Source organism: Microcaecilia unicolor, chromosome 5 (genome assembly GCF_901765095.1).
Source record: "Microcaecilia unicolor chromosome 5, aMicUni1.1, whole genome shotgun sequence".
In the NCBI taxonomy this organism is placed as follows: Eukaryota; Metazoa; Chordata; class Amphibia; order Gymnophiona; family Siphonopidae; genus Microcaecilia; species Microcaecilia unicolor.
In genome coordinates, this window is record NC_044035.1 from 58625767 (window position 1) to 58686714 (window position 60948).

Sequence of the window (60948 nt, forward strand, 5' to 3'; positions counted from 1 at the left end):
CCCCAAAGAATCCACTAGACCACCAGGGTGGCGGCTTCGGGTATGGGTCAAGACCCTGTGGCTCGGGGGAGCTAGGAGGAGAGGCAAACAGGGACCAGGAGCGAGCCCTACCTGATTTTAACAACCGGCTTGCAACCAGTTCTAGCACACCACTGCATCTAACTCTGTACTCTGGGGCTCCAAACCTATTGTGACTTTCTATATCTCATATGCTTACGCCTTTGGTGGGTCAGGATTGTACACCAATTTGATTACTCATTGAAGAATTAAGTGTTTTAAAAGCTTGGACTTTTATTTTTTTGTCCGATTACCTTGGAACGCTTTTCTTCCACCCCTTTTTTTGTTTTCCCTTAACTTACTATGGAAGTTTTATATCCCCCTTTTGTTTGTAGGGTTTTTTTTTTTTTTTTGTTACATTTGTACCCCGCGCTTTCCCACTCATGGCAGGCTCAATGCGGCTTACATGGGGCAATGGAGAGTTAAGTGACTTGCCCAGAGTCACAAGGAGCTGCCTGTGCCGGGAATCGAACTCAGTTCCCCAGGACCAAACTCCACCACCCTAACCACTAGGCCACTCCTCCACTCTTGGAGAACATAAGAATAGCCAAACTGGGTCAGACCAATGGTCTATCTAATCCTGTACTCTCTGGCTCCAAACCTAAACAAACTGTTCTGTAGCTCCACAAATCTTCTGTTTCTGAGGGTTCAGCAGCAACTGCCTGCAAAGATTATTCTGAAGCAGTGTCCTTTAGGAGTAAGTCTGAGCCATTGTTCTATGCCCGTCTTGACACTGGCTCCAGGATAAGTTGGATTGTAAATCTGTAATTTTATAAAATACTCTTGTGCTATTAAATATTTTATTACTAAAAATTTGGGGGTGACTACTCTTGTGTTCTATTGCAAGAAGGTAATGGTAATCTGAAAACTCATTACTCATATTTAAATCAGCAATGACCTCTACTCACTGTACATTCAGACTTCGAGTAGAACAGCCCTTTCTATTGTAAATATACTATTGAAAAAAAATATTCTAGTTAATTTTAAGAAGATGAGCTTTTAGTATCCCCTCCTCTCTCCTTTTTCCACAATCTTAGTTATGAGTACTAATTGCAAGCTGCTGGGAAAAGAATCCATTGGCTTATTAGAGGGTGTAAGTCAAATATACGGTTCTTATCTCCCTTCTGTATGGACAGCTAATCTAGCAGAAAACACTCCCCCCACCCCTTGGAAAAATGCTTTAGGAAGAATAGCCTTCATGTAGCTGAGCTCTACAGTCACAATTTTCAAAAGGCATTTCTACATGTAAATGGGATTCACCTATTAAACTGCCTCCTCTTTCCCTAAAAACATCTGATGTTTAAAAAAAAAAAAAAAGGGCCAATGAGTCTGACCTACGCAGAAATTCCATTTTAAAATCCCTGTAAGTACGTTACCCTCCACACTTTACACCTGTAATCTATCCAGGGGCCTCAGAGTGGTTTGTGGCTACTGGCTTTTTAAAGGGAAGCTCAATATTGAAATGTCAGTCTTACGTTCTACATCAGTGGTTTTCAACCCAGTGCTCAGACACCCCCTTTGCCCAGCTGGGCTTTTAGGATATCCATCATGAGTATGCATGAGATATCTTAGCATGCAAATATCTCTTATGCATAGTCATTGTGGGTATCCTAAAAACCCAGCTGTCCAAGTGGTCGCTGATGACTGGGTTGAAAACAACTGTTCTCCACTGAGCAAGGTAATAAAGGTACTCCAGCAGGTGCTTTCTGAAACGCCTTGGTTTTTAAGGGAAGCCTGTAGGTACAAAAAGAACCCCCTTCCCCGCCGCCTCTCTATTACCCTCCCCATACGAAAGAAATTGCCAACTGGATTTTGCTATAACGAGGCTCTGTTGCTCCTAATTATTAACTATTTGCATAGCACATAAATAAGTTCATTTGTATTGGAGTTTACAATCTAGTCAAGATACTGAATAAGACACAAAAGATGTTGACTGAAAAATTGGTTCTTCAAACAGAGACCACTTAATCTAATTTGTTATTAACTGTAAGTAAATTAAAAAGAAAAGTACACATTGCATCACCAGTTGACATTTTACCTAATTTATTTACATATATTAATGACTTTACCATTTCTAGGGACAGTATTATAAAAGAAAAAAAAATATATGAACTTGCTGGCCAAATATGCCATTTAGTGAATTTTTAGTCTTGTAGAAAATGCAGTTTTCGGTGATCTCACACACTGGCTTTGGAGGAAACATCAGAAGCACTACCTACACTGGAGTTGGAGGAAACACTGGATGCTGTTACTAAATCTGCATTGCATTTGGAGGAAACATCGGATGCTGTTATTGAACATACAGGAGTAATGTAGTTGTCATAATTTGGAATCCAAACTGCCGAGTTTTGAAGTGGTTTAAACCACTGAGCCTTCTCCAGGTGATTCTTTGGGTATCTCCTATAAACAGCAGGCTCTTTATGTTGCTGATTCTGATAGATATAGGATGTTTGATAATTAGTAAAACCATCCAAACTGCTTGTTGCATCTGGGGGTTTCTCATGACACCAAAGATTGAAGTTGAGAGAATTTAGTTGACTCTTCTCTCTGTCAGGCTTCTTGCGTCCCAAGCCCTAGAAGAAATAAGAAGAAAAGATAATTTTATACTTATATACGATGTCTGGAAAAAATAGGACCCCTTACATAGTTTCAAAACACTTTGCAATTGTTGAAATATTTAGTATTGAAAATACATTAAACTCCCTTAGCAAATGTTTTGCGCTGTATGCCTTATTTTGCTGCAAAAATTTAATTGCCAAATTTAGCTTCACTAAATTCCTTTTTGCTAAAAAAGATCTTAATGATCACTTCCTGAATAATATTTATTTATTTATTGCATTTGTATCCCACATTTTCCCACCTATTTGCAGGCTCAATGTGGCTTACAGAGTCTTGTTATGGTTTTGTCATTCTAGGATATTAGATAAGATTAGTGATGTAACAATATTAAGTAGGGAAAGGAGAAAAGGTTTAGGTGGGTAGATAGAGAAGTTAGAGAATATTAGACTGTCGTAGCTGGGCGAGTTGGCAAGTTGATTTAGTGAGGTTATGAGTTTTCTTTGTATGCCTTGTTGAAGAGATGTGTCTTCAGAGATTTTCGAAAGTTGGTTATTTCTTCGATGGTTTTCAAGGTAGTAGGTAATTCATTCCACAACTGCGTGCTCATGTAAGAGAAGGTAGTTGCATGCATCCGCTTGTATTTTAGTCCTTTGCAGCTGGGGAAGTGTAGATTCAGAAATTTGCGCGATGATCTTTTGGCATTTCTGGGCGGTAAGTCCACAAGATTTAGCATATCATATCATTTTCAAAATGGGGATCATCCAGTTAAAGCATCTTGCAGTAACACTTGTCAATAATAGCAGTAATAGTACATTTGTTTTGGGGTTATTTGGAAAAATGTTGGGGGGATCCTGTTTTTTCTGGACACTGAAGATTATATTTCAAAGTGATACATATGCTTCAGTGTCTCTCCAGAGAAAAGGCAGTGTGAAGAAAATGTGATCCTCAGATTTCCTTTATTTGTATTTATTCACTGCCTTTTTGAAAAAAAAATCACTAAAGGTAGTGTACAGCAAGACTGCCCTGGCCAGAAGCAGTACATAATTAAAGCAGTTTAAAAAATTGTGTTTTGAAATAGCATACTATGTATTATTATTTCCATTGTCAACACAACACACTTTAATTATCTTAATGGACAGCACAGGCAGTAGGCAGAGGTGGAATATGCAGACAGATAAGATAGTTGACTATACATAGAAAACTGGGTTCCATAATGTAGATGTTCAGCAGTGTGGTGGCCATTGTTTAAGGGATGCTAATTACCTGATGATCTCAAAATAAAAATGATGATTTCAGGCTACATTTTTGTTGTCATTCACCACTACCTAAGGGTGTGTAACAAGTTTTTCTCAGCGAAGGCCCAGAAGACCGGAAAATCTCTAAGCAAACAAAAACTTTCTAGAACGCACCAGCACGCGGCAAAACGAACTGCATATGCGTGAATGGCTTCCTGCCCACGGAGCGAACATGCCCTCCGTTCTTTTTCATCCACGTCTGGAGTGACACTGTATTCCGCTGTGTTCATTTTTGGCCCAGAAGACTTCTTCTAGTGTTACCGCTTCCCTTTTTCTTTTTCTTCATTTTTGTGTTTTCACAGAATTAAAAAAAAAATTAATTGTCCCTTTATTTCTTTAGTTTCGCCTGTGGTGGGGTCCCCATCTTCGGTGCTGCTTGCGGCATCGGCGTCAACTGCCACCCGAGTCGACTCTCCTTTGATGTTGATGAAGGAAGCTTTGCCGCAGTTCAGGCAGGGGTCAACTTCTAGACATCCCCCTCAAGGTCGTCGTTCCTCAACGTCGAGACAGGCTCGGGTTCGGGCTGCTCTTAGAGAGCTTTTGTCCGATACCAATGATGAGCGCTCATGGGAGGAAGAGGAAGATCCCAGATACTTTTCTGAAGAAGAGTCATATGGGATCCCCTCTGATCCTACTCCACCAATTGAAAGAAGGATGTCTCCGCCTGAGAGTCTTTCTTTTTCCTCCTCTGTTCGGGAAATGTCTAAGGATATCCCCTTCCCTATGGAGGTTGTAGATGAGCCCAGGGCCGAGATGCTCGAGGTCTTGGATTATCCTTCACCTTCAGAGGTTGCAACGGCTCCCTTGGCATAACACACTCAGGGAAGTTCTTATGCGAAACTGTTCGTTCCCTCTCTCTAATCCGGTGGTCCCCAGAAAAGCTGAGTCCCAGTACAGAGTCCATGGAGAGCCGGTAATGGTGAAGTCTCAACTACCTCACGATTCCATGGTGGTGGATTCTGCTCTCAGAAGAGCCAAGAGTACTAGGGACTATGCCTTGGCGCCCCCAGGCAGAGAGTCTAGGACCTTGGATTCTTTTGGGAGAAAGACGTATCAGGCCGCTATGCTCACAGCCAAGATTCAAACATACCAGCTCTACACGAGCATCCACTTGCGGAACTCGGTGAGGCAACTGTCCAGTTTGGTCGAAGTACTTCCTCCGGAGCTCGCCGAACCTTTTCACCAGGTGGTCAAGCAGCAGAAGGTGTGTCGAAAATTCTTGGCCAGGGGTACTTACGACACTTTTGATGTGGCATCCCGAGTAGCTGCTCAAGGTATAGTGATGCACAGACTCTCATGGCTGCGCATCTCTGACCTGGATCATAAGACCCAGCAGCGAATGGCGGATGTTCCTCGCTGGGGGGATAACCTTTTTGGCGAAAAAGTAGAGGATATGGTCGATCAGATCAAGATGCACTATGATGCTATGGATTCTCTCTCCCACCGGCCGTCTTCTGCTACCACCTCCTCATCTAGGAGGTTTTTTGGAGGGAAGAGGAGTGCTCCCTATTTCTATAATAGGCGTAGGTACACTCCTGCTTCTCGACAGCCTGTCCAGGCTCAGTCCCAGCGTGCTCATTTCCGTCAACGGCATGCGCCTAAGGCCCCTGTGGTTCCCCAGCAAAAGCAAGGGATGGGCTTTTGACTGGCTCCCGTGCAGCATAGCCTCAGAAACAGTGTCCGTGTCGGATGGCTTGCCGGTCAGAGGGAGGTTATTTTTTCACCAAAGGTGGCCTCTCATAACCTCCAACTGGTGGGTTCTTCAAATAGTCCGGTTAGGATACACCCTCAATCTGATATCCAAATCTCCAAATTGCCCACCGGGAGCTCATTCTTATAGCTCCCAGCACAGGCAGATACTTGCAGAGGAACTCTCTGCCCTTCTAAAGACCAATGCGGTCGAACCTGTTCCACCAGGGGAAGAAGGGCTGGGATTCTATTCCAAGTACTTCCTTATGCAAAAGAAAACAGGGGGGATGCGTCCCATCCTAGACCTAAGGGCCCTGAACAAATTCATAGTCCGAGAAAAGTTCAGGATGGTTTCCCTTGGCACCCTTCTTCCCATGATTCAGGAAAATGATTGGCTATGCTCTCTGGACTTAAAGGATGCCTATACCCACATCTCGATACTCCCAGCTCACAGGAAGTATCTTCGATTTTGGTTGGGAACTTGGCACTTTCAGTACTGTGTACTGCCCTTTGGTCTCGCGTCTGCGCCCAGGGTTTTCACAAAGTGCCTGGCAGTTGTCGCAGCGTCACTACGCAGACTGGGAGTGCTTATGTTCCCTTATCTCGATGATTGGCTGGTGAAGAGCACCCCGGAGGCAGGCGCTCTACAGTCCATGCGGATGACTATTCGGGTGCTAGAACTTCTGGGCTTCGTGATCAATTATCCCAAGTCCCATCTTGTCCCGATTCAAAAATTGGAGTTCATTGGAGCTCTGTTGGACACATGGACGTCTCGAGCTTATCTTCCCCAGGCAAGGGCAGACAATCTCCTGGCCCTAGTGTCCATGGCTCGAGTGTCTCAACAGATCACAGCTTGGTAGATGTTGAGGCTCTTAGGACACATGGCTTTCACTGTTCATGTAACTCCCATGGCACGCCTGCATATGAGATCAGCTCAATGGACTCTAGCTTCCCAGTGGTGCCCAGCCACAGGGGATCTAGAGGATGTGATCTATCTCTCCACAAACCTTTCCAGTTCCATTCAGTGGTGGACCATTCGCTCCAATTTGACCTTGGGATGTCCATTCCAAATTCCTCAGCCACAAAAAGTGCTGACGACGGATGCATCCCTCCTGGGGTGGGGAGCTCATGTAGATGGACTTCACACTCAAGGAGCTTGGTCCTTTCAGGAAAAGGGTCTTCAGATCAACCTCCTGGAATTACGAGAGATCTGGAACGCTCTAAAGGCTTTCAGAGACCGGCTGTCCAACCACATCATTTTGATTCAGACAGACAATCAGGTTGCTATGTATTACACCAACAAGCAGGGGGGCACCGGATCTTGCCCTCTGTGTCAGGAAGTCGTTCGGATGTAGCTTTGGGCATGCAGTTATGTTTCTCCAAGTCACGTACCTGGCAGGCGTAAACAACAGTCTGGCCAACAGGTTGAGCAGGGTCATGCAACTTCACAAGTGGTCGCTCAACATGGGCGTTGTCCACAAGATCTTCCGAGCGTGGGGCACCCCCTTGGTGGATCTTTTTGCCACTCAAATCAATCACAAAGTCCTTCAATTCTGTTCCAGACTTCAGGCCCATGACAGACTAGCGTCAGATGCTTTTCTCCTGCATTGGGGGACAGGCCTTCTGTATGCGTATCCTCCCATAACTCTAGTAGGGAAGACTGCTGAAACTCAAGCAAGACCGTGAAACAATGATTCAGGTTGCTCCCTTCTGGCTTCATCAGATCTGGTTTCCTCTTCTTCTGGAGTTGTCCTCCGAAGAACCCTGGAGATTGGAATGTTTTCCGACCCTCATCACCCAGAACGAGGGGTCGCTTCTACATCCCAACCTCTAGTCTCTGGCTCTCATGGCATGGATGTTGAGAGCTTAGAAGTTTACTCCTTGGGTCTTTCAGAGGGTGTCTTCCGAGTCTTGCTTGCTTCCAGAAAATATTCCACGAAAAGGTGTTATTCTTTCAAATGGAGGAGGTTTGCCATCTGGTGTGACAGCAAGGTCCTAGATCCTTTTTCTTTTCCTACATGGACCCTGCTTGAATACCTTCTATACTTGTCAGAGTCTGGTCTCAAGACCAACTCCATAAGAGTTCACCTTAGTGCAATTAGTGGTTATCATCAACGTGTAGAGGGTAAGCCTATATCTGGACAGCCTTTAGTTGTTCGCTTAATGAGAGGTTTGATTTTGTCAAAGCCCCTGTCAAACCTCCACCAGTGTCATGGGATTTCAACGTCGTTCTCACCCAGCTGATGAAACCTCCTTTTGAGCCACTGAATTCCTGCCATCTGAAGTACTTGACCTGGAAGGTCATTTTCATGGTGGCTGTTACTTCAGCTCGTAGAGTCAGTGAGCTCCAAGCCCTGGTAGTGCATGCACCTTATATCAAGTTTCATCATAACTTACCCTAAGTTCTTGCCGAAGGTGATGTCGGAGTTCCATCTGAACCAGTCAATTGTCTTGCCAACATTTTTTCCTCGTCCTCATACCCGCCCTGGTGAAGGCAAGTTGCACACCTTGGACTGTAAGAGAGCATTGGCCTTTTATGTGGAGCGGACAAAGCCCTATAGACAGTCCGCCCAATTGTTTGTTTCTTTCGATCCCAACAGGAGGGGAGTCACCATCGGAAAACGCACAATCTCCAATTGGCTAGCAGATTGCATTTCCTTCACTTATGCCCAAGCTGGGTTGACTCTAGAGGGCCATGTCCCAGCTCACAATTTCAGAGCCATGGCTGCGTCAGTGGCTCACTTAAAGTCAGCCTCCATTGAAGAGATTTGCAAGGCTGCAACGTGGTCATCCGTCCACACATTCACATCTCACTACTGCCTTCAGCAGGAAACCCGACGCGACAGTCAGTTTGGGCAGTCGGTGCTGCAGAATCTGTTCGGGGTTTAGAATCCAACTCCACCCTCCTAGGCCCATTTTTGTTCTGTTCCAGGCTGCACTTTCACTTAGTTGTGTTTCTTTTCAGGTCAATCTATGTTATGTCCGCGCCGTTGCGAGGCCCAATTGACCAATGTTCATTGTTTTGAGTGAGCTTGGGTGCTGGGGATACCCCAATCATGAGAACAAGCAGCCTGCTTGTCCTTGGAAAAAGTGAAGATGCATACCTGTAGCAGGTATTCTCCGAGGACAGCAGGCTGATTGTTCTCACAAACCCACCCTCCTCCCCTTTGGAGTTGTTCTAGTTCTCTGTTTTGCTTTTTATTAAACTGAGGGGGAAGCCGTTCGCGCATGCGCGGTTCACTCTGCCCGCACGCCAGTGCGTTCTAGAAAGTTTTTGTTTGCTTCGAGATTTGCCGGTCTCCTGGGCCATCACGGACAATGACCCAATCGTGAGAACAATCAGCCTGCTGTCCTTGGAGAATACCTGCTACAGGTATGTATCTTCACTTTATCTAGTAACCTGAGCAAAGGACAAGTACAAAACAATCACTAGTATGCTGAAGATCTTATTTTTAGGGGGAATTAGTACCAGATAAGCACTTTGGGAGTGATACTCCCAGTATGTTTTTTTCTAGCAAAAAAGGTGCCGGTACTCAAATGCCAGGCCACCCTTCAGGGGTGGGGTGATCACTGAGGGACCCCACCCCACCCCACAATAACCAGGCCTCCTGCAACCAGTCACAGAATCTATGACGAGGCAGAATTCGTGTGTAGAGCCTGAGCTCTTTCATTATAATTTGGGGATATGTTCAAACAAATCCGCAGTCAAGCGGAGAACTCGAACACCCCATGGGAGAACACAGGTATAAAAGAAAGTGGGATGTTTGACCATGGAGTCTACAAAACACATATACGTATACAAATAAACATTGAATAACATGTTTTTGATTATTGTAATATCTTATTAGTTTTTATCTTGTAATAGTTTTCATTACTTATTGCTTTTTAGCATTTTAGTATTTGAGTTTTTGATTATATAAGGTTTGATTTTTATTCAATGTTTATTTGTATATATGTGTTTTGTAGACTCCTGATGCAGGCCTAACGGCTGAAACACAACGGTTGTGTCGAGTCTTTTTTCATCAATAAACAAGTATTTTTAAGATACATCTCTCCAGGTCTTGTATTGCCATGGTCAAACATCCCACTTTCTTCTATAATTATAATTTGGGGACCGTGGGTCAATTTTAGCAGACAATGGAAAAGGTGCCGGTACTCAGTACCCCCAAGTACACCCTCAAAAAAGCCCTGGATACTCCTGTGTAGAACTTAGACATATTTCCAGCAAAAATCAGCATCATGAGTAGATCAAAATGTGCTATTGACAAGTGTACAATCAAGAAGTGGGTAAAGAAAGCAGTTTAATGATTTCCTCACTACTAATATAACTGCAATACTGACACCAGCATGTAGAAGATTATTGCCAAGGAGCACCCCCAAGGGAGGGAAGGCCCGCTACAGAGATTGTGGGATTGCCTACCTGTGAGGCATTCTTCACGGACAACAGGGGAACACAGTCACACAACTGGATGACATAAACCTTGGTAGTTCCCTCACCAGATTGGTGCTCTTCCAGAGCTTAGGAAATTGATAGAAAAACCCTAGGCATTCAGGGGGATCCCCATATTAAGCCCCCTTTTTTTTATCTCCCATAGAATTCCAATAATATAACAGTGATAAAAATTGAGATCAGGACATAGATAGCTGTTCACCATTTATCAAATATAACTGTTTTTACAGGGCTTTGGCAAAGAGTTCTCTCTCTCTCTCTTCTCCCAGACTGAAACTGAAGCAACAGTCATCATCTGCTGGGTAATTTCAAACTCCAAGCCAATGCGAGCTCAGAACCGTCAAATTTCAAATACAAACTGTTTACATCACTACAGTCACTTTTTATTATTTGTGTGCCAACTAAAAGAAAGAGAAGTGGGACCATCGCAGCCTCTCTAGGAAGAGACTCATAGTTCAGGACCTTGAACATCTTAGCCCTGAGCTTGTCCTCCACTTCCAAAGAAATTGGAACAGCATTTGCCATTGCCTAATAAAAGGAAGGAAAGGCTTTCAGGTGGAGACTTTCTCCTTTCCTGTGGATGGGGAGGGATCAGACAGGATACCATAAGACTTCTCTGAGAAATACTTTGGATCCTCCTCCGACTCCCATGAGCACTCCTCGAGACAGCGTGTGACGTCACGAGCACTATGTTTGGCCGCCATGTTTAGTCACTGGCTGCTTTTCATGTAACCGTCGGCATACTGAACGGGCTGTAAGTAAGAATTTAATATATCTAAGAGAACTATGTTGAGAGTACAGAAGTTTGAGCACCTTTTTCTGCTTGTTATTCAGTAATATTGAAGACCGGAGAGCTGATCCACTGAAGACTGTTGGTCCTGAGGCAGCTAATGTGAAACGGGACCTGTTGACCACAGTCTGATCACGGTCTGGGCTGAAATAGGCTGTTCATCTGCCTAAGTTAAGTAAAAAAAAATGTTTTGGACTACATGGCAGCGTGATGCAATTAGAAATTGAAAAAATTAAAAAATAAGGAGGTTTTTAACTGCCGATGATGATGAAGCCCTAGCCCTCACCTTGTGATTACAGTGAGGTGCTTCTAGAGGCGTTTTCCTCCAGATAAGATATATTCATGCTTACATTTTTGAGACTGTGTGTCTATATTTATATTTATGGTTATAGTAGGAAACCAGTTCCCTAATTATATTTATAGTTCACTCCTCATCATTGTCAGCCAGGAACTCCTCATGGGAGGACTGACACTGAGCCCTGACTTGACGAAGAGGAATCATGTCCTCGAACGAGGTTTTGCTCCAGCCTCGACTCCAGCGAAGCTTCCTCTACTGACATCGAGAGGGTGCCAACATGGGTGACTGTCAACATCGAGACCACAAGCAGCACCAGTGTTGAAGGCCCCACCTCAGGCTGATAGCCATGCGGGACAGCAGCAAGAGGCATGGCAGGCACAAAAATCCCAGATGCTGATGCACTCTGTTGTATAAACCGTGCCAAAAGCTCAGAAAGCAAGGCCTGGAGGCGCTCATTAAGGACCGACATCAGGAAAAGCGGGAGCGTCGGGGTAGAAACAGGCTGCTGAACTTATGGGGTCAAAGCGGGTGTCTGGTCCTGGCTGCCTGGAGACCCACGCATCGGCACCTCCTGTATAGAGGAGGAACAGTCCTCCCAGCGCCAATGCTTCTCAGGTGCCAGGAAATCCCTTGGTATCCCGGAGCTCCCGGCACTATGCATCATGGGCGATCGATGCTGATGCTTCTTCAGATGCTTGGCATCGATGCTCCTTGGTGCCGAGGATGACATTGAGTCCTCACATCGCTTCGGGATTGGGTCCAATGCCAATTGGTCCCGGGACGTCTGTATGGGGGCCGTGGCCGGTGCCAAGGCAGGAGGAGACCCACTTGATGCACAATCATTTCCAGCATCTAAGGGTCTCGCAGTCATATGGCCCAACATGCCCATACCGACATCGAGGTTTCACATCTGGCTCCAAAACAATTCTCTCTTTGAGCTTCTCTGGCTGTGTTCTTTTCTTCATACGAAGACACAGAAGATTGTTATAGAAGGGGTATGCCTGCAAAAACTGGAGACACCAAGAATGGATGTCTTTGCCAGAGATGGCCCTATTGCAACCAGGTACAGCCATTAAAGCCATTGGGAACCTTCGATGACATGGAAGAAAAAACAGTTGTGGTTTATTTATTTTTATTTTATTTGTTACATTTGTACCCCACATTTCCCCATCTTGTTGTAGGTTCAATGTGGCTTACATAGTGCTGAAGAGCAGTTGCAGACTCCGGTGTATACAAATACAAGGTGAAGTTGTGATAGGGTAAGGTTCATGTGGTAGGACCACATAGCGGAATCATTTGACGGGAGAGTTTGGTGATGGCCATTACGAATTTTAGCGTTGTTGTGTCGCAGAGATCAGGCATTTAAGTTGGATCTGTAGGGTATGCCTTCAGGTGGGTCTTGAGTGTCTTTCTGAAGTGTAGATGGTCGTATAAGCCACATTGAGCTTGCAAATAGGTGGGAAAATGTGGGATACAAATGCAATAAATAAATAAATAAAGTATATGATTTTCAAGTCTTTTGGTAGTGCATTCCATAGTTGTGTGCTGATGTAGGAAAAACTGGATGCGTAAGTTGATTTGTATTTGAGTCCTTTGCAGCTTGGGTATTGTAGATTTAGGTACATTCGTGTTGATACGGATGAGTTTCTGGCTGGTAGGTCGATTAAGTCTGTCATGTAATCCGGTGCTTCACCTGTGAACCATAGTACAGATTTTGAAGGCAATGCGTTCTTTGATTGGCAGACAGTGTAGTTTTTCGCGAAGGGGTTTTGTGCTTTCAAATCATGTTTTTCCAAAGATGAGTCTTGCAGCCGTGTTTTGTGCGGTCTGAAGTTTCTTTAGGATTTGTTCTTTGCATCCTGTGTAGATTCCATTGCAGTAGTCAGCATGGCTCAGTACCATCGATTGTTTCAGGTTGTGGAATGTTTCCCTCAGGAAGTATTGTTTCACATGTTTGAGTTTCCACATTGAGTAGAACATTTTCTTCAAAAGACTTGATGGTGCCAAAAAAAGTGGCAAAGCAACAGAGAAAAATGAAGGGAAGAACCCAACTGAAGCTCAGGCCTAAATGCAGCCTACTGAATAAGTAAAATAAAGGAAATTTTTTAAAAAGGGGAAAATAAACTAAAAATATAAGGAATAACACCCAGATCAAGGTACAAAATAAAATAAACTAAAAAAGGGAACTGGGAAGGCACAAAAAGAAGGTCTTGTAGAAAATCGAACTAGCAGCTGTGAGCAGAGATTAGAAAAACATATCCAGTCCTCATCATGGAAAAAAAAAACAGAACTAGTGGTCCTATGCTCTCCTGACAGGCAGGGAGGCACTCGCTCATGTTTGGTGGACCACGACTTGTGCTCCTAGGAGCTCTGTAAAAGCTTATCACAAGCTCCGGACCGGGCAACGCGTTACCCACATGTGAGAATCATAGGCCTGCTTGTCCTCAGAGAACAACAGTTAGCATATTTGGATTTTAAAAAAGCTTGGACATGTACTTGGAGGAAAAGTCCATAATCTGCTACTAACATAAATAGTGGCTTTCTTCAGGTCTCTCTGGGATTGGTAGCATGGAATCTTGCTAGTCTTTGGAATTCTACCAGGTACTCGTGGCTTCAATTGGACACTGTCAGAAACTAGCTGGACCACTGGTCTGAGGCAGTATGGCTATTTTTATGTTCTCAAATTTAAATCGCAGTTCAAAGCTTTCTACTTCTCAGCTGTGTTCCAGAATACACTACATGACTAATTATTCTTCTCAACTTTCTGCCTTCACACTGCTGTGTAGGCATGCAATTTAACAGTGAATAAAAATTGTTACACCTTCTTCCCACCCTATCTTTTCTTAATAATACTCAGTGCTTTTTTTGTGCGGGTATGGTGTACCAGCACCTTTTTTTACCTCTCGAGCAGTGGCTTACTAAAAATCTGTGAATCGGCAGTGCAGCACCTCGCATCTGCAAAACAAGCAGATCACCTCAGGCCTTCCCTCACTGTGTCCCGCCCTCCTCTGATGTAACTTCCTATTTCCATGAGGGCGGAACACAGTGAGGGAAGGCCCAAGGTGATCTGCTTGTTTTGCAGACGTGAGGCACTGTGCTGACGATTCAGAGATTTAAAAAATGCAGGGGACCGGGTGGCAGAGAGAAGGGAGCTGTCCAGTGAGCTAAGGGTAAGCAGGTGGGGACTGGGTCGGGGGGCTGGCAGGCAGCGGGAGAAGAAGGAGGATGGGTGGGAGGGAGGGAGAATCGCTGGACATGGATAGCAGGGTAGTAGGGGGGAGGAGAATCGCTGGACGTGGATGAGAGGGGAGGGCAGGGGAGAGAGGAGAATTGCTGAATATGGATGAGAGGGTAGGACAGGGGGCAGAGGAGAATCGCTGGACATGGAGGGGAGGACATGGAAGAGAAAATTGCTGGACAAGGAAAGGGCAGGGGAGAGAGGAGAAATGCTGGAAATGGATGTTAGTGAGGCGAGAGGAGAATTGCTGGACATGGATGGATAGAGGGAAGGGCAGGGGAGAAAGGAGAAATGCTGGACATTGTTTTTAAATTCCCTCTATTCCGGGAAGAGTTGCCCCTCTTCCATGGTGGACAACTGTCCGGATGGACGAGGGCAGTTCTCCAGAAGGCTTAAAATATATTCCTCTAACATGACCTCATCTATCTGACTCCTGATATCCATGAATATCAGAAAGTGAGAATAAGTCCTATCCATGCCCCGCTAATGTTTAAGAGATTTGAACATTCTGCTAAACAGTTTTTAAGAAGGAGAAAAGACAGGTAGTAAAGATATATATTTTTATTGATTCTTACCAATGCAGTACAAGGCAATCAGGCACATCAATCTGATTTCAGAGATCAGACGGACAGCATCTCGGGAGGAATCTGAAAGATCTCCAAACTCCACCCAAATTTACCCTTCCTTATATACAATTTCAAGTACATTGAAAACTAATGCATTTTCATTAATTCTAATGGCAAAGTTGTTTGACCGCAAACTCCGGTACCGCCCCTATTTCAACAGAAAATTTCCCCACTCCTGCACCTGTTTTTAGATAAACACTTTTTTTTCTAACTGAGATGAGGAAATTCCACTCTATAACTGATCCTTTAGAGTTTCCATTTTGTTTTCTGATTCTCCATCTTGTTTTCACATTTCTTGCCCTTTCTTTTCCAATTCAGGCCATTCAGGTCTCAGTTTAGGCTTAAAACTAGGCCATACTTTTCCAGCAAGCTCCTAGTTATGTCAACCATCAGATTTCTGACTTGGCCTGTGTCTCTAGTAGCCTGAGCTCTATGGCTCAATCCTCCACCATTCCAGTGGGGGTCTCTGGCTGTATTATATCTTATCAACATGAATGTTGGGGAGGAGTGAGGAGAAATGCTGGACATGGATGGAAGGGAGGAAAGAGAAAACAAGATGCAGATGGACGGAGATGAGGGAAATGGAAGAGAGGAGAAAAACTGCATATGGATGGAAAAAATAGGCAAAAGCTGGAACCATGTTATACCTCCTCCAGTCAATTCTATGGAGGACCTAGCTTTTACTTATGGATGTAGTGCAAGAAATGAAGAAGAAAGGAGGAAAGTAAAGAAATACATGGAAAGGAAGACCTGGAAACGGAGTTAAGAGAACAGATAGAGAGCAGCAGAATCAGAGACTGGGGCCAACTTGATAAGAAAAACAAAGTCACCAGACAACAAAGGTAGAAAAAAATCATTTTATTTTCATTTTAGTGTTTGGAATATGTCTAATTTGAGAATTTACATCTGCTGTCTTATTTTGCACTGGGTATACTGGAGCTGTAACAGCTTACAGAAATTATTTATAATGAAAAAAAAAATCACATTTTTTTTCTCCTATACTGGTATAAAATTTCAATGATGCCTATTTCTATGTGCCATGGCTGGTATAAGGGGTATGGCTAATATGGGTGTGGTTACCATAGGGGCAGAGCCATAGATGGTGACCCCACCCCCACCCACACTGAGTACCGGTACGTTTTTTCCTACAAAAAAAGCAGTGATAATACTGTAACCTTTCCTACTTCTTTTTCCCCTCTTGTGTATGTATAATGGGGTAACCCATATGGTTTTATCATTTGTAATGTGATGTCTTATTTATGTACTCTTTAAATACCCTCCTTCCCATTTCTTTTCATCAATCTTGAAACAAAGGCAAAAGAAGAAAATGTTTCCCACAAAGTAGTCATTATAAAGAAACAGTCAGACAATCAAATAAAATAGGGAGCCAAAGAAGCCTGGTTCCAAATAGGATCTACATAGGTAGCAAAAGAAGGGTCAAAAACCTTTGGGTGAAACGGAAGCCTTTATTGTTAATGTCTAACAAATAAAAGTTCTTGGTTGTATGACCAACAAATGATATCCAAAGACTTGACATTGGTCTAGTAGCGCTATAGAAATGATAAGTAGTAGTAGTACTAGTTGTGTTTCAGTAGAATGCCTGCATCAGGAGTCAGAACATCTAAAAATCTATCACAGACATGCGAACACAAACATTTACATACAAAATCAAAATCTATACAACCTGAATGAAAGAATAATGTAAAAAACACAAACACATATATATATATAGTTGCACATAACATTTTCCTGAGAACAGAGAGAACCACCAAGTATGACATCGCCCTATCATCCGGATGTATTTCTCCTGGTTGTCCACAGAGAAAATAGGAAGGGAGAAACGGTGATAAATAATTATTGAAGGAAAACACATGTCATAATCACAGCAGTGCTTTATGTCTGCACCTTATCTTCTCCTTTCAAAGGTTAATACTAGCAGTTCAGATGGCAAAGTACTTCTGTCCTCTATGCTGTGCTAAAGTTTGGTCGGTTTATGCAGTTCTGAGTTAGTCTGCCTAAGCATCATCACATAAGCAGACCTGCCAAAGCAGAAGACTCCCGCTTTTGCGAGTCAACTCCCGCCAGAGTGCTGGGATCTCCCGCTGAACAGCTCCATTTCTCACAGCAGCAGGAAATGATGTTTTACAAGATGTCTCCTGTTGTCGCTGGAAAGGGAGGCTGTGCCAGGGCAGAACTGTGGGCTGTTCTGGGTGGAGCTGTGGGTGGTTCAGGGCGGAGCCATGGACAGGTTGGGTGGAGCTAGGGGTGGGCTGGGCGGAGCTATCGGCAGTTGGGGCAGAGGTATGGGCGGGCCCTAAATCTCCTGCTCGGGAGGCTGACCCCCTTGGCAGCTCTCCATAAGTAGAGGTGCGGATGGTATGTTGACTCAGTAGGAGTGCTGTCCAATGTCAGGAAGACAAAGGTTTTGATTTCCAGGTTAGGTCTGCTCCTCATGCTGCTTAGGACAGGATATGCTACAGTGGAGTGTTTATAGCACTTGTAGTGAGGGAGTCTAGCGCAGTCACTCTTCCATTCCAAAGACAGGGCTATGTCCTGGGAGCAATACCACATCTAGTCATAGGTCATCAAGGCCTGTGTTTGTGCCAGATTACATTCCACCCTTCTAAGCATGCTGCACTGTGCTGCTTCTGCTGCAGCCACACAGTACATGGCAGCATATTAGTTCTGTTCCTGGGCACCACATAGCTCTCAGTGTGATGCCAATGTGAGATTTTGGAAATGTACTCATCTGTCTCCATAAGCGGTTAGTAGCTCCACTGTTTGGGGATGCTAATGTAAGTGGGGCCAGGGCAGGGGCAGGGCCTGAGTCCATAATTGTCTGACAATGTTTTTTTTTATTTGTACCCCGCGCTTTCCCACTCACGGCAGGCTCAATGCGGCATGTTATAAATGTTTCAATTTTAGAAAGAAAGGTCAGCAAAATAGTTGCAGGTAATATATATTTAATATCTAAATGTAATATGTGGGTCCTTTGTGACTCTGGGCAAGTCACTTAACCCTCCATTGCCCCAGGTACAAATAAGTACCTAAGCTGCATTGAGCCTGCCATGAGTGGGAAAGCGCGGGGTACAAATAAAAAAAAAATAGTGCAAGATATATGTATGTATAGGTTTCTTTGGCAATTGAATTAAAGCAGATTGAAAAAAGTGTTCATAGACGATGCCTATGCTGTAAAGAAATCTGCAGTCATTCTCTCTCATCTGCCCTCAGCCCACCTGCCCCTCTCTTTCTCTCTCTCCCCTCCCACTTGCCCATGTACTTCAAATTTCTGATTATTTGACTCATACAGGAGAGAGACAGAACCCAGGGGCAGGATGAAAGAAGTGGCAGTTTGTATAGGGTTACCATATTTGTGGAGACAAAAAAGAGGACACATAAAAAAAAGGCTGCTCCGCCCCCTGCCGTGCCTTCCACCCCCAGCTCCAGCCCTAGCCCTGCTACACAGTCACCTTGACCTCCCCCCCCCCCCCCACAAGAAAGCCAGATTCTATAAGCAGTGAAAATACTGGTAAAAGTAACAGAAATGCATTTTCTTCCTTAAGCTGCTAAATACAAATTTAGAAAAGATGTACATTTCCAAAAAAGTAAACATCCATGAGCAGCATGTCCCCCTTTCCTTTCCCTCCCATCTATGAGCAGTATATCCCCCTCTCCTGTCCATCCCCTTCTATCCATGTGGTGTATTTCCCCCTTTTCCCTCCCCCCCCCCCCCGCACCATGTACGTCCCTCTCACCAGTCTTTCTTCCCGCCCTTCCTCCGTGCACACACACCACCCTTTTTTTACAGCTCCCTCCATCTATCTTTTTACAGTCCCCTCCCTCCCTCCACATGCTATTCACCTTTTTTTTACAGCTCCCTCCCTCTTTCCATACTCCATCCACCTTTTTTACACCTCCCTCCCTCCACATGGCTCCAGTTCATCCATTCATCCATGATCCACATCCCCTCCCCTACCGCCCTGAGTCAGGGTGCCCTTCCTGTACCTTAACTTGCCCTGGCTGGTGGTCTAGTGGTGGCCTCTTCGGGGCAGGAAAAAACCCCACTCTTTGCTGCCTGCTGCTGCCGAGACTTCATGCAGTGGCCTTGCAAGACTTCCTGCTGCCACCAGGAACACCCTCCAAAACTCTAACTCCTCCTTCATTTCCATTCCCCTCCACTGATTTCCCCAAATCTCTGGAAGGTTCTGGTGCCAGAAGGTCTGAGCTTCCAAGCAGGTGCAGGAAGCAAATGTTCGCCAAAGGGGCAACCTAGGAGTTCAGGGTTGCTTGAAAAAAACAAAACTGGAAACAAAATGCTGCCTGCTCTCATTGGCTGGACACCCAAAGCAGAAAAAGGCTGCATAAGAATAGGCACACCGACACACACACAAAAAAACAACAAATGTGGAACAGCAGGGATAAATTTACATAGCTACTCTGTTGAATTTCAGCCAGTGTTACACATCAATACAAACAGGGTGGAGTTCAATATTAATATATTAATTGGAAGTATGTAACCAGGGATAAGGGATGTTTTGCCCTAGGCAGAAATAGATTTGGAAGGTTCAGGGTGGCAAATAAAATTGTGTTGATAGATAACACTGACAGGCAAGTTGATGTGAAGTTATTGGCAGGACTGGCCCTGCCACTAGGTGGAACAGGCATCCATCTAGGGTGGCACAATCCTGGGGGTGGTGCTCCCATGGCAGAACAGCAGCATGGGATTTCTGAACATATGTATTGTTGAGGCTACTGCATCCTGTCCCACCCATTCCAAAACAGGAAGCCCAGGGGGCAGGACTTGCTACTCCTACTGTACTTTGCTACCCTAGCTGAGATAATATTTAAGCAGTTTTCTAATTTCATATGCAACATTTTTTTAAATTAATCCCCATACTTTCTAACTCATGTTACTCTGTCTTATACTTTCCATCTTTAGTTACACCCTATGCTGTCTATTGAAATGTTTTATTGCATATTTTGTTGACATAATTTAGCATACAATGCCATACCTTGTATTATTATTTGAATATTTTTAAGTACGTAAGTATTGCTTTACTGGGACAGACTGAAGGTCCATCAAGCCCAGCATCCTATTTCCAAACAGTGGCCAATCCAGGTCACAAGTACCTGGCAAGATCCCCAAAAAGTACAATACATACTACTGTAATAGTCTGTTGCCTATGTTCAACTTATTCTTGCTACACACCGCCTTGAAAGAATGTCTTCAGAAAGGTGGTAAATAAATCCTAATAAATAAATGCATGTGCTCAAAGGTTGTGTGCCATGCTGGCTTAGTGTGGCCTGGTTGGAGGCAGCATCACCAAAGCATGAACAGGGAAGGGATGTAGTAGGCCTGGCAAGAAGGGAAAGCTGGTCATGGGAGGGGGTAAGGAAGGGAAAATGCTGGATATGAAATGGGAGTAGGGCCTTGAGCCACCTTGGTGAGGGGGGATGGTAGGGAGCAGGGCACAGGGCTAAGTTTCGTGCAGGCCAGGGCATTAGAAAGTGTTATGACTAGTATTTGACAAAGTACTTCATGAAAGACTCCAGAGGAAATTGGATAGGAGGTAATGTCCTATTGTGGATTAAAAACTGGTTAAAAGATAGAAAACAGAGAGTAGGGTTAAATGGTCAGTTTCTCAATGGAGGATAGATAGTGGGGTTCCCCAGGGGTATGTCTTGGGGCTGGTGCTTTTTAACATATTTATAAATGATCTAGAGATGGGAGTAACTAGTGAGGTAATTAAATTTGCTGACAACAAAAAGTTATTCAAAGTTGTTAAACCGCAAGAAGATTGTGAAAAATTACAAGAGGACCTTACAAGACTGGGAGACTGGGTATCCAAATGGCAATGACGTTTAATATGAGCAAATGTAAGGTGATGCATGTGGGAAAGAGGAACCCAAACTATAGCTATATAATGCAATGTTCCGCATTAGGAGTCACCGACCAGGAAAGAGATCTAGGTGTCATCGTTGATGATACTTTGAAACCCTCTGCTCAGTGTGCGGTGGCGGCGGCTAAGAAAGCAAATAGAATGTTAGGTATTATTAGGAAAGGAATGGAATACAGAAATGAGGATGTTATAATGCCTTTGTATCGCTCCATTGTGTGACTGCACCTCGAATACTGTGTGCAATTATGATCACTGCATCTCAAAAAAATATAGTGGAATTAGAAAAGGTGCAGAGAAGGGTGACAAAAATGATAAAAGGGGATGGGCCAACTTCCCTATGAGGAAAGGTTAAAGTGGCTAGGGCTCTTCAGCTTGGAGAAAAGATGGCTGAGGGGAGATATGATAGAGGTCTATAAAATAATGTGTTAGATGGAACGGGTAGATGTAAATCACTTGTTTACTCTTTCCAAAAATACTAGGGGGCACGCAATAAAGCTACAAAGTAGTACATTTAAAACAAATTGGAGAAAATATTTCTTCACTCAACCTGTAATTAAACTTTGGAATTCGTTGCCAGAGAATGTGGTAAAAGCAGTTAGCTTAGCAGAGTTTAAAAAAGGTTTGGCTAACTTCCTAAAAGAAAAGTCCATAAGCCATTATTAACATGGACTTGGGGAAAATCCACTGCTTATTTCTAGGATAAGCAGCATAAAATGTATTGTACTGTTTTGGGATCATGCCAGGTACTTGTAACCTGGATTGGCCACTGTTGCAAACAGGATGCTGGGCTTGATGGACCTTCAGTCTGTTCCAGTATGGCAACGCTTATGTTCTTATATACTTCCTGCACACCTGAATATTTTTAGGTCCATCCTATGTAATGTTTTGAATGCCCTGCATACCTCACAGATAGATCCTTTATAACAGTTGCTGTTTGACAAAACCTACATTTATGGAGATATTCTTCTTTTACAGCCCAGAAACAGAAGGAATGAATTAACCCTTTGAAGGCTAGCTAAATGCTAAAAATGGCCATTTTCTACACACAATCTATTATCTCAGCACGGTTTCCTTCAGTTTTCAGCTCAGTAAGGGCCCTGTTTACTAAGCAGCATTATAGGCGCGTTAACATTTTAAACGCGCGTTAACCATGTATGTGCCAACAATATCCCTATAGGCGCCTACGTGGTTAGCGCACACACTAAGTGTAGGCACGCTAAAAACACTAATGCACCTTAGTAAACAGGGCCATAAGTACCTGGTTTAAATGTTAAGCTCCAATGCCATTACTGTCTAGGACTTAGTTCAAAACAATGGAATTCTGGAGACTTACAGTATCAAAGTATTCTCCTGACTTATGAAGAGCATGTCTGTTGTCGTGACGGGAAAATGGAAATTCCATGTTTAATACTTTCTGAGAAACACAAGAAAAAAAAACATAGCAGATTGTTATAGTCCAGTTTCTCTTCAGGCACAGTCCTTTTATTTTAATTCAAAATTTGTATAGTTTCTTGCATTATACACAACATGTTTACTATAAATACATCAACTCAGTTGCTTATTACCAGATTAAGGGGCCCTTTTACAAAGCGGCGGTAGGGCTACTGTGAAGGTAGCATGCGAGAATCAGAACTGCCATCAGCCTGTGCCGTTTCCTGCATTAGAAAATCATTTTTATTTCTAGCACGGGGACGGGGAGTACAGGTGTTCCTGGCGGTAAGGGCTCAGGTGGTAATGGCTGCGCACTGATTTGGAAATTAGCGTGTGGCCATTAATAGCAGAAATTAACATTTGGCTATTTTAGAGTAGTGCTTAAAAGTGGCTGGAGCACAAGGGAGACCTACACGCTAAAACTACCGCTGGCTACTTTTTAGCATGGCTTAGTAAAAGGACCCTTAAGAAAATAAAAATTGTTAAACTGGATCAGCCAAACGTCTATCAAGCCCAGTAAACATTTACCAACAGTAGTCTACCTTGTAAATAGCTGTTGATGGACGTTTCCTCCAGGAGCTTATCCAAACCCCTTTTTTCTAGTACCAAACGTTTTTGAAACCTAACTACAGTAACTGCTTTTTCAACATTAACCAGCAATGAATTCCAGAACTTAAATGTGCATTGTGGGAAAAATGCTTTCTCCAATTTGTTTTAAATAGTAACTACAACAGCATGTCCTCTAATCTTTGTATATTCTTAAAGAATAAAAAATACATTTTAATTTACCAGTTCCACTCCACTCAATTTATAGACCCCTGCCATATAGTCATCTCTTCTCCAAGCCAAAGAACCCTAAACTCTCTAGCTTTTCCTCTTAGTGGATCATATGTGATTCTCATACTGTATTTTCCAAGTGCAATATTCAAGAGCTAGTTAAACCAGTCCAACATTCATAGAGGAGACTCAGTTTCCAACTATTTAATATAGATTAGTAAAGACAAGTAACTGGAGGCTGAAACCAGAGCTCTGCCCAGGCAGAATGAGTCTGGCTGAATTAAACCACCACTATGTTGAACCACTGTAAAGGTGATGGATTTGCGGGGGTGTTAAGGGGAAGAGAGGCAGTTTGTGTGATCTTGGTTGCCATGCTAGGAGTCAAGGTGGAGATTTTCTTCCCAGAGGAAAAGACGCAGAGCACTGCCCAAAAAGGCTAGGCTTTCTGGACTTGAACAATTGTACCTGACTGAGGTATGAGTAAGGCATGTCTTAAGGAGACTGGAGCAAAGGGGTCACATTCAACATTTACAGGACCAAAGCAGGAATCATCTCAGTACAATACATACTGAAGGTAAATATGCACACATAGCTATGGAGACAGCGCAAGTCATACCATCCCCTTTGTTTGTTCTCTAACACTGTTTGCTTTTTGGTCTCCCCTGCACACTGAGCAAAGAAGTTCTACACATTTTTCATTATGATTCCTAGATTCCTGTCCTAAGCAGTGACTAATATAGAGCCAAAGGAATAGCTACCACTGAGCAAGGCCAGCGAAGAGTCTAGGCCACCTAATCGTAGGGGCCACCTTCCTCCCTCTTCTCTCCATCCCCACTGTATGGCATCTCTCCATTTCCCTTCCTCTACCCCAGCTCTGGTGTCCGGTACGTCATCTACCTGAGCCAATACGTCAAGCTCCATCTCTGGCCAGCTGAAATTGGGTGGCGGAGCAGGTGGGGGGAAGAGGGGTTGGTGGTTGGGAGGCTAGGATAGGGGAGGGCAGACTTATACGGTCTGTACCAAAGCCGATGATGGGCGGCGGGACTGGTGGTTGGGAGGCGGGAAATACTGCTGGGCAGACTTATACAGTCTGTGCCCTGAAAAGGACAGGTACAAATTCAAGGTAAGGTATACACATATGAGTTTGTCTTGGGCAGACTGGATGGACCATGCAGGTCTTTTTCTGCCATCATCTACTATGTTACTATGCTAAATCTAGGGTAAAAGCTCACCTTTTTGATGCGGCCTTTAACTCCTAACTCTTACTCACTTGTTCAGTACCTATGTTTTATCATTCCCACCTTAGTAATTCCCTTATCTCTTATTTGTCCTGTTGGTCTGTCCTAATTAGATAGTAAGCTCTGTCGAGCAGGGACTGTCTCTTTATGTCCAATGTACAGCACTGCATACGTCTAGTAGCATTATAGAAATGATAAGTTGTAGTAGTAGTAGTAGTAGTAGTGGATTGTAGTAATAAGCGAGGGTAAGTCTGAATCTACCACAGGTGTGGTAGGTAGACGTGGTAAGTGTAATGGTACACTCTCTGGAAATGACTTACACCATGCCTAAACAGCTATCTAAGTTCACCCTCTGCATATATTCTGATAGATTATAAAAACGGAACCATAACAAACGCAAATTTTATTTATAACAGCATAACAATAACAAGGAACTATTTACAAGAGTAATGTACAAACAAATTAATAAAGACAGAAACAAACAGTAACATTGAGAAAGTCACAGAACAAAAGCAAAGTATTGAGGCAGCGGGCAAAGAAAGTGTTAACTCTGAAAAATGATATTAAAAGCTTGAAGTTAGAATTCTAACTTTTTACTTTGCAACTAAAGTGAAGGTATGCCAGATGTTTCATATTATCTCAATGTCTGGCTTGGCTGAGCCAAAGGTTAGAAAGGTCAGAGACAGGAATTTCTTTCACCCTGGTGAATGATGAAAGCTGGCTCAACATCTGTACATTATTAGGCATACTGAATAGTTTTGTAAGCAGGCAGTTTGTTTAGGATTAAATAGAACAATGCTTAGAAGGAAATAGTTAGATTCTAAATAATCCTAGATATAAATAGATTAGTATTTACAAGTTTTTGATATTTAGAATATGTCTTATAAGAAATACTGATTCTGTGTAGTTAAATGTAGAATACCTTTTTAAATCTAATGTTACTCTCTGCTGTATTTTCTAAGCAAGGACTGCAGTTGAGGAGATCAACATGTGGTTTGACTTAGCCATAGTTCTGGCTGGTTCAATGTATAAGCTGATAGGTGAAAAAGGTCAGAACTAGTCAGCTCTCTTCTCCTTGATTAATTATAGCTAAGTGTAGGACTGGCCTCCTGGAAGTAATAACCTGATATGTATGCTATTAAGTAAGATTGACTTTTGACCTCTTTAATGAATGCCAGAGTTTAGTTAGCAGTTAGTACTAGGAATATGAGAAATCAATCATAATAACATGTAAGAGACTGGAGACCAAATGTCTGGCTTAAGGGGCCCCAGGTCAGAGGTCAGTTTAGGATGTCTGGAACCTATGTAACTGATATTTCAAAAGTAATGATTGGTTGAGGCAAGGTAGCCAATCAATTTCTTAACCAATTGGGAGTAAAGGGGGCTAGGCTAGGAGGAGGGCTTAGGACCCTATTTAAGTAGGAGCAGAAGCAGTTTACGTCAGAAGGAGCTCAGAAGAAAGAGAAGGACAGAAGGAACAGACAGAAGAAGGAGAAGACAGCATAAGAAGAGAGCTGAGACAAAGACACAGAGAGCTGAGACAGAGGAGAAGAGAGCTAGAACTGATGTCTTGCTTTGTTTGCTGGCAAATAAAGAAGATTTTTCTCTCATACTGGTGTGTGCTGTCTGACTCCTGAAGCATCACAAATTCATGCATCCATTCCTGCAACAATTCTTGGTGGCAGCGGTGGGATGAATCCTGCATTAATCCCAGCACCCAACTGACTGGAGAACATTCGCCGGGTATGTATTCTGTATTTTGTATTGTAATTCTAGCTAGAAAATTGTAAATCAGCCCCTCAAACAAATTGAGGAAGGAGAGCCTGATCAACTCTCAGCGAAGGCCCTAGTACCTTCTAATCTAGAGGAGATTAGAAGCGAAAACGCTTGAGCTTATCTGTATCTGAGAAATCTGAAATTGTTGGGTGGGATTTTCTGTACTGAATGAATGTGTGATGCCTGAATGTTAATGAGTGCGGACTTCTTATAGCTGCATTTCCAATTAACGCGAGTTCAATTGGTCAGCAACGGAAGGAAGCGATTGTTGTCTGTCTACCTAGTGTCTCGAGAGTGCAGACCCCTTACTGCATTCTCAAAAAAATTCCCCCCCTCTTTGTGTGTTGTAACTGTAAGCATTATGGGTGGGACATCATCTAGACAAATTGCTACCCCCCTAGATTGTATGCTTAAAAACTTTAAAAAAGGCTTTTTAATTAATGACTATGGACAGACTTTAAGCTCAAGTACTTTAAGAACCTTGTGTGAAGTTGAGTGGCCATCTATGGGAGTGGGGTGGCCCCCTAGTGGCAGCTTAGATATTGAAGTAATCCGGAAGGTCTACAGCATAGTTGTAGGAGAACCAGAATATTCTGAACAACTCCCTTATATAGATTCCTGGGACAGCCTTGTGACTGACCCTCCCTCCTGGTTGAAAACTTATATGGGATCCCCAGTAAAATTCATGTTAGGCCGTGTTCAAAGAAAGATTAGAAAATCTAAACTAGAAGAGGGAAAGAGCCCTAGGAAGCTTACCACCCAATCGGTGGCTTCCGCCCCTACCCTGTCTGAGAAACCCATACTCTCTGATGACCCCTCAGATCTTGAGCCACCACCTTATGGCCCATTGTTGGGGTTCCGTGCCACCCCCAGAGATCCACGCCGCCCAGCCCAAGCCTCTCCAGCACAGGCTTCTCCGGATAGTTCTTCCCCTCCTGTGCAAAACCTGCCACACCCTAGGTTGGACTTTTCACCCGGCCTCTACCCTTCTGTGCCACATCCTCTCCTGTTAACCTCTGAAGACCCGCTTTGGGTTCCACTCCCTGACTCCTCAACTCCCGACAGCCCAGCCTCTCCTTCTAATACCCCTACCCACTCATCAGGGGCCCGGCATCCCTTTCAATGGACTGACTCACCTGTGACCACCTCTCAGTCTATGAGTACCCCTCCCCATCCCTCAGGGGTTCAACATACCTCCACTGAATGGGTTAGACCCACTGCAATCATCTTTGAGCATGATAGGAGGGTAGCTCCTAGCTCTACCTCAGGTTCCATTCCCACCTCCTCGAGAGTTCTGCCCCTCCGCCAGGTAACTACCACTCGACCGGATCCTAATAATCAGGGTCAGGTTATACAGGCACAGGCCTATCAGTATGTACCCTTCACAACCACCGATCTCCTGAATTGGAAGACGCATTACCCCTCTTATACTGAAAAGCCTCAGGCAGTGGTGGACCTAGTGGCTAGCATTATGGCCACCCATAACCCAACCTGGACTGATTGTCAACAACTTCTCCTGACCCTCTTCACAACTGAGGAGAGGCGGAAGATTTTGCAAAATGCTGAGGCCATCACGCGAGAGCGTGTCCCCGGGGGGACACAAGACCCAGAGGGATGGGTTAGAGCTCGGTTTCCTCGCGCAGCTCCAGATTGGGATCCAAATGATGGGCAGCACTATGAACTGTTGTCTGGCTATTGCCGGGACTTGCTGGAAGGTATGAGGAAAGGCATAAAGAGGCCCATTAATCTGGCAAAGGTCTCTGAAATTCTCCAAGGGGCAACTGAATCCCCTGGGGCCTTTTTAGAGCGACTAATTGAAGCCTACAGAACATACACCCCATTTGACCCTGAAGCCCAAGAAAATCAGAGAATGGTGAATAGTGCATTGGTGGCCCAGAGTATGCCAGATATCCGGAAGAAGTTGCAGCGTCAGGAGGGATTCGCAGGGATGAATACCACCCAGCTAATTGAGATCGCAACCAAGGTTTTCATTAATAGAGATCAGGAGGTGCGCCGAGAGGCTGACCGGAAGATGCAGAAGAAGGCCGACCTTTTAGCGGCAGCCATTACTAATTCCACCCTTAACCGAGGTCGACCTCTAGCTAATGGGAAGCCAAAGTGGGACCCCGGACCACCAGTCAGGCCCCGAGATTCCTTCAATCAATCCCGGCCAAGGGGGGAGAATCCCAGACCAAGATTGGAGAGGGACCAGTGTGCCTATTGTAAGGAAAGAGGGCACTGGAAAGATGAATGCCCCCAGAGGCGCCAGGGACTGAGAAGGGGACCAGGAGATCGAGGAAGCCGAGGCCGAGTTCGAGAGGGAAGATATGAGCCTCCTGAATCTGACATCATCGGGATAGCCGAGATGGCAGAATGGGACGAATAGGACAGACCGGGTTCCTACAAACTGGGCTCCCAGGAACCTATGGTCAAGCTAACTATAGGGAGCCGCTCAATTCCATTTATGATTGATACAGGAGCTGAACATTCTGTTGTGACGGAGCGATTAGCGCCTGTGTCTGGAAAAACTGTCCGAGTGGTGGGAGCCACGGGGGTGCAGAACCGGAGGCCTTTCCTGACAACCCGTAGATGCCAATTAGGCTCACACATAGTCACTCATGAATTCCTGTATATGCCAGACTGTCCAATCCCTTTGTTAGGTCGAGACCTGCTGTCCAAGCTTAGGGCCCAAATTTCCTTTGACTCTGATGGCCAGACTTCAGTCTCCTTTCGGCCCCCGACATCCAGCCCTAAGGGTATATTGAGTTTCTGCTGCCCTCTTGAAGAAGAATGGCGGCTGCATCAGTCACATAGCCAAGTTGACCTACCCCTGGCAGATAGCTTTCAGGTCAGAGGGGTATGGGCAGAAGATAATCCCCCAGGGTTGGCCCGAAATATTCCTCCTGTACATGTAGATTTACTTCCAAGTGCCCGGCCAATCCATCTTCGTCAATACCCAATTCCCAGAAAGGCTCTGGAAGGGATTCAAGCACATTTGAATCGTCTGTTATCCCATGGAATTATTCGTCCTTGCCAGTCTCCATGGAATACGCCACTATTGCCAGTTCAGAAGCCAGGGACTGAGGACTACCGGCCAGTCCAAGACTTACGAGTGGTTAACAAATCCACTATTTCATTACACCCTGTAGTGCCTAATCCATATGTCCTGTTAGGATTGATACCTTCTGGAGCTACCCATTTCACAACACTAGACCTAAAAGATGCCTTCTTTTGTATTCGGGTGGCCCCCGCCAGTCAATTGCTTTTTGCCTTTCAATGGGAAAACCCAGTAACAGGAAGGAAGCTTCAGTATACATGGACCCGCCTGCCACAGGGGTTCAAGAATTCCCCCACCATTTTTGGGACAGCCCTAGGGCAAGACCTTAAGGCTTTTAAATCTGAGCCTTCCAGGCGAGTTTTACTCCAGTATGTAGATGACCTCCTGATTGCAGCAGTGACCCAGGAAGAGTGTTTTGAGGCTACTAGAGAATTGCTGGAGCTACTCTTGGATGCAGGCTATAAGGTCTCACGCTCAAAGGCCCAACTCTGTCAGTCAGAAGTGAAGTATCTGGGCTTTTGCATTTCCCAGGGAAGTCGGAGACTGGATGCTAGTAGGAAGCAAGCGGTAGCTGCAATTCCCCAACCCAAGTCCAGAAGAGAAGTTAGGGAATTCTTGGGAGCAGCCGGATTCTGCAGAATTTGGATTCCAAATTTTGCATTGATGGCGAAACCCCTTTACCAAGCCACAAAGGGGGGTGAAAAGGAACCATTTGAATGGGGACCTACTGCTCAACAATCCTTCATTGCCATAAAGAAAGCCCTACTCCAAGCCCCTGCGTTAGGCCTTCCTGATGTGGAGAAACCTTTCTCATTGTATGTCCACGAGCGACAGGGGGTTGCTCTGGGTGTGCTGACCCAGATGATGGGATCCTGGCAGAGGCCTGTTGCATACCTGTCTAAACAGCTGGATGGAGTGGCTAAAGGATGGCCAGCCTGCATGAGGGCCATTGCAGCAACAGCCTTACTGTTCCAGGAAGCTGATAAGTTGACCTTGGGGCAAGAACTGGTTGTTAAAGTCCCCCATGCAGTTCTCACCCTCATGGAGTATAAGGGCAACCACTGGTTTACAAATAACCGCATGGTTAAGTACCAAGCCAGCTTGTGTGAGAATCCACGGATACACCTGGAAACAGTGGCTACATTCAATCCTGCTACTCTTTTGCCAGCATCTGAGGGACCACCAGATCATGACTGTATCCAAACTATGGATGAAGTGTACTCCAGTCGACCAGATCTTAAAGATGTGCCGTGGAGGGACCCAGATGTAATTTATTTCACAGATGGAAGCAGTTATGTGGAGAACTCCAAGCGATTGGCAGGCTATGCTGTGGTGACAGAGGACAAGGTGATAGAAGCGAGAGCCCTGCCCCAAGGAACTTCAGCCCAGAAAGCAGAACTTGTGGCCCTCATACGAGCTCTGGAGTTAGCAGCAGGACTGGTAACCAACATTTATACTGATTCCAAATATGCCTTCACAACTCTACATGCTCATGGAGCTTTGTATAAGGAAAAGGGACTCATAAATGCTGCAGGCCAACCTGTTAAGTATGGACCCGAAATACTTCAGCTGCTAGAGGCTGTGTGGGCCCCTAAGAAAGTAGCTGTCATTCATTGCAGGGGACACCAAAGAATAGATACTCCAGTGGCCCGAGGGAATCGCCATGCTGATCGGGTGGCCAAGGAAGCTGCTCGAGGACCCCTAGCAAGTACTGTGACTCCCCTGTTCCAAATCCGATTGCAAGAATGGACGCCTATGTATACCCAAATGGAAGAGAAATGGGCTCAAGAAGAAGGTGCAGTAAGGAGACCTGATGGCTGGTTACATCTCCCTGATACCAGAGTTCTGGTGCCACGCCACCTAGCTTGGCCTGTAGTGTCTCAAGCTCATGACCTATCACACTTAGGGAAAACAGCACTAGCCCGCCTACTCAATCGAGTAGTGGTGCTGGAAGGATTGGATAGTCTGGTTGCCACTGCCTCTGCCCGATGTACTCTCTGTGCCCAGAATAATGCTCGTCAGGGACCCCGTATTCCACCAGGAGTTCAGTCTAGAGGACTAACACCCTTTGAGTCTTTAGTTATAGACTTCACAGAAATGCCCAGGAGCGGTAGGCTCCGATACCTCTTGGTCATGGTCTGTACCTTTTCTGGGTGGGTGGAAGCATATCCTACAGTCACTGAGAAAGCCACAGAAGTAGCTCGAGCCCTCCTTAGGGATGTCATCCCCAGGTATGGACTGCCCCTTGCCATAGGTTCAGATAATGGTCCCGCCTTTGTTGAAGCTACACTTCAGGCCCTGTCCCGCGCATTGCGCATTACCTGGAAATTGCATTGTGCCTATCGTCCCCAGAGTTCAGGGCAGGTTGAGCGGGCAAACAGAACCTTGAAAAATAGCCTAGCAAAGATTTGTCAGGAAACCCAATTGAAATGGCCACAGGCATTGCCACTAGCCCTCTTTCGCCTCCGATGCACCCCAACTAAAGGAACAGCCCTTTCTCCCTTTGAAATTGTGTATGGGAAGCCCCCAGCCATTTTACAGGGAATTAAGGGAGACATAGGGATTATAGGGTCTGCCCAGGTGCAGGAGCAGGTAGCCCTCCTGGGTAAGATAATTTCTGAGCTTCAGTCTTATGTGAGAGAAATAAACCCTGTCCCCTTCCAGGCTCAGGTACATTCCTTCCTGCCAGGGGATAGAGTTTGGGTGAAAGATTGGAGGCTTCAGCCTTTGGGGCCCCGATGGAAAGGACCTTTTACTGTTTTGCTTTCTACTCCTACAGCTGTGAAGGTCGCAGGGATAACTCCATGGGTCCATTGGTCTCGAATTAAGTCTGCTGACCAGACTGAGCCCAGCACGGATCAGACGGAGCCTAGACAGTGGAGAGCAGAAAGAGATCCAGCGGAGCCATTGAAGTTGCGCTTGACCCGAACCAAAGAATCTACTAGCTGAAAAGAAGGGTCAACTGCATACTGCAGGAGCGGCTGAACTTCGGCTTCACACTGAGACTCTTTCTTGCTCTGATTCTGGCTTTCTTGGAATTTGAGAGCTTGATCCTTGTCAGTTGAGGGTCTATCCCAACTGGTATAAGAACTCAAAGACTGAGAACACTATATGAGAGTAATCTGTGATTAGCACAGACTGTTGAAATATTATTGCTTAATTAGTTTGCTGTATTTGTTTTAGATTAGGAAGAAAGAAAATGTTAGTAGTTTGGATGCTTTTGTTGTTTTCTACTCCTTGCCTCCTTGTTCCTAATACCCCAACTCGCTCCAACCTTTGGTTACACTCTGTCCAGGAACTAATTAGCCAGGCAAAGATTACTTCCCCTTGTATTGTGTGTTCCCGATTTTCTCCTTATACCACAGATGTCCCAGCTGTACCTGTCCCTGTGCAACTCCCAGCTCTTATACCTCCCTACTTTTCGAGTTCAGGCCCTTGGAGCCAGGATTATACTTGGTGGTCCTTTTATAATGCTACTTCCCCCTCTGAATCTTCTCTAAGGCCAGTTTTTACGTCTCCCTATCCAGCCTCTGGAGTGTTTTGTTTAACAAGAAGCATCTCAACTGTTCTTCCCATTCCCTGTAACTATACTAATGTTCTCCCAGAAAAAGGAGAATCTGTGTGGGTAGTTTCTCCAGGTACTCCTATGTGCCCTGCTACCATACCTGTAGATTATGACCCAGGTGATTATCTGGCTCCTAAGCGTACCACTGAGAAGACTATAGTGTCCAAGCTTATTTTCTACTTTCATAAGTCCCCGGGGTATGAAGAGTTACTAACAAATGAGCAGCCTGTCACAATTGGGGATTGGCGCCTATGGTGTGCAAAGTCTCCATTTCGTCTTCGTTCCCCCTGGGATAGGGGCTCGCATTATGGGCACCCTAAGTACCCTGTCCAGCCTGAGCCAACATTTATTGGGAACTTTCCTCACCCTCTCCTTGGTCATTACTGGCTCTGTGATAATGTCCTCCACATGATTCTTCCCTCCACATATGATTTTTGTGTATTGGTAACCTTGAATTATTTTCCTAAAGTTATTCCTCTCAAGCCACTATCCCCGCACCGCTCTAAGCGAGAGGCTTTGTCCTTACCCTCCTCCGTTGCCACAGAGGATGAGGCGATTGAATTAGCCCTCCAGTATATTAATTCTACTTATCCTCTGACTAAAAAGAGACTTGTAGCCCTTTCTGCCACGGCCTGGATTCCAATTGGAGGCCCGGTAGCGGGTATTACTGAACTAGGTATGGCTACCCGGAGACTTCAGTCCCTACTCCATGTTTTAGTTCATGAGCTGAACGTGGTAGTCAATGCATTGCAGGATCAAATTAATGAATTAAGTATAGTTTCTCGGTATAACCGTATGGGCCTTGACTATCTCTTTGCAGCCCAGGGTGGTCTCTGCACAGTGTTAAATTCTTCAGAGTGCTGTACTATTGTCATAAATAGGACGCATGTGGTTAGGCATGCCATGGATAAAGTCCTACACTTGGCTAGCCTTAATGTGGAGGATTACCGAGGAGGATTAGACCTTACCTCCTGGTGGTGGTCATTGACCTCCTGGATACGTCCCTTGTTCATTTCCCTAATAGTCTTAGTTTTAGCAGGGTTTTTGTTTTGTTTCCTGGCCTCATGTGCTTCGGCAGTATGCCGTCGAACCTTAACAAGTAGGGTAATGGTGATTCACAAGTCTATTCCTAATTAGGATCACTATAATCTCCAGAGTTTGAGTTGTGAGACTTATCTCTGCATAAGCTGATTTTAGTCTCAAAGGGGGGAATGAGGCAGCGGGCAAAGAAAGTGTTAACTCTGAAAAATGATATTAAAAGCTTGAAGTTAGAATTCTAACTTTTTACTTTGCAACTAAAGTGAAGGTATGCCAGATGTTTCATATTATCTCAATGTCTGGCTTGGCTGAGCCAAAGGTTAGAAAGGTCAGAGACAGGAATTTCTTTCACCCTGGTGAATGATGAAAGCTGGCTCAACATCTGTACATTATTAGGCATACTGAATAGTTTTGTAAGCAGGCAGTTTGTTTAGGATTAAATAGAACAATGCTTAGAAGGAAATAGTTAGATTCTAAATAATCCTAGATATAAATAGATTAGTATTTACAAGTTTTTGATATTTAGAATATGTCTTATAAGAAATACTGATTCTGTGTAGTTAAATGTAGAATACCTTTTTAAATCTAATGTTACTCTCTGCTGTATTTTCTAAGCAAGGACTGCAGTTGAGGAGATCAACATGTGGTTTGACTTAGCCATAGTTCTGGCTGGTTCAATGTATAAGCTGATAGGTGAAAAAGGTCAGAACTAGTCAGCTCTCTTCTCCTTGATTAATTATAGCTAAGTGTAGGACTGGCCTCCTGGAAGTAATAACCTGATATGTATGCTATTAAGTAAGATTGACTTTTGACCTCTTTAATGAATGCCAGAGTTTAGTTAGCAGTTAGTACTAGGAATATGAGAAATCAATCATAATAACATGTAAGAGACTGGAGACCAAATGTCTGGCTTAAGGGGCCCCAGGTCAGAGGTCAGTTTAGGATGTCTGGAACCTATGTAACTGATATTTCAAAAGTAATGATTGGTTGAGGCAAGGTAGCCAATCAATTTCTTAACCAATTGGGAGTAAAGGGGGCTAGGCTAGGAGGAGGGCTTAGGACCCTATTTAAGTAGGAGCAGAAGCAGTTTACGTCAGAAGGAGCTCAGAAGAAAGAGAAGGACAGAAGGAACAGACAGAAGAAGGAGAAGACAGCATAAGAAGAGAGCTGAGACAAAGACACAGAGAGCTGAGACAGAGGAGAAGAGAGCTAGAACTGATGTCTTGCTTTGTTTGCTGGCAAATAAAGAAGATTTTTCTCTCATACTGGTGTGTGCTGTCTGACTCCTGAAGCATCACAAATTCATGCATCCATTCCTGCAACAGTATCAGTTCTCTAACATGCTGCACGGAACTAAATCAGGTCTTAATGAAGACAAATAGACACTGCTCCCTATAGCACTCAGTTAGGCCACCTGATCATTACCCAAATGAAAGCAATTACAGAGCTTGACTTACAAGTCTGCCCTTGGGAAACAGCTGGGTTCCAACAAAGATCAGCGAGTTGTTGTCCTAACAGATAAGATGAAATCAGGTCAGATCCTTTTGATGGACTGAGTTGATGCCTTTTATACCATTCTGAAAACAGCACCATCACTGATGTCTTCCTAACACCATGCAAGATGAGTGGTTGTCTCCTGCCTATTATAGTTGACAAAACCACAATGATGTCTGACATCAATATTGATGGTTTTCTTGGAACTCTGGGCTCCAAACAGACTAGAGGTCAACCTTTTGATGTCATTCTTGATGCTTTTCTTGAATTCTGGCTCTGAACAGCCTTGAGGGTCACTGTGACCAAAAGCCTTTCATATTTCATACTCTGGTATCAGCTGGGTTAATTACCAAGGACCCGGGCATATTTGGATATGTAAATGTCTTTAATTAGAACAAGCATGACTCAGCAGAATTCCAATTCATAGCAATGATCTCTATATTGTTGTATAGCACTGCAGAATTGATGATAGGTAATCATAATATCTCAGGCACAAGTTGGCAAGCTCTGTAAAGCACCTGTTATTTGTGGCAGGGGCTTGTACTCCTACAGGATCCAGCATCATTCTTTAACACCCCTCCCCCTGTGGTCCTCCAAAGTCAAGGTGAATGGTCAGCAGAGGCAACAGATGCAACATAGCCATTTCAAAAAAAGAGTAGTGTAATAAAATGGTTTACACCTCCCTATACTTTTGGCTGCAGCGACCTCTCATGGCAGCTCATGGTACCATGAGCTGCTGTAAGAGGTCACAGCAGCCATTTGCAAGGGCCCATTGCAAGGGGCAGGAGCGAGGGTCCTTTTCTCCTGCCCCCAACCCCCACAAACTACAAGGGACACCAGATAGACCTAGGGGGCCTATCTAGACCTTGGGGGGGGGGGGGGGACTCTTCTGAGGGGGAAGGGGAGGGGGTAGGAAGGAAGAGGTTCAGGGGGGCTTTCAGGGGCAAAAATAGTTATGCAGGTCCTAGCCAATATTCAGCTTGGGCCTCATAACTATCTTATGTGGGCCCCGGCTGAATATCGGCTGGGATCTGCATAGGCTTCGGCGGCCATCCCCATGATGTTTAGCCCCCAATATGGTGCCTGAACATGGCCCAGAGTTGACTGTTGGGGAGCTAATGTAGCTTAGGACAGTAAGCGTTTAAAAAAAATGTTGAACACCATCGGCTGAATATCAGGGGGAGTATTTAAAAACTGCAGTGGTCTTTTAGACAGTCTGAAAAGATACAAACAGATGGGATACCTTGTAGAAATCCTTGTTCCAGGAAAAGTATTAGAGCAAGGTTCTTCTACTGCCTAGAATGTAGAATGTAATTTCTCCAGGATTGGAATGAGGTTTAGGGAAGAAGTTAGGAAGAGACATGCATTAGTTAATAAGGAAATCCATTTTTACTTTGGGTAAAAATTTGATGTGTTTGAAAAATCACTTAGGAAAAAAAGTGTATGGGGATAGCAGATGAGGGCTTGCAACTCACAAATTCTTCTAGCTGAGGTGATAGCAATCAAGAATAGGGTTTTCTGGAGCAGAAACTGAAAAGATGTCTCACCTAAAGGCTCAAACAGTGATTTGACGAGTTGAGAGAGGACAACATTGAGATCCCATCCTGGAACTGGTAGACCTTGGGGGGTGGAGGGGAGACTGTACTGGATAGATTTTTTTCTAAATCTTGAAACGAAACTAAGAGGTGTGACTAAATCAATTGCTCTTAGCACAATTACACTGATGTGGAAGCAGACCACATTTGTTTTGAGACCCTGATTCGGAGAAGATGTGATTGGATTGACTCCTTATATCAGAGGTTATATTGTGATCACTTACATTTGTAAGGTTTCCTAGTGGAAGACCTTTAAGAAGCAATAATAATGTCCTTTACCTGCTGTGACATCATAAGAGTAGCAACTAACAAATCTGTCAATATCTATGCCATACAGTATAAGGAATGAAGATCCAGATGTTTGATCTGACCATTCTGCTGAGTAAGGAGGGAGGGCTTCACCTCCTGATGAGCAGGATGTTCCTGTGACAGAGCAAATGGCCAGGAAAACAAAGGCTGGCGAGGCCATATGAAGCTATGAGAATCAGATGAGCGGAATCTTGGATTACTTTTTTTAAGAACTTTGGAGATTAGCAGTATGGAAAGGAAAGCAGAGAGAAGACCTTTGTTTCACAGAATGATGAATACATCAGCAAAGTTATGAAGTGATGGGGTTCTGGAAACAAAACATTTAGTACTTCTTGTTGTATTCCATTGTGAAAAAGTCTATTGTTGGAAAACCCATGTTGAAGAATTTGTGCTATTATTGAGTTGTTGATCGACCACTCGTGGATTGAGCCTTCTGCTTAGTCATTCAGATAACTGATTGTGAATGCCAAGTAAGTAGGTGCCACAAAGGTAGTATTTCATTGGGGAGCGTGTTATGCCACTTCTTTCACTTCCCTGCAAAGTATTATGGAACTGACTGTCCTTGTTTATGTAAACATAGCTGCCTGACTGTCTGTGCTGAGGAGGATTATTTGATTCTTGAGTTGATCCCTGAAGACTTGAGGAGCATAGAAATTGGCCCAGAGCTCAAACTGGGTTATGTGAAGCAACTGTTCTTTGTTTGTCCACAGTCCTTGTGTTTGAATTTGCTGAAGATACACTCCCCAACATATATGTTCCAGGCAATGTGGAGGCTTCGGCGCATCAGATACCTCCTTCCCAGAGACTTGTTTCGTACCCTTGTCCACTGGCTTGTCCTTTCCCATCTGGATTATTGTAGTGGTATTTATGCGGGTTGCCAGGCCTCCTTATTGAAAACGTTCCAAACGGCTCAGAACACTGCGGCGAGGCTCATCCTTAAAGTAAGGCGTTTTGAACACGCCGAACCCCTGCGCTTTAAACTTCATTGGCTGCCTGTACACGAGCGCATTGCTTTTAAGATCTGCTCCCTAACACATAAAATCATCTATGGGTCTGCCCCGGATTACATGCTCCCCTTGATCGACCTTCCGCACAAAAATGCCAACCCTGCTGCTCGGTCCTATCTCCACCTCCACTTTCCGAACTGTAAGGGAGTCAAATACAAGAAAATCTTCGCCTCGTCCTTCTGTTACTGGAGTCCCAAACACTGGAACACGTTACCTCATCACCTTAAAACTCAAGCGGACCATGCCCTTTTTAAGAAGTTGTTAAAGACATTCCTCTTTGCTAAGACTTACCCCTCAACTTGTCATGTCGATTAATGAATCCCTTGTCCCTATTCTATATAGTTCACGCTGTTAGATGCTTGACTATCCATTAAGATTGTATTCTTATTTAACTTTCTGTAAGCCACATTGCGCCTGCATGAGTGGGAAAATGTGGGATATAAGCAACAAATAAATAAATAAATATTGGAAACATCTGTGGTTAAGACACAATGGTGCTGAGGAAACTGGAAAAGAAAACCTTCAGCTAAATTGGTATGATTTCCCCACCATTGCAAAGTGAGATAAAGATGTTGAGCTATAGTGAATCTTCATGAGGGCACTTGCTGGCCCTAGATCTAGTTATTTCAGAAGCCACTGTACAGAATACAAGCAGCACTGCCAATGATGAAACATGCTCAGTTGCAGCCATATGACCCTAAGAGTCTTAACATATTCCTGGCTGATGTGACAGAAGCCTATTGAATCTTTTGAATTAGGGAAATAATGGTTTGTATACATGGGTTACGGAAATAATGGTTTGTATACATGGGTTGGGAAAAAATGCTCAACCTCTTGATTGTGTCTAGCCATGATCATAAACATTCTATGGTCATGTATGTGTTTATGACTGGAATTTTCTATGTTGCTCAAAAAGCCCAGAGACAGTAAAGTTTGCATAGTAGTATGTATGGTTTGCTGTTGTGACTGTCCCATGACAAGCCAATCAGTCATCAAGGAAGGAAAACACAAAGATTTCCAGCTTGTGGAGATGAGTAACCATGACTGCTAGACATTGGTAAAGACATTGGGTGCCAGAAACAAAGAGAAGCACTTATTAACAATGCTGATTTTGAGAGATGAACACATCAATCTTGTTGACAAGTTTGATATAATAAAGATGTGATTTATGTCTGAGGGGGGCAAGAGTATAGTTGAAATCTTTTCTTTAAGTAATATGGTTGAGAGGGGGATATACGTTTAACTATGGGAATTCCTCCACCTTGGTATTTGGATGGTGGAAGCTAAAAGTCAGCAACTAGAGATTTGTTACATGGCAGTTCCTGTGCAAAGTTTGTATGCTAACTTCAGTTTTGACTACAGACATAGTGACGGATGCAGCCTCAGATACATCTATGGATAAGTTGTTTTTTTTTTTTCTTTTTTGAGTGGCTAGCTATGCTCTCCCAGTATTGTTGACTTTTTGTTTTTCTTTATGTGGGGCCGTTTTTTGGTGGGGGTTCCTGTGGTTTTTGGCCTTTTTTGCATGCTTGTTTTGTCTTTTGTTTTTTTGGTTTTGTATATCATTCACCTATTCCTCAATTTGTGAAAAAAAGATTTTTTAAAGTTGATTTTCCCCTCAAGGAGGAGTTTTTGCAGTTGATTCTTTTTTCCTTTTTTTCTAATGATTGGGGATCTATGATATTACTCTACTTCCATTTATGATAGTGGATTATGTGAATACTGTTATGTATTTATCCCTGTCGGGAGTTTTGAGATCCCGTTTATTTAAACTTTATTGAGATATTTCCTTGTTGAAATTATGAGGGTATAGGTGGGTGAGATACAATCAAAAACAATTATATATATTGAAACTTTTTATTATAGGTGTTTAATTTTTTAATTAGTTTGAATTCCCAATTGAGATATGAGAGTATTGAGACTGTAAGATCTCTGATATGCTTGGGACTGAGGTCTCTTTGACATTAAAGTGCCTTCCTGTTACCTACTTGACAAACTCTGTGGGGAACAGCAATCTTTAATCTGAAAAACGATATCTTTGAGTTGGTCCCCCCAAAAATTATCACCTGTGCAGGGAGCATCTGCTAGCAATCATAAAGGTTCTCACATAGTGATGAAGCTTTAAGCCATGTCATCTTGTGAGTGGTTATGGTAGTTACAGCTAGTCTAAAAGAAATATCATAGGTAACATGTGCAGACTTGATGAGTGAGAACATAAATTCCTTCAGATTAGAAGTAAATTGCAATAGAAGGGGATCTACTTGAGTACTGATGTAAGAGCTTCCTGTATTGAGCATGCTGGTAATGCAGGATATGAAACAGATGAGCAGCTGATTTAGAGCTAAGCACAGGTCCTTGGAAAACCTTATTTCCTATAATATCCAATATTCTGATATCTCTACATGGATGCCCTGAAGATTGAACTTGTAGACATGGATCTTTTGAGAGCCGACTCAGACACCACTGAGGGATGAGACAGTTGTGATTTTTGTGTCCTGGGCAGGGTTGTGATTTGTACTTGTAAAATATGAATTCTGAGAAGCAGCAGCCAACAATTCTCTCCCTAATACCAGGTAATACTGTGAAGCTTTTGGGGAATGCAGCTCCAGAGACTCCATGGATATAATAATAGAGCTGTTTTTCATTTGTATTGAAAGAGAAAGAGAAGCATCCAGGGCATGCCTTGTAAGAGCTTTAGAACTTTGGTTGGGCCATTAGAGAGTAGTAGTCTGAATTGGCAGCCATCAGATGACATCATCTTCAGAGTTGTTGTGTTAGGCCATTTGGTCTATGGAGAATGAAAATTTCATGTATTATGGGAAATATTGCCCCATGTTTTCTGTGGCACAGGATTCAATTCTGTGTTTCCCCATTAAACCTTCATTCTAGCTATGCCTTGTCTCTAGCACTCCCTTCACTCAAGAATTATAAGAAGTTATTAAACACCACAGGTTTTTTTCTTGTTGGTCTCCATTTTTATGAAGCTATCTTCCCTCAGATTTACAAGCTGAAATAAATGTTGCATTTCACAAATAATTAATGACATGGTTTGGTAAACAGATGCGTTTTTAGTGCCTTGCGAAAGGTAAGGTATTCTCTCTGACTGGTTATGTCTCTAGGAAGTGCATTCCATAGTTGTGCACTGATGAAGGGAAAGCTTGACGCCTGAATAGATCCATGCTTACAGCCTTTCCAGCTGGGGTAGTGCAGGGTGAGATATAATCTTGATGACGGGTCAGCATTTCTGGCTGGCAAGTCAATCATATTCAGCTAAACGTCAAAAAATGTGTTTGCATATACATTGTATATTTTTTTACGCTTAGCAAATGATGTTATTCCCATATTTTATCTTTTGATTTTGTTTTTTATCATATGTTATTGCTTTACTGTGGTTTTTTATCATATATGGTTTATGTTTTTACTTAATTTTTCTTTATTTGCATATATATGTTTTTATAGACTCCTGATGCAGGCCTGACGGCCGAAACACAACAGTTGTGTCGAGTCTTTTCATCAATAAACAAGCTTTTTAAGATTCTTGTCTCCAGGATTTGAATTTCCGTGGTCAAACATCCCACTCTCACTTATACTTGTGTTTTCCCGTGGGGAGTTCGAGTTCTCCGCTTGGCTGCGGATTCTTCTGAACAGTAGCAAGTTCCTGCCAGAGCTGTGTAAGAAGAGTGAGCAGTGCTGTTTCAGTGCTGTGCCTTGCACGGAAGCCTGACTGAGATTTTGCAAGCAGATTGAAATTTAGTATATAATCCGTGACTTGACTGGTGACCACACTTTCCATTAGCTTGACTAAAAGTGGAATGGATGCTACCGGCCTATAATTAGTCACATCGGCAACCTTTTTCTTGCAGTCTTTCGGAATGGGGGTTAAAACAATGCTTCCATAATCCTCTGGAAATAAGCCACACTGAAGCATACTGTTGAGATAGGTTGTTAGGTGAGCGATAAAGCAGGATGGGGCTGTTTTCATTAGATAATTCGGACATGCGTCTAGACAACAATGCTTTCTGGAGAATTTGCGAAGCGCCTTAGAAACTGTGTCAATAGTGACTGGTGCAAAGGTAGTCCAGAATCTGTCCTAATGGAATCTCCACTTCTACTCCCAAAAAGCCAGAGTTCAGGTTAGATGTATGATCTACACCAATGAAAGCTTTAAGTCTTTACATATTTGTATAGTTAAATTACACTTTATGTTCTGCAATCTTTTATTACTGGCCTCTCAACATGTGCTAGCTGAGTTGACAGATAAGTTAAACCCAATCTACATCCATATGAGAAGACATTTTTCTAATGACTTATTTTTAATAAAGCTGGAAAACAAAGAACTTGCTCCAGATCTGAGTTGCTCAACCCAGTCCATAGGACCAGGGGCATAGCTACGGGTGGGCCTGGATGGGCCCAGGCCCACCCAATTTAGCCTCAGGCCCGCCCGTCCACCCAGAGGCAGAGTCCGAGTCCGTCCGTATCTTCGAATCCTCGCCCGCAGCGATGAACTGGCGGGCGGGGCGCCAGTGCGCCACTCTCCAGTAGTAAAAGCAGCAAGCCGGCAGGTTCGAGTCCGTCCTTCGCTTTCCTGCCCTCTCTGCATCCCGCCCGGCCAAAAGGAAATGACATCAGAGGAAGGCGGGACGCAGAGAGGGCAGGGAAGCGAAGGACGGAGGTGAACCTGCCAGCTTGCTGCTTTTACTACTGGAGAGTAGCGCCCCGCCCGCCAGTTCACAGCTGCAACCTCGGGAGTGGAGTGCAAGTGAGCCAGCCTATCAAGTCCACTGTAAGGAAGCCATTTGGTAAATTTCAGTTTCCACTCCCCCCGCGCAGCTGTCGCCGGTCATTCAAAACACAGCAAGCAAACCTGTGAGCTGCTGCATCCACGTTGTCGTTCTTTGCCAAGAGAGATGAGAGATGCTGCGAAAGGGGGGGGGAGACGCTGGATAGAATGGGGAAGGGGATGGAAAGAAAAAGGATGGGCAGGGGGGAGAGGAGAATTGCTGGACAACAGGGATTGATGGAGGGGACAGGGGAGAGAGGAAATTTGCTGGAGATGGATGGAGGAGAAGGCAGGGGAAAATGGAGAGTTGCTGGACATGGATGGATGGTGGGGAGGGCAGGGGAGAGAGGAGAATTGCTGAACATGGATGAATGGAGGGGGCAGGGGACATAGGACATTTGCTGGATATGGGTGGATGGAGGAGAGGGCAGGGGAGAATGGAGAGTTGCTGGACGGATGGATGGAGGGAAGGAAGGAGAGAGGTGCTGGATATGCAGGGGGGGTGGAGGAAAGGGGAGATGTGCTGGATATGCAGAGGGTTGAAGCGAAGGGGAGAGGTGCTGGACATGTAGGGGGGCTGGATGAAAGGGAAAGAGGTGCTGAACATTTAGTGGGGGCTGGATGAAAGGGAAAGAGATGCTGGACATGTGGGGGGGGGGGGCTGAAGGAGAGATGCTGGATATGCAGATGATAGCTGAAGGGAAAGGAGACAGATGTGGACCTGCAAGGAGGGCTGGAGCAAAGGGAGAAAGGTGCTGGACCTATGAGAGGGGTTAGAGGGAAGGGAGAAAGATGCTGGGAGAAAGAGCCAGATGCAAAAGGGGAAGAAAAGAGAAGCTGGTTGGGGGGTGGGATTAAAGAGGAGAGGGACACATTGGTGTGGAGGAGGGAGAAAGGGGACATAGGGAAGTATACAGATACAGAAGGGAGATGATGGGCATTAGGTGGGAGCATGGGGACAGGGACACAAATGTTAGATGCTGTATGGGGGTGGCACATGGGCACAGAGGGGTAATGCCTGACAAGGGGGGGAGGGGAACGGAGATATGGAATAGAGATAAAATGCTGGACACTGGAGAGGGAGGTATATGGACACGGGGGGGGGAGATACCAGACAAGGGGGAGAATAGGAACACAGAAAGGATATGCTGGGCATGGGGTGCATAGATGATGGATGAGGGGATATGAACACAGGTGAGATACTGGACAAGGAAATGTAGGAAAACAGAGATGGGAGATGGATGATGGACATGAAGAAAGAAGAAATGTCAAATAGACAGGAGACCCTGGCAAGTGAGTTAAGAGAAGACAGAGGGAAGCAGAAACCAGAGACTGGGACCAATATGATTTGAGAAATAAAATGACCAGACAACAAAAAGGTATAAAAAATTATTTTATTTTCAATGTTGTGAATATAATATGTTGGATTTGGAATGTACATCTTGCCAAAGTTGATGTTAAACATGGCTGGGGTCCAGGACAGAAATCTAGGAAAGGACCCCAAAGTCCATTACCAGGCTGCGCCTTCAGCTTCCAGCATGCAGGCTTTCTCTGGCCAAGGAACCAAGCACAATTGCCCTAGTTGCAACCCCTAACACCATCCCTGGCATGTGCCATCTTTATATTTTGCACAGGAGCAAATTCCTTTCTTGTTTCTCTGGTGTTGTACTACATGCACGGTCTAGTTTCTTGGGGTTTCCGTTTAATTTATATTTCTAGAGTTTGTGGTCACTTATTCTGTATTTGGCATTTGCGTCCTGTATGTGTGACTGAAGTATTCTGTTAGCATGAAGTTTCCATGTAGCATTCTGTAGTAATTTGGCTTGTCCAGCTTTCCTGATAAATGTATTTGTATTTTAGAGCCCTACTATAATATTTAAGGCACTTCTTTTTTATAGGTAGGATCTTTGTTTTTGGAAGTTAGTGTTGGCATGGTAGACTAGGTTCTGAGTGACTTTTGTTTTATAGATTTTTTCAAAATTAATTTATAATATGTCTATAATTGAGATTACATTAGCAACCATAATTTCTTTGTAAGATGAGTTTTATGGAGAATTGTCCTTGCTGTGCTCTGTATCCATTGTTGTTGGAGGGCCAGGAAGTTATCTGGATGCAGAATGTGTTTGGCTTCAATACGATATATGTGTTGGAGGACCATGGCTCAATGGGGCTGAATAGTTCAGTCTATTGTACTTCCCTTAGCTCTCAATTGGCCTGCAGCCACTGAAGTTGTGGGGAGTGGGGTAGGGACAGAGCATGGGTGCATCAGGTTGCTGTTTTTTCTCTTTCAAAAAAGTTGGCAACTCTAGTGCCCACCCAACCAGCCTGTTGACCCACCCAAAAATTGCCTTCTGGCTACGCCACTGCTTAGGACACATCAAGCAAGTCAGGATTTCAGAATACCTGCAATTAATATGCATGAGAGAGATTTGCATACAGTGAAGGTAGTGCATGCAAATCTCTCTCATGCATATTAATTGTTGGTTCTGGTTGGGTGTGTCCTGAGGAATGGGTTGAAAACTCCTGCTGTAGATAATTGAAATTACGAGTCTTGCTCTAATTCTGGATTAATACAAACGTGATGAATCTTCTTGCAGACATTTCAGTTGTACCTAAGGTAAAGAGGTACAGAGTACAGGGAAGGAAATTGTATGAGGTGGTTTAAGGCTTCTGAGTCTAAAAATGGAGATTGCTGAGCCAGATAGAGGAACAAAAGCTTACCTATAATGACCAGAGGTCTTGAAAGATGACTGACTGACAAGGTTAAAAGTTACATTCAAAGAACAAGAGCAGGAAGACTCCACTGGGACTAGAGGGAATGAGTCACATACAGTGTTTGACTTTTGGAATTAAAGGTTGCATGACCCTTGCAGATACCTGAATTACAGGGTGGAACACAAGTCACAGGATATTAGCATAATAAGAAAACATGTAAACATGAGCTCTGTAGATACAATATAAGATTTCAAAAGTCAGTTCCATAGTGTTTTGTCTACACTCCTAGGTAAAGAAATTCCACTTTATGGGGCCTCTCTGCTCCCAACTCCAAGGCCATCTCCTGAAACTTCAGCAAATAAAATCTGTCTCTGCCTCAAAAACCAACTCATATACCTTTAAGCTGCTGGAGACTAGTCTCAGTTTTAAGCAAAGGTCCCTCTGACTCTGGAATTCTTTCCCTTCTGAACTCCATTCCTGGGGGTGTTCTGGTTCTTCCTAGTTCTCCAAGGTTCAGAAAACACTTTTTTCTTCTCCTAAGGCCTTCTTTTGTCTTTCTCCTTACTCAAACATTTGGTTATCCAATGGCTTGGTTAGCCAAGGACAAAACACTTGGTGTGATGGCTTGGCCAGCCAAAGACAAGATTATGTTCCTGACTGCACTATTTATACAATTCAGACTTCCATTTCTTTTTCACAGGGACTTCTGTTCATACTTTACTATTGGTAAACCCTCTCTAACCTGGAAAGTTCTTTGGTTATACATGATATCAATTTATTCACTTGGGAGAGTCACGAGGGGTCTCTACATCATTATTTTATTAGTGATTGTAACATATGAGGGGCATAATCGAACGTCACCGGCAAAATAGATCGCCGACGATCTTTTTTGGCGTCGGCGCTACAGCTGGCCGGAACCGTATTATCGAAAAAGATGGCCGGCCATCTTTTTCTTTGATAATACGGTTTAGCCCGGCCAAATGCCAGAGTTCGCCGGGGTTGAGATGGCCGGGTTTCTTTTTCAGCGATAATGGGAAAAAATGCTGGCGATCTCCAACCTGGCGACATCCAAGGCATTTGGTTGTGGGAGGAGCCAGCATTTGTAGTGCACTGGTCCCCCTCACGTGCCAGGACACCAACTGGGCACCCTAGGGGTCAGTGTTGTGGGCTTCAGAAAATGCTCCCACATGCAGAGCCCCCCCCCCCCCCAAAAATAAAAACCCCACTACCCACAAATGCACAACACTACCATAGCTCTTAGGGGTGAAGGGGGCAACTACATGTGGGTACAGTGGGTTTTGGAGGGCTCCTATTACCAGCACAAGTGTTACATGTAGGGGGGAGAGTGGCATGGGTGCGCCTGCCTTAAGTGCACTGCGGTACCCACTAAAAGTGCTCCAGGGACCTGCATACACGCAGGCCTCTAGGACTTGTTACTGCTGTAGAACCTTGGCACACCAGTTGACACCTGAAGACTAATCTCTTTGAAAAAGTCCTTTATTTGAATAAGCACGTTTACTCACAGTTAACTGCAGATCAGAGGTTGTGCCCCACTGGCAAAGAGTCTCCCTGGGACTGAGATTAGCAGTAGGTCAGAGCTGGCAAAATGGTGTACAATGCCCTCTTTCAGCAACATTCAAGGTAATAACTAAGGTCTCTAACGTGGGTAACACATGAAAGGGATCTAAAACTGGCTTACAAAAATGGCCACTACCTCATGGACTACCGGAAACAAAACAGGGCACACTCTGATCCAGTTAGCAGGGGGAAAAGCACCATGGGAGTAGAGCCAGGGGTGTGCTGGTAAATGTTTAACAACAGGCTCTTTCTCCGAACATAGCCAGCTCTGCAGTTGGAAGGGCCAGGGGTGGCCGGGGGGGGGGGGGGGGGGGGGGGAGCAACACTTGCCTTTCTCTCCTCCCTCCCTTCGTGCGAGCACACTAGACATACCTTTGCTGGCAGCCAATAAATGGACTGCCACCACTCCCAACGTCTTGCTCTGAGCAGCATGCTGGAACTTCTCTCACATGCTGGAGAAGTCCCAGCCTGCTGCTCAGAGCTGGAAACAAGGAGTGGGGAGCAGCAGCAGTGTATTTACTTGGTTGGCAGGGTTCAGCATCCCCACCAGCAAAGTAAAAGAGAATTCAGCAGGGGGACCAAGCCCACATTTTGGGAGCCATTTGTTAAAGTAGCCATGGAGGGCCCTACTTTAACAACCGGCTCCCAAAATTCTCAAAAAATTAACAACCGGCTCTTGCGAGCCTGTGAGAGCCTGCTCCAGCACACCACTGAGTAGAGCCCACTACCCTACACCCACCACAATGCATTGCTGATGTGACTCTGCTGTGCACCTTACAGAAAATGTGTCACACTCACCCGAGAGCCACTTCACAACCAGGGAAAGGCTGTCAGAGGATAGAACACATTCTGCTATCATGGAGGTGGGTACGGCATTTGAGGCTGGCAAAATATGTTTATAATTGTGTTTTTTAGTGTGGGAGGGGGTTGGTGACCACTGGGGAAGTACGGGGAGGTCATCCCCGATTCCTTCCGGTGGTCATCTGGTGAGCTGGGGAACTTTTTTTGAGGCTTGGTCGTGAAACTAAAAGGACTAAGTAAACCCGGCGAAATACTGCTTAATGCCGCTTTTTTTTTTTTGTTCCATTATCGGTGAAAGCTGGCTATCTGGTAGCCATGCCCATGCCTCGCCTTCGCTAAGCTACCGACACACCTCCTTGAAGCGATGGGAAAGCGGCGATGCTGTAAAAAATGCCGCTTTCAATTATACTGATTTCGCCGCTTTTAAGAAATCGCCAGCCATCCCCCGATTTATGTCGGGAAATGGCCGGCGATCACTTTCGAAAATAAGCTTGCTAGTAACATAGTAGATGACGACAGAGAAAGCCCTGTATGGTCCATCCAGTCTGCCCAACAAGATAAACTCATAGCATAAGGTATGAGGAGAGATACTACATATGTATACTTGATCTTGATTTGTCCTTGCCATTTTTAGGGCACAGACTGTAGAAGTCTGCCCAGAACTGGCCTTGTTCTCCAACTACTAAAGTTATCATTAAAACTCCACTCCAGCCCATCCAAATCTGTCCAGCCATGTTCAAGGCACAGACTGTAGATGTCTGCCTGGCACTAGCCTTGTTCTCCAGCTACAGAAACTGATCTGTCCAGCCAGCCATATCAGGGTACAGACCATAGAAGTCTACCCAGCACTGGCTTTGCTTCCCAATTACTGGTGTTGCCAAATAATCACCACTAAGTTTATTTGGTTCCATGCCTTCGATATAGGATTCCTTCATGTTTATTCATTTTATTCCTTTGTTAAATTCACTTTTATTTGTTGTACTTTGATTTTGTGAGCTATAAACTATTTCTTCTGTTTTAATTTTACTATACATTGTATATGTATTTGTGTGATTTTATTTTTATTTAATTTACATGCTATGCTTTTGAATTTTTCTGTTTTAAATCTTTGTTTCTGCCATTTAAAGGCAGAATATAAGTTGTTAATTAAATTTATAACTCTAAAATTATAAGCTGTCCATCCTCTATCTTTAAGAAATAGTTCTTCTTGAAAGCCAACATGAACTTAAATACATCACTAAAACTGATTAGCTTATCAAAATATATAACAAAGGCAAATTCCAAACTATACATTAAGCCAGGAATATGTGCAATATAACTTCCATCAAGTAATCTGAATTGTATATGAAGGTTGTACACAACATCCTCAAATGGAACTACGTCCTTTTCCTAGGGTGCGTTAACGATTAGCACATGCCCATAGGAACAGAATGGGCTTCTTAGCATTTAGCCTCTAGCATACCAATGTGGTGGGGGCGGTCCTGTTCCGGGGCAGGGAACTGGCGGAGCCGACAGCTGCGTGACTGCTCTGTGCACCCCTAGGTGGTTAGGATGATGTACTTCGGAGGAAGGGGAGGGGGGTGATGCATCAAGAGGGTTTGAAGTTTGTAAGCTTGTCTGGTTCTGATGACAATAAAGATGAATATAAAAAAAAAAGAAGGGGGATGATGCACCGGGTAGGGCATAGCAGCGACCTGCACCGTATGGCAGCCAACCTAGGTACGCCCATGCTAATCATTAGGGTGCGCTAAATCTGTTAGCACATCTTAGTAAATGGAGCCCTTAGTAAACAGTAGTCTGTTATTAGAGTATCTAATAGTACTACTAGAACCACTCAGAATTAAACAGATCTTAACTATATTATAAACAAATTGAGAAATATAGACATTAAATTTTACCTGTGGCTGAATTTTAGATAACATTGGCAGAGTTTTTTCAATTTCTTGAACGTCTGTCTTACTTGACTGCGTTAACATGGCTGCTGTAGTTGAGATAAACTGGTTTTGGAATTCTGCACCATGAGGGAACTAGAAATACAATAAATCTTTTGCTGACATTCAAACTAGCATATATATATTATATCTACACTGGACCCATAATTATCTCAAGCAATGTTAAATCTAATTTCATCATAAGGCTCTAAGGCGACTACAGTGAGCTTAGACATAATTTATACATATAGTAGCAAATATTAGAAGGAATACAAAATGTGTTTAAAAACAAGATATCATGTAATTCTGTTATTTTAATATCTAACATTTAAGATTACTCTTCATTACTGTAGTGAGATACATGACCTGGACACAAGCTAAGCATCTAGCAACAAAGCTCAAAAATAATTCAAACCAGTTTTTTTTTTTTTTTTTTACTGAATGCTAATTTAACATTTTTCCACTATAGTTCTGTAACAGTTAAACAAGACAGACTATGCCCCATTTATTGCACTGCTGGACTTGAACAAAACCTCAGAAATAAATATAACACACCTACCTAAGGGACCCTTTTACAAAGATGCGCTACTGTTTTTAGCATGCACTAAATGCTAAGATGCTAATTATATTCCTATAGGCATGCCTTTATAAAAGATCATCTATGTGGAATAAATCCAAAAAAATTTGGAGAAAAAGGAGACCTCAGACCTACATAGCCATAAATCACAAAAGAGAATCTTGTAAAAGCTATGTAAAGCAATGGTTCCCAAACCTGGTCCTGGTGGCACCCCAGCCAGTCGGTTTTCAAGATACTCATGATTGCCTGAGACCCTGCACAGAACAGGATCATACCTGGCCCTTTATTTTCAACTCTAGGAGACCAAGGGGAAGAAATCCACATACAAACCACTAATAAATAAATATAGATCAAAGGCCTTTGGGAGAGAGAAGAGGGGCACACCTATGATTGTGCATCCACAACTGTCTCAAAATCACTCAGGTCCTCTGCTCTTTTATTAACAATGTATTAAGTCATAAATTAACTGGTTACATCACAAATCATGAGACACAAACTTTGAAAAATCATTGGCCAGATTATATTCTGCTTACATCTGCAAGTTCAGGGGATTCAGGGTACTTTCCAAAACTGCTAGTGGTTCCAGTAAGAATCAAACATTTTATAGATTGTAAGCTCTGTCGAGCATGTCTCTTCATGTTCAAGTGTACAGTGCTGGGTACGTCTAGTAGCACTTTAGAAATGATAAGTAGTAGTAGTAGGAATGCAGAACTATCATATATTATTCCATACATCATCTGTATGCTCAGACATCTGCATGCATCATATTCACTTCCCTGTTCTCTTCCAAACATGTTTATATCTAATAAAAGCTTCCTGTATCTGGTAAAAACAGAATTAAGTCATTTTCAACCTTATTTACTATACTAACATTTAACCTTTAATATTCCTTTCTATGAATGGGGGGGGGGGGGGAATATTTTTCAAATATAACCTTAATATCTTCACCCACAATGAATATTCATGAGAGAGATTTGCATTCACTGCCTCCACTGCATGCAAATCTCTCTCATGAATATTCATTGTAGATATTCTAAAAACCAGACTGGCTGGGTGCCTCCAGGACCAGGTTTGGAAACCCTTATATAGTAACTAAGTAAATATAACTAATTACTGTACTTAAGTAAAAGTTTTGTCACTTTTACTTGTAACGATGTACAGGAAACATTTGTAACTTTTACTGATGTGATAATTTCACCAACGTTTGCTACTTGTACTCAGTTATATCTGATGCTTGCAGTTAAAAGTAAAAAGAAAAAGCGGAAGCAAGATGTAAATGACGATTCCTCAGTAAGCCTGCAAAGAGGTGGGAAAACGTGGGATACAAATGCAATAAATAAAAAATAAATAAACCAAATGAAACAGCAAAATATGGAACAGGATTTTGCTATTGCAAACCTTGTCACAAAAACAATGATCATCTCATCTTAAATTTTGTTGTTCGGTGATATTTGTGAGAATAGAGGAGTTGTCTGTGTTTGTTTAACTGGTTACTGGTCTCCAGCAATGCTTCCTCTAAGGAGTGGCCTGGTGTGTGCAAATCTTGTTTTGTGTAAGCAACGAGTTTCAAAAACCAACAATTTTTGAGTGTCAGTATTACCAATGCATTTCTGTATACAGCACAAATAAACTCTAACATTTTTTGTGAGCAACCATGTAAAATCTGAACGACGCTCCTAAAATGTATGGTCTCCAGCCACACAGACAGTGATGAGATGGGTCACGTTGAAGCAGAGATGACATTGAAGTTGGTAGCAATTCTTGGTGGACAGACCTATATCTCTAGTAGATCAGTCTGCAGGTCATCCCATGGAAAATTTACATTGGTGTGACTGTCCACTAGATTGATAGTGTTTAGAGAGGAGTCTGCTTATCTGGCTTTAAGATTAGAGAATGACAAGGGGACAAAGTTTGTCCCCGTGGGTTCTGTCTCCATCTCCGTCCCCTTCCTGAAGGCCCTGTCTCCATCCCCGCCCCATCCTCACAGGTTCTGTCCCCATCCCCGTGGGCTCTATCCTCATCTACAGAAGCCTTGAACACTTATGATTTTATATTTAAATCTTTTTATTAAAGTATAAAAAGGAGCAATATGCTGTGCAACTATTGTGTATAAATTACAAATAGAAAACAATAATAACAATGAGCAGCTATAATAATCCTCCTTTCCACCACCATCCTCTACCCTTCCAACTAGAAAATGACACAGGGACAAAGTTTGTCCCCGTCCCTGTGAGCTGTGTCCCCACCCTGTCCCCATCCCCATCCACGTGGTTACTGCAGTTCCCCATCCCCGTTTCATTCTCTATTTAAGACTGAAGAGTTCCCACACATTTGATATTCTTGCATCAGTTCTCAAAGATATGAACAATTGTTAGAACATAATGATTCCAACTTTGTGAAAGCCTTCTCTGTGACTGGACAGCATGACGATGATGATGGAGATGAAGATGCAAATGATTAATTAGACAACGTTATTTCTAATGCAGATGATGATGATGATGATAAAGCAGCATTCTTTGCTATATGGAAGTCAAGTGTTTTGGTCATTTCCTTGATCAATACCTGCAGACCCTGAAGGAACCTTTTATCAGACTGAACATGTCACTCCCTGAAAGTGCAGTTGAACAACTTTTTAAGCTGTGCTGGTTTAATAATGACTCACAAGAACACTCACATGAGTAACAGTCATTTTCAAAATTTAGTTTTAATAAAAGCAAAGTGGATTGAATTTTAGAGCAATAAAGTTGTTGGGATAAAAACATTAACAATGGTTACATTCATTGTAATTGCAGTACTTTTACTTTTTACTCAAAAACTATTATATTAAGCAATAACTTTTTTTTACTTTCACTTAGTACCTAGTACTTTGAACAACACTGGTGATACAACCAGTGGTCTTCTAAAGCGATTCACCTGAAACAATCAACACAAAATGAGGGCTTTTGCTGGAATTATCATTTACAACTATTTTTAACATCAATGTTTTTGAGATTATAATTCATAAATGAACTACATGAGCTATTAATGTTATGAGTAGTTAAATAATTCTATATTTTGCTAACTGCACTGGTTTAAGAAAAATCTTTTTTTTTTTTGGTTTTAAAGAAGACTTGTAACATAGTAACATAGTAGGTGACGGCAGAAAAAGACCTGTACAGTCCATCCAGTCTGCCCAACAAGATAAACTCATATGCGCTACTTTATATGTATACCTGACCTTGATTTGTATGACACTTCCTTTACAAGATTTGCTATTGTAATTTATTGTTGTGTAGATCTGAGGTCTCCTTTTCCTCCAAATTTGTTGGGTTCATACCACTTGGGTGGGTGTGTTCTATTAATTGCAAAGGTAAATGATAAATTATATATGTTACTGCTGCGAGTATAGTGCATGTTTCACATAAGAAAATGAGCATGCAATTGAGCATGCTTTGCATCCTTCATTGCATGCAATAGAGGACGAAAAGCCTGTTCACAAAGAGGCTATGTTTAAAAAGCACTTAGACTTACAAAGTCACATAGAGGCATATTTTCAAAGCACTTAGCCTTCCAAAGTTCCATAGAAACCTATGGAACTTAGCCTCCCAAAGTGCTTTGAAAATATGCCTCATTGTAATCTATGAAACTTTGTAAGTCTAAGTGCTTTGAAATTAGCCTCAAAATCTATTTAAAAAATGTCATTTACTCCATGCTTCTTGGTAGTTTAGGTTCCCACCGGTCCTTCCTTCCTCATAAAATACAGGCGGACTTCATCAAGCTTTACTAGTAGTCGCAGCACATGGAGAGCACTAAAGTTCCAGGTTTCTGTCTTCCTAACCATTGTTCACGACGAGGTTACGTGGAAATCTTACCCATTTGCCATCCTCTTCAGTGGAAGGATTGGAACGTCTTCCTTTAGGCATGCTACGCCTTCAGGTGAATACGAATGTCCCGCCAATCCTCCTCCTCATCCGTTTCAATAAACTTCACCAGGCTTTCTCCCCCGGCAACATGCAAGTTTCTGAGAGCTGCTGCTGCTGCTGCTGCTGCTGCTGCTGCTGCTGCTGCTGCTGTTTGTTACCCACACACCTTGTTGAGGCAGCCACTTCCAGCTGCAGGACAGAGGGGGCGACCCCCAGCTCCGCAGCCGGCATTAGTTTACAAGTTACCATAGCAACATTCCTGAAAGTTCATTTCCGGCAGAACTAAGCCCCGCCTCTCTTTTGCATCTGATCTGTTAAGAGAGGCGTAAGGTAGCCCGAAGGTGGAGGTTAGTTGGATTTAGTACCAGGATGGAAAGGAAAACGGGGCTGCTTGTTTAAGGAAAAAGTTGAGTTTTGTACTTTCTCATCCTGGTTCATATGATTCCAGTACTAGAAGAGGACTATGGCTGTAGCCAAGAATGGCCTCCTGTGCTGTGGAAATAGTCTTTCCCAGGTTCTGTGGGTGGTCCATATTGAGGCATATTTTCAAAGCACTTTGGGAGGCTAAATTCCATAGGTTTCTATGGAACTTTGGGAGGCTAAGTGCTTTGAAAATGAGCCCGATAGTCTGTGCTCAGACTACTACACGTGCCTGATTTCAGGCAACAAACCTGCAGCCTATAATTCTGTACACCCCCCCCCCTCCTTTCCTCCCCTTGCGTCAGCTTGGGAAATGGGATACCAGAAGTTGGCAGTTGTACCTCAGCACTAGAAGGGAGGGCGATGGTAAACTCCTGCTGCTATTGCTTACAAGACCAGCAGGTTGCCGCATAAACTGAAGACATTCTGTGGGTTATAGGAGCCAACTTTTTAAAATTATTGGGGGTGCTAAGCCCAATGGAAATAACCCCTCCCTGGATACATACAAGGAATTTTCTCAATATTGGGGGTGCTCAAGCACCCACAGAGTCGGCTCCTATGCTGTGGATCTTTCCTGGTATCCAGACTGACTACCCGTCTTGCAATTTATATAGAGATTGACGTAGGGATGCTGAAACACTACATCTTACATGTTTGGACCAGAAGTAGGACCATTGAAAGTCCGAGATGTGCAGTCCTGTCTCTTTTCCCAAAGAGTTTTAAGAGTGTCCACATGGCCTTGAGAAACTTTCAGTTTTACCAGCACCTTATACCAACATGAGGCTTCATGTCCAAGGTCTCTGATCTGCCACCGAGGAAGATTTGGGTGGGAAATGTGTCGGAAATGGTATTTCAAGCGGACGAGTCGGAGAAACTTACTGACTTCATGGTAAACCTGGAGGACGTAATGAGGCAGTTCAGCAAACTGAAGAGTAGCAAATCTCCTGGACCGGATGGTATTCATCCTAGAGTACTGATAGAACTGAAAAATGAGCTTCCGGAGCTACTGCTAGTGATATGCAACTTATCCTTAAAATCGAGCGTGGTACCGGAAGATTGGAGGGTGGCCAATGTAACGCCGATTTTTAAAAAAGGCTCCAGGGGAGATCCGGGAAATTATAGACCGGTGAGTCTGACATCAGTGCCGGGGAAAATGGTAGAGGCTATTATTAAAAACAAAATTACAGAGCACATCCGAGGACATGGATTACTGAGACCGAGTCAGCACGACTTCTGTGTGGGGAAATCTTGCCTGACCAATTTACTTCAATTCTTTGAAGGAGTAAACAAATATGTGGACAAAGGGGAACCGGTTGATATTGTGTATCTGGATTTTCAAAAGGCGTTTGACAAGGCACCTCATGAAAGGCTACAGAGGAAATTGGAGGGTCATGGGATAGGAGGAAATGTCCTATTGTGGATTAAAAACTGGTTGAAGGATAGGAAACAGAGAGTGGGGTTAAATGGGCAATATTCACAATGGAGAAGGGTAGTTAGTGGGGTTCCTAGTGGGGTTAAAAAGCTAGGACCGCTGCTTTTTAATATATTTATAAATGATTTAGAGATGGGAGTAACTAGCGAGGTAATTAAATTTGCTGATGACACAAAGTTATTCAAAGTTGTTAAATCGCGACAGGATTGCGAAAAATTACAAGAGGACCTTACGAGACTGGGAGACTGGGCGGCTAAATGGCAGATGATGTTTAATGTGAGCAAGTGCAAAGTGATGCGTGTGGGAAAAAAGAACCCGAATTATAGCTACGTCATGCAAGGTTCAACGTTAGGAGTTACGGACCAAGAAAGGGATCTGGGTGTCGTCGTCGATAATACACTGAAACCTTCTGCTCAGTGTGCTGCTGCGGCTAGGAAAGCGAATAGAATGTTGGGTATTATTAGGAAAGGTATGGAAAACAGGTGTGAGGATGTTATAATGCCGTTGTATCGCTCCATGGTGCAACCGCACCTTGAGTATTGTGTTCAATTCTGGTCGCCATAATAATTCTCACCTCCAACGTTCTAATGTGCCTGGTACTGTGGCTGCCTTGGAGGTGGTCTGCTAGGCAGTTTAGAATGCACTGACGTCAGTGATGTCACTGACAGCTGATTCCAAGGCAAGGGGAGGAGTAGGGAAACACGCTATGCGTGTTTCCCTACTCCTCCCCCTGCCTGGGAAACAGCTGTCAGTGCCCCCCCTCGGTGCAACACCCAAGCCCCTGCCCTGCAAAACCGCGAGCCAGGCAGGGGGAGGAGTAGGGAAACACGCGGAGCCTACCAATCAGCTCTCAGTGCCCCCCCTCGACGCATCACCCAAGACCCTCCTCCCGGCGCATCACCAAAGCCCCTACCCGCCCCCCCCCCTCTCGGGCACATCAACTTCCTCCGTAAACAGCCATCTGGCATTGGCTGTTGTCACTGCAGCCGCTCCTCCTCTCCCCTCCATGTCACTGCCCCTGCAGGAAGACCCCGGAGGAGCGCAGCGACGTCAGAGGGGAGAGGAGGAGCGGCTGCAGAGATGACAGCCAATGCCAGATGGCTGTCTACGGAGCCGTGTTTCAGGTTTAAAATCTTTTTTTGGCTCTTTTCTTTTTGTACCGGCTGCTGCTGCTCAACAGGAGACGCAGCAGCGGCCGGACAGCATTAGTATTGGTGGCTGCGGGTGGCAAGGGGGTTGATGTGCCCGAGGGGGGGGTAGGGGCTTGGGTGATGCGCTGGGGGGGGGTAGGGGTTTGGGTGATGCGCCGAAGGGGGAGGGGAGGGTCGCTGGACATGGGTGGCTGGAGGGGGGAGGGGAGGGTCGCTGGACATGGGTGGCTGCATGGGGAGAGGAGGATCGCTGGACATGGATGGCAGCGGGGGGGCAGGGAAGAGGGAGGTGGGGAGGGGGTCCTGAGACCAGATGGGTGGCTGCAGGGGAGACAGAAGGGACACTGCAGGGGGGGCAGGGGGAGAGGAGGGTCACTGGACATGGGTGGCTGCAGGGGGGGCAGGGGAGAGAGGTGGGTCGCTGGACATGGGTGGCTACATGGGGGGCAAGGGGAAAGGAGAGGAGGGTCATTGGACATGGGTGGCTGCAGGGGGGTAGGGGAGAGGAGGGTCGCTGGACATGGGTAGCTGCAGGGGGAGAGGAGGGTTGCTGGACATGGGTGGCTGCAGGGGGGCAGGGGGAGAGGAGAGTCGCTGGACATGGGTGGCTGCAGGGGAGAGAGGAGGGTCGCTGCATATGCGTGGCTGCAGGTGCAGAGGAGGGTTGGTGGGGAGGGGGTCCTGAGACCAAATGGGTGGCTGCAGGGGAGACAGGAAGGACACTGCAGGGGGGGGATTACCTTGCTAGCGCCCGTTTCATTGCCTACCGAAACGGACCTTTTATACTAGTAATTAATAAAATAAGCAAATTACAATAATTTAAACAACCAAATTAAAACTTACAATTAGTCAAAATTATAAAATCAACAACAATAATTTAAAAAGACAACTATGAACTATGTTCATCACACATGATAAACAGTTCCTTGCACTGGTTACCCATCCATTCCAGAGTGCAGTACAAAGTTATATGTTTCATTCATCAGGCATTGTACTCAATCTGTATTCCACAATATTTAAAACATATGATTTAGGAGTATTAGCCATGCAGATCCTTGCGATATGAGAATGTTCTTATTATACATTTCCCAGGGATTGAGACCAATATATATACCCAGATACTTAATCATATTCCGTGCCCATCCCAAAGGGAAATTCTGCCATTGTTGTGGGTTTTGGGAATCAGTCATGCTCATGGCCTCTGAGTTATCATAGTTAATCTTTAATCCAGAAAAACTACCAAACGTCTAAATAAATTGGACAATTTTAAGCATATATTCTTGTATATTGCTGACAAAGAGCAACATATCATCTGCATACATACTGATTTGGAATTCCTCCCCCCCCCCCCCCACACACACACACACAACCACCCCTTGGATATCCTGTGCAGCCCTGATCTTAGCTGGTAAGGGCTCTAGAGAAAGGATAAAGAGCAATTGTGATAGCGGACACCCCTGACGCATGCCTCGATGTAGTGCGAAGGAGGGGGGATCTACAGCCATTGACCAAAATCTGTGTGGTCGGATTACTATAAGTAGTGCGGATCCACTCCACAAACGTACCCTGTATCCCATACTTGGGTAAGACCCAAAAGAGATAGTCCCACGTAATCTTGTCAAAAGCCTTTTCAGCATCCAGATTGGCTAACACAATACCATCTGGATCTGTATGCCTGGACTGCAAAGTGGCCAGAACTTTAAACAAGTTAGTATAAGAATACCTCCCAGGAACGAAATCAACTTGGTCTGTATGGATTAGGTCAGGAATAATGTTATTTAGTCTGTTCACAAGTACCACTATTAACATTTTTGGTCTTGGTTTAAGAGAGATATAGGCCTATAAGAGCCCAGCAGTTGCTTATCTTTTCCAGGCTTTGAGAGAACAACTACAAAGGCATGATTCAGGTGTGCCCCAAATTGCCTTCCATGAACTGCCGACATTCCCATATGAGATTTTATCCTGTAGAATCTTAGCATTCTGCACTGAGGCCAGCGGGCCCTGGTGCCTTTGCCAGTTTAAGACATTTAATGGCTGCCTTAATTTCCGCTGCCTCTAGATCTCTATTAAGATATTCTAATTGCTCTGAAGAAATCTGGTGGAGCACCAGAGAGCTAAAAAAAAGCATCCCTGCTCTCTACACAATGCGGGCCCAATGCACATTGGTTTTATCGAATTGCTGGAACGCCTGCAGAATATTAAAAGCAAGAAGCCGGCAAAAGAATCAGTTGGACCACTAGATGACCGAGGGGTAAAAGGGGCAATCAGGGAAGACAAAGCCATAGCAGAGAGATTAAATTAATTCTTTGTTTCGGTCTTCACTGAGGAAGATTTGAGGGAGATACTGGTGCCAGAAATAGTATTCAAGCTGACGAGTCTTGCTTTGAACCTGTACATTGTATTTAAAACCTGTTTGATTCTGTTATAGGATTATTATTTTCTTGAGCACTGCATTACAAAACTGTTAAGCACTGTTATTTGAGGGTTTAGCACTAGTCTCCGGTAGAAATTAAATCTGTAGTTTTTCCTGCTTAATTTTATTGCTTAGAATAGCAGAGGTGCAGTGAGGTATTGAATTAGAACATCAGAGACTGGTGTCACAGCTAGCACCGTCCTCAGCTCTTTGTTCTTTAGGCCTACCCCAGAGGTAACACTTCCTATGTAGCCTACCAAATCCACTGCCTACCCCCTTCAAACTATACAGCCAGATTTGAGATACTTTCTGATTGCATTTACTTTGAGCTGTCTTCTGTTATCAGGTGCAGTTACTGATTTGATATTAACAGGGTTTTTCTTTCCTTGTAGTACAAAATTACATACTATATATAAAGCCAGGTTTAGGTTTACTGTTCCTTTCTTATATACATCCAAGAGAAGGACATTAAAGGAAAAGTGAAGATAGACTCTAAGAAAATCAGCTTCCTCTAGGCTTCTCCCTCACTTTAATAAGTAAATAATTCATACTCTCTGTTATTAGGCCTTACCTAGCACTACACATCAAAAACTCCATCTTCTGTAGAACTGAAGAATTGGTTCACAGTACTGGAGGCAGAAGAGATGAAAACATCTCAGGAACAGGAGGAAACAATGATCAAAAATCACAAAGCAGCCAGATCGGTGGCCAATAAGAAGAGAAAGGTAGTGGTGGTTGGAGATTCTCTTCTAAGGGGTACTGAGGCGCCCATCTGCTGACCAGACATAATGACCAGGGAGGTGTGCTATCTGCCTCGTGTCAAAATTCAAGATGTAGCAGAAAGATTGCCTAGACTCATCAAGCCTACTGACCACTATCCTATGCTGCTCATCCATGCTGGCACAAATGATACTGCTAGGTATCCTACTGAACATATCAAATGTGATTTCATGGCTCTGGGTCAGAAGGTGAAGCACCTAGGTGCACAGGTGATGTTCTCATCAATCCTTTCTGTTTAAGGTAATGGCCAAACGAGGAAAACTTGCATCCTGGAGCTA

At 44.0% G+C, this 60948-nt stretch overlaps 1 protein-coding gene across 2 annotated transcripts; it reads right to left on the reverse strand.

Annotated features, from left to right (window-relative positions):
• Positions 1 to 2194: 2194 nt before the first annotated feature.
• On the reverse strand, positions 2195 to 54582 carry TEX36 (testis expressed 36). 2 transcript variants are annotated; one of them, XM_030204868.1, is made up of 4 exons: positions 54424 to 54582; positions 49963 to 50091; positions 22236 to 22316; positions 2195 to 2630 (listed from the first exon to the last, which is right to left on the reverse strand). In XM_030204868.1, exons 1-4 carry the CDS (start codon positions 54472 to 54474, stop codon positions 2235 to 2237), a joined length of 657 nt encoding a protein of 218 aa, XP_030060728.1. In that variant the 5' UTR covers positions 54475 to 54582; the 3' UTR covers positions 2195 to 2234. The 2 variants fall into 2 exon arrangements, with proteins under 2 accessions (XP_030060728.1, XP_030060729.1); XM_030204869.1 differs by lacking the exon at positions 49963 to 50091.
• Positions 54583 to 60948: the final 6366 nt, after the last annotated feature.

What these genes read in the sequence shown, in the direction of transcription:
- TEX36 (XM_030204868.1), bottom strand. Translation starts at nt 54,474, where the DNA reads ATGCCTAAAGGAAGACGTTCCAATCCTTCCACTGAAGAGGATGGCAAA. An exon ending in CTGAAGAGGATGGCAAATGG is followed by an intron (nt 50,092 to 54,423) that starts GTAAGATTTCCA and finishes TTGTATTTCTAG; the next exon opens with TTCCCTCATGGTGCAGAATT. An exon ending in CAGGAGAATACTTTGATACT is followed by an intron (nt 2,631 to 22,235) that starts GTAAGTCTCCAG and finishes TATTTCTTCTAG; the next exon opens with GGCTTGGGACGCAAGAAGCC.